Source organism: Pieris rapae, chromosome W (assembly GCF_905147795.1).
Source record: "Pieris rapae chromosome W, ilPieRapa1.1, whole genome shotgun sequence".
Taxonomy (NCBI): domain Eukaryota; kingdom Metazoa; phylum Arthropoda; class Insecta; order Lepidoptera; family Pieridae; genus Pieris; species Pieris rapae.
In genome coordinates this window covers 2,399,014-2,471,102 of record NC_059533.1, presented here as the reverse complement: position 1 = coordinate 2,471,102, position 72,089 = coordinate 2,399,014, and the positions used below count along the sequence as shown (strand labels likewise).

At 35.0% G+C, this 72,089-nt stretch overlaps 1 protein-coding gene and 1 long non-coding RNA gene across 4 annotated transcripts; both read left to right on the top strand.

Annotated features, from left to right (window-relative positions):
- Positions 1 to 44,826: 44,826 nt before the first annotated feature.
- LOC123690526 lies at positions 44,827 to 47,908 on the top strand. Of its 3 annotated transcripts, none has more exons than XR_006751151.1 (6): positions 44,827 to 44,857; positions 45,469 to 45,934; positions 46,218 to 46,403; positions 46,707 to 46,761; positions 46,872 to 46,949; positions 47,301 to 47,908. It is a non-coding gene; the product is annotated as an uncharacterized LOC123690526 (long non-coding RNA). The 3 variants fall into 3 exon arrangements; XR_006751150.1 differs by lacking the exon at positions 44,827 to 44,857 and adding an exon at positions 45,303 to 45,403; XR_006751149.1 differs by lacking the exon at positions 44,827 to 44,857 and having other exon boundaries at positions 45,410 to 45,934.
- Positions 47,909 to 59,810: 11,902 nt separating this feature from the next.
- Positions 59,811 to 70,330, top strand: LOC123690517. Its single transcript, XM_045633911.1, has 7 exons — positions 59,811 to 59,889; positions 60,448 to 60,641; positions 60,939 to 61,032; positions 69,328 to 69,386; positions 69,492 to 69,582; positions 69,656 to 69,771; positions 69,863 to 70,330. The coding sequence occupies exons 2-7, from the start codon at positions 60,567 to 60,569 to the stop codon at positions 69,977 to 69,979; spliced, it is 552 nt and encodes a 183-aa protein (XP_045489867.1). The 5' UTR covers positions 59,811 to 59,889; positions 60,448 to 60,566; the 3' UTR covers positions 69,980 to 70,330.
- The last annotated feature ends 1,759 nt before the right edge of the window (positions 70,331 to 72,089 follow it).

The window sequence follows — 72,089 nt, the reverse complement described above, 5'->3', positions numbered from 1 at the left end:
TCACAGCCATTTCACTAATACTTTCGCCACTTTCTTTTAACTGCTTGGCCAATGATTCCACTTTAGAAATGTGTTGAGCTACACTGTCATTTGTAGACATTTTATACTGATAAAACTTTTCATGGATCAACATTTTACATAATTCACTCTTCTGTTCGTATATTGATTCAAGTTTTGTCATTATTTCCTTGGCAGTTTCACAATTTTCTATTAAAGTTATTTGTTTAAAGTCCATCGAAGATGTTATAATAAACATGGCCATGCCATCATTCTTTGTCCATTCAACATTATTTCCAGCCGGTTTAGGCACTGAAATATCAATCCCTTTTGCTTTTAGGGCACACTTTATCTGGAATTTCCATTGCCTAAAGTTATTTCCATCAAATTTTTCTAAGTTTATTGACCGCATTGAATCCATTTTGAGGTTATTTTGTCAATTTCTTCACAATACGATTGTAACTTTTTCTTTGCTATTTTTCTTAAAACTTTCAATTGCAGAATCTACTGGGCCCATAACCTGAAGGATTATGGGTTTTTTATCAAAGAAACGATAGTAATTAGCACAAATATAACTTTTATTTGGTAAGAAGATGAATGACAGCAAGAACACTTAGTTACAATCAATCTTCATATAAAGTGTTGCCACCTAGTTAAATTTTCAAAAACTATTTTACTTAAATTGCTCAATAGAAACTTTATTAAAAGGAATTACAATTATATTATACTATGGTCGATGCTAGACCCTAATTCTAAGGTGGTCGATGTGAGACCCTATATCTACGGTGGTCGATATTAGACTGACTTATAATTAATATACTCCTTACATCTAAAGTGCCTTACATCATCTAAAGCTTACAAAGTTAAACACTTGAGGTGTTATTGGTATTCATGCTGACAGTGCGCCCTAAGTATGGTGGTGACAATGTAACTAGATTGTGAGAAACCAAATAAGTAATTGACAGAGAACTATTTATCACTTTAAACTTATGCCCAGAAACCAAGAAGAAGTTAAAATTAAACGCACACACGGAACATAAGCACACATAAAACATATGGAAGTTTTTAAACCTACTTTGAACCCTTTTTGTTACGGGTCTTGTCTCTTCTCAGCTTTGGATCATCAGTGGTGGACGATAAGGGGATGCTGTCTGGGACTGTATCCAGTTCCTTCAGTGAAGAGATGCGTCGAAGTTTCCCATCAGCCCCTAACACTTGTACCCGTCCATCCCAAGTTTCAAGCATTTAGTGACACCAAACCGCTTTCTCGCCTCCATAAATAAGGAGTGCCTTGATTTGGTTAAAAACTCAGACAAGGTTATGCCGGTGCCTTTGAGACTAGTTTTGGCAGCCCAGATCCTTAATTTATTGTCGTACTGTCGAAGCTTTATTAAGATTGGCCTAGGCTTCTCTCTGGATCTAATTCCCAATCGATGACACCTGGTAAGGCTCTGCTCCGTTAAGTTGGGACACTTTAGCAGAACGGATATCATCCTTGCTATGGAGCCGGAACTTTCATCCTTTGTTTCGTTAACCCCATGCAGCAACATACACTATCTCCTGCTCATCCTGTACATTAAATGGCATCGCCATTTGAGCCTGGAGATTTTCAAGGCAAAAGAGAAGGGAACTTTTAAATACCTGAAACTCAAGAACAAGAGGAGCTTTGTTCCAGCGGAGGGGACCTACTCTGCGTTGCAATAAGGCGCTGCTGGAACTCCTCCATTTTGGCAGACACCATCTCGGATACATCTTAGAGACTTCTTGAGATCCTCCATAATAAGGTGACAGTGAAATTATATGAAATTAATTGTTCAAAAGAAGGTGGTTGAAAAGTGATTAACAAACTTTAAGTAAATTACAGTTTAATATAGAATATTATTTAAGAAAGATAGCGAATAATTTGTAGTTCATCTCTGGAACCGTAAGTAAAAAAGTTAATACTGAAATACTATTTTATTCTAGTGAAAATGAAGAGACACACTAATACACGTTTGCACTACCCACTCACTTGTTGGAAATCTCACACAATATTCTGATAATATAGTGAAGTGTTATCAGATACCAAAACGGCAAGGCTGAAAATATGAGATTTTAAAACGAATCAAATAATGTACAATTAACCATTAAATAAAATAACGCCTATAAAAATATTAAATATGTAATTAAAATTCTGAAATAGCGCCATCTTTGATACACATACTCAAACAGTATGCTTATTGGCAAGATGAATAATTATTATTATACTCTAACTTACATGGTTTCAATACTGACGCATAGATGTCGCTGTATCGCAAAAAAATTAATATGAATTACAGAGTTACAAATTTTGAAATACAATTTATAATTTACGTTACAATATATACAACATTATAAGAATCTTGACATTTAACCATCTTCTATTATTCAGTATAGATAATTAAAAATATCAAATTAAAAACTCAATGATTACAAACGAGTTAATGTCATATTATCGCAAAACAATTACGTTCATCTTAAGACTCTAACATACGCCGATGACTTTGAGGATTTGAGCTCTACTACAAACAATAATTTTCTAACGCCATCTAGTGTAACAAAATAGTAAATAGTCTAACAAAACTACGTGAATACGAAACCAATTATTAGCTAAATATAAAAATTTATAAATAAATATTGGGCTAGAAAAAATGGTTGCTGCCAATTATTTAACTAGTACATACATGATTTTTTTTGTTTAATTCGTTCTGAGGTTAAAACTTTTTAATGTCAGTATTGCTAAAATACCGAAACCGAGTCATCATCATCAGCTGACGATGGACTCTGAAGGTTGGTACTGGATCTCGAGGATGGTAAGCAGTAGACATACCGTCATTGAGCTCGTTGTAATCAGCTCAGCGAGACGATACTAGAAATGTGACTATATGAAGCTGATGATGGTCTCCGAAGGTGAGTACTGGATTTCGAGGATGGTAAGCAGAAGACATACCGTCATTGAGCTCGTTGTAATCAGCTCAGCGAGACGATACAAGAAATGTGACTATATGAACCTGATGATGGACTCCGAAGGTGGGTACTGGGTCTCGAGGATGGTAAGCAGTAGACATACCGTCATTGAGCTCGTTGTAATCAGCTCAGCGAGACGATACTAGAAATGTGACTATATGAACCTGATAATGGACTCCGAAGGTGGGTACTGGATCTCGAGGATGGTAAGCAGTAGACATACCGACATTGAGCTCGTTGTAATCAGCTCAGCGAAGCGATACTAGAAATGTGACTATATGAACCTGATGATGGACTCCGAAGGTGAGTACTGGATTTCGAGGATGGTAAGCAGTAGACATACCGTCATTGAGCTCGTTGTAATCAGCTCAGCGAGACGATACAAGAAATGTGACTATATGAACCTGATGATGGACTCCGAAGGTGGGTACTGGGTCTCGAGGATGGTAAGCAGTAGACATACCGTCATTGAGCTCGTTGTAATCAGCTCAGCGAGACGATACAAGAAATGTGACTATATGAACCTGATAATGGACTCCGAAGGTGGGTACTGGATCTCGAGGATGGTAAGCAGTAGACATACCGTCATTGAGCTCGTTGTAATCAGCTCAGCGAAGCGATACTAGAAATGTGACTATATGAACCTGATGATGGACTCCGAAGGTGGGTACTGGATCTCGAGGATGGTAAGCAGTAGACATACCATCATTCAGCTCGTTTTAATCATCTCAGCGAGACGATACTAGAAATGTCACTATATGAACTTATTAATATTTAATATTAAATAAATATTAGGTAATATTTACTATAATTTATTTATTTATTTAATAATAAGTAATCAACAGCTACTTAACACATATTATTATACGAAACACAAATACAATACACGAAGCCAAAACAAATTACACAGATTAAATAAAAAACAGAAAACAAGCATTAAAAGACAAAGTGTCATTTAAAAGAAAAACAAAAGAATAAAATTAAAAACTGCAAAATTAAATTAAAAAAAAGCAACAAATTATACTAAGAATTTATTAATATCTACTACTTAAAAAAACTGCTACTTAAAAAAATCGGAGTCTTCCCGCTTCTCCAGGTACTTCTTCACATCTCTCTTCTTGGGGTAGAAAATATCAATGTCTTGAAAATGGTTGTCATAGTTCGACAAAACCCTAAACATTGGAGAATTACGCAGGTAATTCGACTCCGTACGAGGCACACTGAACAATTTTGAGTATCTTGTCGCATACACAGGAGGAATTTTAAATGTCATTAATGATAGCGAAATAATACCACTATATTTCTTTGAGTTTATTGAAAAAATAATCAATTTCAACGATTCGTCTTCCAGTTGAAATTTTAAATATTTTTCTTGGTTCTGAAACCTACGTGTGCAGCATGTTATATCTAAGCCCGAAAATAAAATCAGAGTCAATCAGACCCAGTACCCACCTTCGGAGTCCATCATCAGGGTCATATAACACATTTCTAGTATCGTCTCGCTGAGCTGATTACAACGAGCTCAATGACGGTATGTCTACAGCTTACCATCCTCGAGACTCAGTATCCACCTTCGGAGTCCATCATCAGCTTCATATAGTCACATTTCTAGTATCGTCTCGCTGATCTGATTACAACGAGCTAAATGACGGTATGTCTACTGCTTACCATCCTCGAGACCCAGTACCCACCTTCGGAGTCCATCATCAGGTTCATATAACACATTTCTAGTATCGTCTCGCTGAGCTAATTACAACGAGCTCAATGACAGTATGTCTACTGCTCACCATCCTCGAGATCCAGTACCCACCTTCGGAGTTCATCATCAGGTTCATATAGTCACATTTCTAGTATCGTCTTGCTGAGCTGATTACAACGAGCTCAATGACGGTATGTCTACTGCTTACCATCCTCGAGATCCAGTCACGACCTTCGGAGTCCATCATCAGGTTCATATAGTCACATTTCTAGTATCGTCTTGCTGAGCTGATTACAACGAGCTCAATGACGGCATGTCTACTGCTTACCATCCTCCGAGATCCGGTCCCCACCTTCTAGTTATACTTTGTACTATTGATAATAATCAATTGTATCTTAGTCATTATCGACATTGCTTACAAATTGGCACAGCACTATCGATATGTCTAGATTTCGTGGAAATTAACCTTTGGTTTGGTACTCGGGACTCTCGCAGTGAACGTGATACATTGCGCGATCGCTCACGTAGTGCAAAATGGTACCCATATATTGCAAGCAATGTATTACTATCCGTCTGCTTGCGATTATATCGTTTTTGTCTACAAACTTCATAATGCTAATGTTATAATTACGAATATCACAAGTATTTTAATGTTTTTGGACTTATCGGTGGAAAGAAATCCGTTCTCGTACTACACTACACACCTGGCTTCTTTTCCGACACGATATAATAGCACAAGATGGCATAATTTGATTTTTTTGCGGAGCTTACGTACGCTGTCAAAACAAGAGCGCGATTGATGGCCGGTAAAGAAAATTTCGGTTGAAGTTGAGCATTTGCTCATAACCGCGGCGCGCGTGCCCCGCCCACAAGGCCCTTCTAACCTCCTTTATATGTTCTGTGGTTCGATGGTCAATTTTTTTTTGGGAAATTGGTATAGCTTTTATCTTTTTTGGTTTTATCAATCGATACAGTAGGCTTCAACCCACAATATATATTTTTTTCAAATGCATATGAGCGGCAGTTCTTCCAACAATTTAATTTAAACTAGCCCTAGTTGACCGATTTGAACACTGTTCAAGCCTTAAGAAAACATTTACTTCGGTATTTTCTGGAACATAAATATTGTAGATCTTTTTGGGAAATGTTTAAATGATTGTCTTGAAATAGTTTTCCTTTGTTTATACGATAGTAGTTACACGAAAGCAAAAAATATTTGATTCAAAAATGAGAATTGTATCTATCTGGCCAATATTAAAAAAAAAAGAAAGTTAATTTCTTACAAAATTTTCAGTATCTATTAGTGCTACGTTTTTATATAAAATGAACTAAAGGTTCCTATGAAAGCGAGCGGTGTGTAAACATATCCCTTTCACTGATGCTCATCTAGATAAGTAGGTGAGGCTTTCATACTGGAGTGAAAAAGTGTGGCTAGACTAGAAAAAACTGGCCAATTGCCGAATAAAATAAACAATAATTGTTACGGGCAGTGCTGTATCCAGGATCGTTAGAACAAACGTCATAAATAAGGGTTTGTACAAACGAAAAAATATGTTTGCAATTTTTTGTTAAGCATTGTGTAATGTATTTTATGTAATTTATTATGATTATGATATTGGAAAGTAATGTCACTGGAGAGTTGCAGTCGTGGAGACCGCATATTATCGCATCGCATATATATCGCATCATAGCATAAAAGCTAGGCCGGCCGCATGGAAAATAATTACCTTTGGAGTAACCGTGTGGTTCCAAGGGCGCTAATTAAAGAATTGAATTAGTTAGTAGATAGTACGGGTGACCCCAGTAAACCAGTATTAATATACACCGACCAAATTTTTAAAATTAATATAGTGGTCTATTTATCCAATCATTATTATTATTATTCAGATTAAAGATATTGTAAATGCTGTATTGTGTTTTGTAGTTATTTATTATTATAAAATTATAATAAAAATTGTAATCCCTAAGTGCACAGGCGAGTTTCACAAGTATAATCCTCAAAATGGTTGTAGTAAAAGTATTGTAATATTTGCTTTGATAACTATATAGGTATATATATATACGCCCATTTGGCCCGGTGTGCGTAAAGTTCTGGTTAATTAAACCAGCCTCTTCCAGAAGCAAAGCAGCAGCACGCTTCACAGCGACCTCAAAGCTCCGAGGATTTCTGCACGTTGGGAAGCGATATTCCAGGACTAAATGACTAAAACTTAACCTATATTCTAGTATTACTAAATCTAGAACACTTACAGTGATTGTGACAGATATTTGGAAAGTCCCAGTTTGGTGATTTTGCTCCCCTTGATGCCTTCATTGACAATATTCGTGACGGTCAAAAAATTCTTCGTCAAACAATTATAGACACGGTCAAACGAAAAAATTGAACCAAAAACTCGAAACTTACGTTTTCGAACAACACATTAATTATATTTCAACAATAACAAAATAATCAAAAATTTCACTTAACCGATGCTTTTCATTTTAATCTATTAATCAACATAAAACATTCCTTAAGGTTTCTTTTGCCTATGAGTGTTTTTGTTAAACGCTTATATAATCAGACACGTTTTATTTGTTGTTGTATAAATAATGTAGTTGTCAAAATAGTTAGTCTTTAGCATTATTAGCATCCTTGTGATTTGAAAGTCGATATAACGAAAAAGAGACGATAAAAGAGACACAATATGACGTGTGTGTTGGAAATGACACAATGAAATATCGTTAATCAACAATTGTTGACAAATTTAAACCGTAAGAAGGACATCAATAGATATTTAGCCCTGGCAAGGGTCAAATTTTATCCAAATAAACTTAACATTAAAATTTACTAAGCAATCACATTTGGTAAACAAAAGAAAATACTGTAGTGTATCGTAGATACACACTAAAAATATGTACATACTGTATGGTATAGTATTTTCTATACGATTTTGATGTATGTGGCAATATAAATACAGGACACTTAGAAAAGAAGAAAACAGACGTGACTCAGAACAGACTTTTAAGATGAGTGAGCATGTATTTTTCCTATGAGCCTTTCTATAAGAATATAAATTAATTACCGTTGTTTGTGAAGAAATATATCAATTTAACAAAGATAAAAATGGGTTGTGATTTATAAAAATATAGAACATCCCATAATACTATATACATAGTAATATTGCACCTACAGATATTTAAGAGGATGTCAATCGGAGACTATAGATATAGATACAATACGTTAGTATGTCACTGAACCCCTCTTAAACGGCTTTACCGATTTAAATGTTTTTTTGTATGTATGGATGGATGATTTAGATTCACGAATCTTCTAACTTTGTATAATGTAATAATGGCTTGAAATATCATGTAGGACAACGTCTGTCGGGTCCGCTAGTATAAATATATAATATATCTTTATAAACTTTCTGTTGTACTAGCTGAAATAAAGGCTTTACATTTGAAATTGTATGTCAAACACAACATCATGCTACAACAACAACAAACCAAGTTATTTGAATCATGGACTTTGATTTACTTTCCCACTTAGTTTAGTCTCAGTTATTACGTTATAATAGATTCTCTCCTTATATTGGTGAAAAGTCATAAAAATCTTAAAACATGTATAATATTGTTAATATTAGATTTAAATCTTTTCGTTAAAACATTTAACGAACTCTTTAGTGAAATAGTATTTTTAACAAGTCTCGAATTCTTTTTCCTTAAGTTGTTAATGACTTTTCCTTGCTAATCAACCTATTGCGGCATTTGTGAAGTTCGCTTTTTCTACGAACTTTTCGAGGTGTATCCAAAACTGACGCCGTGCTTAGAGAAGTGGTAGGAGAGGATTTCACGTAAGACAAGTATTCTCTAAACGACTGAACCACTTTATCCACGGAATATTTTTTTTGTAAAAATGGCAGCTCATTAATGATGAAAAGTCATAGTTGAAATTTTCAGGAACGTCAAACTCGGGTGGAACAGGTTTTAAGCGCATTTTTTTTATAGAACAGGGGGCAAACGGGCAGGAGGCTCACCTGATGTTAAGTGATACCGCCGCCCATGGACACCCTCAATGCCAGAGGGCTCGCGAGTGCGTTGCCGGCCTTTTAAGAATTGGTACGCTCTTTTCTTGAAGGACCCTAAGTCGAATTGGTTCGGAAATACTTCAGTTGGCAGCTGGTTCCACAGAGTGGTGGTGCGCGGCAAAAACTGCCTGGAAAAACGCGCAGTTGTGGAACGGCGGACGTCGAGGTGATACGGGTGGAATTTCGTATTCTGCCTCGACGTCCGATGATGAAACTCAGCTGCAGGTATTAATCCGAACAACTCCTCTGAACACTCTCCATGGTAAATGCGGTAGAAGATGCAGAGAGACCCCACATCTCTACGCAACGCCAAAGGGTCAAGCCGCTTGGAGAGATTTTGGTCGTCAACGATTCGAACCGCTCTTCGTTGAATACGGTCAAGTGGAAGAAGCTGGTACTGGGGAGCACCCGCCCAAAGGTGGGAACAGTACTCCATGTGGGGCCGAATTTGCGCTTTATATAGTTGCAAGCGGTGGCCTGGAGTGAAGTACCGTCTCGCCCTGCTGAGCACACCGAGCTTTTTGGAGGCTAATTTTGCCTTTCCCTCCAAGTGACCGCGAAACTGAACGTCGTTCGATATGTCAACGCCAAGTATTCCAATGCTAGCTGTGGCTTTAAGGAGAGTGTTTTCGAAGAGAGGAGTAGCGACAAAGGGTGTTTTTTTAGCGGAAAACGCGCAAACTTGTGTCTTTTTGGGGTTAAATTGGACTAGGTTTAGTCTGCCCCAGTCAGAGACTCCACGTAGTAGGGTTTCTACTTCAGACACAAGTTTGTTCCGGTACTCATCGACATCTGCCCGAGAAATACTTGCCCGGCCAGTGTAAAGAGTGTCCCCAGTGCTGTCATCCGCATAGCAGTGAATGTTGCTAAGTTGCAACATATCATTGATATGCAGAAGAAACAGGGTCGGGGATAAAACACAGCCTTGTGGGACCCCAGCGTTCACGGGTTTAAGGTCGGAACATGCTCCGTCGATGACGACCTTGATGCTCCGATCGGCCAGAAAGCTAGAGATCCAATCGCATAATTTCTCGGGAAGCCCATAGGCTGGAAGCTTCGAGAGCAGTGCTCTGTGCCACACCCGATCGAAGGCTTTCGCTATGTCCAAACTAACCGCTAGAGCCTCCCCCTTGGACTCAATTGCCTCCGCCCATCTATGCGTAAGGTATACAAGAAGGTCACCAGCCGAACGACCACGACGAAAGCCGTACTGAGAGTCACTTATCAGCTGGTGGCCCTCCAGATACTCCAGGAGTAATAATGGATTCCATTATTTTGGAGAACAAGGAGGTTATCGCTATTGGGCGATAGTTGGACGGATCGGAGCGATCGCCTTTTTTAGGGATCGGATGTATCGAAGCGATCTTCCAGCACTCCGGGACAGTGCCAAGCGAGTACAGGTACCGGAAAAGGCGCGTTAAGACCGGAGCCAACTCAGGAGCACAAGTACGCAGCACAATTGGAGGAATACCATCCGGCCCGCTCGACTTATGTATGTCCAAGGAAGATAATGCTTTACGGACAGTACGTTGCCGGAATGTAACTTCCGGCATCGAAGAATCACACCGTGAAATGCTCGGTGGTGATCTCCCTCGGTCATCCAAAGTCGAGTTGGACGCGAAGAGACAGCCTAAAAGGTCGGCCTTCTCCTTCGCAGTGTGGGCCAGCGAGTCATCCTCCCTGTGCAATGGTGGAATGGAGGGCTGACAAAAATTCCCTTGGACAGCTTTGGCTAGAGACCAGAAGGCTCGAGTCCCCGAAGGGAGTTGGGCCCATCTCTCGCCAAATCTGGCAATGTGCTCTGACTTTGCTTTAGTGATTTCCCGTTTGAAGGACCTGGAGGCTGAGTTATATCCTTTTTTGAGTTCGCTGGTATTAGCATCACGAGATTTCGCCGCTTCTGCCCATGCCTTAAAGCATTCTCGCTTTCGACGCGAGGCTGCCTTGCAAGAACGCTTAAACCAGGGCTGAGACTTGCCACCGATGGGCACCGCAGAAAAAGGAATAAAGAGTTCCATTCCCTGCAGAACCACTTCGGCGATAGAGGCAGCGACGGAATCTGGAGCTTCAGACGAAAAGCCAATAGGCCCCCAAGGGTAGGACGCAAAGAAAGACCGCATCCCGTCCCAATCTGCTGACTTGTAGTGCCAAATACGGCGAAAACCCAAAAAGCGCGACCGCGAAGGGCGCGTAGATGGCACAGTACTCCGGACCACACAATGATCCGATGAACCCAATGGCGGGTCAACGGAGACTTGATAGTTCTCCGGATGCGAAGTCAGCAGAAGGTCCAACAAAGAGGGTTTATGACCGTCCACATCTGGTATTCGCGTAATCGCAGGGACCATTTGTGTCAGGTCGTAGGCTAAAGCAAAGTCGTGAAAGGATCTTCCCGCGTGATCGGTGGTTTCAGAGCCGAGCCAATCGGCATGGTGGGCGTTAAAATCGCCAAGTATCACGATTTCGGCGGTAGGAACCCTTTCAAGCAGGGAATCTGTAGCCATTTGGATGTGCTCGATGAGTCGGTCAGTTTCGTCATTTCCGCTATGGGACCTATACAGGCACGCATAGAATCGCGGATGGTCATCGCAGTCTATGCGGAGCCAGAGGTTAGATAGGTCCCTTCCTTCAAGCGTCCCAAGGCGACGAGAACAGATATCCTCTCTGACGTACACGCAAACTCCCGCCCGCGGCACAAATGAATGTTCCAATTTGTACCCCGGGTAGGAGAGGTAAGAAGTATCAGCCGGGGAGGATATCTGAGTCTCAGTGAGGAAGAATAAGGCCGGCTTCGCAGATTCAAGGTGAAAGTGAACCGCGCTTAGGTTTGAGTTGAGCCCCCTAACATTGGTAAAGTCCACTGTGAGCGTGGAAGGGGTTGCCTTCGGCGAATTCTTCCGTTTGCCTCGAGATCGAAACCTAAAACTAGAACTGGATGTTTTGTTTAGAGCGCAGTTTTTGCCCACCCCAGAATACGAAGGGCAGCCTGTGCATCCACCACCGGATACTGATTGTTCCGATGATGGACGCCCAGAGGGGGATTCTCCACGTGTGGTACCCCCCTGGGGTAATCTTTCTTTAAACTGCACCGTCATACTCTGGGGAAGGGGGGGGGATGGGCTCCGGGAGTCTCACTCACCGAACGAAACGCGAGTACAATAAGATAAACCTATTGCATCACTTCACGCCGGTTTTCTGTGAGACAGTGGTACTGCCCCGGTCGTGCCTGCCCATTTGGCTGAAGCCCGAAAGCAACAGCATGGCACTCCCACTAGGAAGGGGGTTGACTGATTGCACTGGTGAAATAACCTCTTTCACAGGTTATTTCACCAGTGGGCGATGGGGTCGTCAGGTCCCTACGCCTAAAAAACCAACGAGTCAAATATTAAAAGGTTCAAATCAGCAGCAGCACCTAAAACAAAAATAGTAATTAAATTTCTGTCAGGGGCACTAAGGGTTTTCTAAGTTTTCTGTAATAGTTATATAGGTACCTATCAGACACGTCCACGCTTTAGTAGTGCGCACAAAAAAAAATGATGGCCTTCAGCATGAAAATTTACAAAAAATTAAATTATTTTACATAAAGTGATTTATTAATCGAATATATAAACAAACTAAACTGTATATTTTTTATAGTCAATGTCATCCACTTGCACCCCTTCAGCCGTTCTGGGCCCCCCGTCACATTATAAATAGATAACGACGTAATTTTACATAACCAAGTTGCATAATATAAAAAACGTATTAATTATTAAAAAATACCGCAAAGGAAATGTACTTACTTTACTTCAAAAACCATGATGAAAGACACAGTTCAACGCATCAATATCTAATAAACGTTCATGAAAGTAAAAAAAAAACGTTCATGAGAAACACCATTTCATTCGTGCAAAAATTTATATCATTAGTATAACTTAAAAATCGACAATAATGAAGTGACACGAGTGAAATTTTGGACGAAAAATCCAAAATTAAGATGGCGTGGAATGTTCTAGACGCTATCGGAATAAAATGAAATATCCGCGTAAAATATAGCTGATCATCAACCAATAAAGTAAATTTCCACGAAAAATTCCTGTGAACACGAATGATTACAGTTTTGTCTTTAACGCTGAAATTAAAAGAAATGTTGATATCTGACCAAAATAACGTACGCCCTCGTGCTCTCTCCTTGATCATTTCAGTGCGACTGGAGTCTCCGTTTCATACTAGGATGGGGGAGGAGGTAACACTAAAGGATTTTGTTTTAATGTTATCTACATATTATCTACACTAATGATAGAAAAAAAGTGATCGCCTATTTAATCATTGTGAAATTATATTTCTACATTGTTGTAATTAAAATTGTATGTCCTGTGCGATGATACGCGTATTAAAGTATATACTTAGCTGAAAAACAAAAAAGTACTGTTTTACCCGGTAGTAAATTTTTAAATCCTTGTATTCATAAGAAAACCGGGAAAAAACTCACGACACGAATGATATAAATAGTCTTTTTCTTGGATTCTCTCGAAATTTAAGTGGGTTTTGTAATTTTTATTTCTGAACCAGTCACAGGCACAGGATTAGTGATAAAATGGAATGAATATCTCTTGAATCTTATGACGTCACTTATTTTAGAAGTTATTTGGCACACTTTCTTAATCCCATTTGAAATCGACCCAAAACCATCCATCCATTTTTTTTTCAACTGCCATAATTTATTGATAGTTACAATATTAATAATTATTTTTGATATTTAGATAATAACTAGCAAGAATTGTAATTTAAAATATATTCTCTACATTAATAAACATTAATTTATGACCCAACAAGCATTCTTTTATTGTTTATAACGCTTTCGATAATAAGTACATCCCCGAACCCTTATAGATAGATAATTATTTTTATTGACCTAAAAAAATATTTCCTACAAATAATATACATGGCATAACGATGATAATATACAATCTCTTTAATGGCTCATAAATTAATAAATTTGACATGTTTGATACATAATTTGGCTGGTTTATTAATTTATTTTGTATAGCAATAATTCCCTGAACAACCATTCATCCATTTTTACGTGTGGATACAACCGTGCGAGCGGTTAAATCGAAACCGGGCACCGTCTTACTGACTTTGCGGCACGCTAGAGGCCGTAATTTCTCAGAAAAATAAAAAATAAAAAATGAATTTGTAGCTATAAACACGTTCTAGAAGTTTTGTTTCGGACATTTTTCGATATCTTTGACGAGAAAAAAGGAAATAGAGAAAAACAATTTTTCTCCCCAAACTTGTGGGTCTTTTTATCGATATCTTGATAACGATGATCGATACGTGAAAAATGTAAAGGATCTTAATTGTAGATATCTCAACTTTTATGACAAAACTGAATTTAACCCTTTTTTCAAGATGGCGTAAACTGCACAAGGTTATTTTGGTCGACAATTTGACCTTGGGCTTTTCTAGCCGCCCCCCACGTAATATGCTTTAATAATCTGGCTTTCTCAGTTCATTTTCTTTTCTAACCCGATTTTTCCGAAGTAATGACTATTATGTCTACTAAACAAGATTATGTAAAAAAAATTTTGAATCTAATAACATTCTATTAATAAAATGATTGATTTAATCTACTATTTATTTAATGACTGCCTAATAGAAACGTAATAACCTTAATGGTCTAATAACCATGGCTAAGCAGAAATTAAAAATATACCTATATGCTGTGTTACTGTATAGGTTATAATAAAAGAACAGCATAATAACCTACACAACTTAATTTAATGTTAATAATCAACTTTTAACACACAACAAAATAACTTTCAGTAATACAAACGCAAACTTAAGTGTAATGAAAACTAATCAAACCCAGCCTCACATAGACCTAATCTATTTCATACTACTTCATTTCGTAGACAAATATATTTATTTATTTTAATATCTCAATCAATCAATCAATTCAAAAAGCATTTATTCATATAGGTAACATAATGTACACTTATGAACGTAAAAAAAAAGAAAGAAATCTATCTTCTAATCAGTTTAGAAAAAGTAATTGTTATGAACAAAAAAAAAATAGAAAGCTTAATAAGTACTTAAATGACTTTATATTTTTCGCGCTCTGCATCAGATTTGGCAGTTCTCATTTTAGCTTTGGCTGTTTTTTTTGTGAATCAAACTTTTTATCTCATCAGAAAGCCAGGGAGCAGGTAAATGTTTAAGTTTAACACGTCTCACTGGGGCGTGCTTATCATAGAGGTTTATGATAGAAGAGGAGAACAGCTCAACTTTGTATGTAATTATGTTTTGATCCGAGAAACACACAGATTAAGACGTGGTACAATATTATGAGAGAATAATTTAATGATCTGTGGATGGACAATACAATCTATCCTTCGCTGACAATCACAAACTTTGACAGTGTCACACTCACATAAAGTTTGCTAGGTATCTGTCACTGAGCTGTAATAACTGAATAACAATAAATAAACAAGACAAGGTAAAGATTGTGAGAAACCAAATAAGTAATTGACAGAGAACTATTTATCACTTTAAACTTATGCCCAGAAACCAAGAAGAAGTTAAAATTAAACGCACACACGAACCATAAGCACACATAATACATATGGAAGTTATTAAACCTTCTTTGAACCCTTCTTGTTACGGGTCTTGTCTCCTCTCAGCCTTGGATCATCGGTGGTGGACGATAAGGGGATGCCGTCTGGGACTGTATCCAGTTCCTTCAGTGAAGAGATGCGTCGAAGTTTCCCATCAGCCCCTGACACCAAACCGCTTTCTCGCCTCCATAAATAAGGAGTGCCTTGATTTATTGTCGTACTGTCGAAGCTTTATTAAGATTGGCCTAGGCTTCTCTCTGGATCTAATTCCCAATCGATGACACCTGGTAAGGCTCTGCTCCGTTAAGTTGGGACACTTTAGCAGAACGGATATCATTCTTGCTATGGAGCCGGAACTTTCATCCTTTGTTTCGTTAACCCCATGCAGCAACATACACTATCTCCTGCTCATCCTGTACATTAAATGGCATCGCCATTTGAGCCTGGAGATTTTCAAGGCAAAAGAGAAGGGAACTTTTAAATACCTGAAACTCAAGAACAAGAGGAGCTTTGTTCCAGCGGAGGGGACCTACTCTGCGTTGCAATAAGGCGCTGCTGGAACTCCTCCATTTTGGCAGACACCATCTCGGATACATCTTAGAGACTTCTTGAGATCCTCCATAATAAGGTGACAGTGAAATTATATGAAATTAATTGTTCAAAAGAAGGTGGTTGAAAAGTGATTAACAAACTTTAAGTAAATTACAGTTTAATATAGAATATTATTAAAGAAAGATAGCGAATAATGTGTAGTTCATCTCTGGAACCGTAAGTAAAAAAGTTAAAACTGAAATACTATTTTATTCTAGTGAAAATGAAGAGACACACTAATACACGTTTGCACTACCCACTCACTCGTTGGAAATCTCACACAATATTCTGATAATATAGTGAAGTGTTATCAGATACCTAAACGGCAAGGCTGAAAATATGAGATTTTAAAACGAATCAAATAATGTACAATTAACCATTAAATAAAATAACGCCTATAAAAATATTAAATATGTAATTAAAATTCTGAAATAGCGCCATCTTTGTTACACATTCTCAAACAGTATGCTTATTGGCAAGATGAATAATTATTATTATACTCCAACTTACATGGTTTCAATACTGACGCATAGATGTCGCTGTATCGCAAAAAAGTTAATATGAATTACAGAGTTACAAATTTTGAAATTCAATTTATAATTTACGTGACAATATTCAGTATAGAAAATTAAAAATATCAAATTAAAAACTCAATGATTACAAACGAGTTAATGTCATATCGCAAAACAATTACGTTCATCTTAAGAAAACATTTACTTCGGTATTTTCTGGAACATAAATATTGTAGATCTTTTTGGGAAATGTTTAAATGATTGTCTTGAAATAGTTATCCGTTGTTTATACGATAGTAGTTACACGAAAGCAAAAAATATTTGATTCAAAAATGAGAATTGTATCTATCTGGCCAATATTTAAAAAAAAAAAAAAAGAAAGTTAATTTCTTACAAAATTTTCAGTATCTATTAGTGCTACGTTTTTATATAAAATGAACTTAAGGAAGTTCCTATGAAAGCGAGCGGTATGTAAACATATCCCTTTCACTGATGCTCATCTAGATAAGTAGGTGAGGCTTTCATACTGGAGTGAAAAAGTGTGGCTAGACTAGAAAAAACTGGCCAATTGCCGAATAAAATATACAATAATTGTTACGGGCAGTGCTGTATCCAGGATCGTTTGAACAAACGTCATAAATAAGGGTTTGTACAAACGATAAAATATGTTTGCAATTTTTTGTTAAGCATTGTGTAATGTATTTTATGTAATTTATTATGATTATGATATTGGAAAGTAATGTCACTGGAGAGTTGCAGTCGTGGAGACCGCATATTATCGCATCGCATATATATCGCATCATAGCATAAAAGCTAGGCCGGCCGCATGGAAAATAATTACCTTTGGAGTAACCGTGTGGTTCCAAGGGCGCTAATTAAAGAATTGAATTAGTTAGTAGATAGTACGGGTGACCCCAGTAAACCAGTATTAATATACACCGACCAAATTTTTAAAATTAATATAGTGGTCTATTTATCCAATCATTATTATTATTATTCAGATTAAAGATATTGTAAATGCTGTATTGTGTTTTGTAGTTATTTATTATTATAAAATTATAATAAAAATTGTAATCCCTAAGTGCACAGGCGAGTTTCACAAGTATAATCCTCAAAATGGTTGTAGTAAAAGTATTGTAATATTTGCTTTGATAACTATATAGGTATATATATATACGCCCATTTGGCCCGGTGTGCGTAAAGTTCTGGTTAATTAAACCAGCCTCTTCCAGAAGCAAAGCAGCAGCACGCTTCACAGCGACCTCAAAGCTCCGAGGATTTCTGCACGTTGGGAAGCGATATTCCAGGACTAAATCTTAACCTATATTCTAGTATTACTAAATCTAGAACACTTACAGTGATTGTGACAGATATTTGGAAAGTCCCAGTTTGGTGATTTTGCTCCCCTTGATGCCTTCATTGACAATATTCGTGACGGTCAAAAAATTCTTCGTCAAACAATTATAGACACGGTCAAACGAAAAAATTGAACCAAAAACTCGAAACTTACGTTTTCGAACAACACATTAATTATATTTCAACAATAACAAAATAATCAAAAATTTCACTTAACCGATGCTTTTCATTTTAATCTATTAATCAACATAAAACATTCCTTAAGGTTTCTTTTGCCTATGAGTGTTTTTGTTAAACGCTTATATAATCAGACACGTTTTATTTGTTGTTGTATAAATAATGTAGTTGTCAAAATAGTTAGTCTTTAGCATTATTAGCATCCTTGTGATTTGAAAGTCGATATAACGAAAAAGAGACGATAAAAGAGACACAATATGACGTGTGTGTTGGAAATGACACAATGAAATATCGTTAATCAACAATTGTTGACAAATTTAAACCGTAAGTAAGGACATCAATAGATATTTAGCCCTGGCAAGGGTCAAATTTTATCCAAATAAACTTAACATTAAAATTTACTAAGCAATCACATTTGGTAAACAAAAGAAAATACTGTAGTGTATCGTAGATACACACTAAAAATATGTACATACTGTATGGTATAGTATTTTCTATACGATTTTGATGTATGTGGCAATATAAATACAGGACACTTAGAAAAGAAGAAAACAGACGTGACTCAGAACAGACTTTTAAGATGAGTGAGCATGTATTTTTCCTATGAGCCTTTCTATAAGAATATAAATTAATTACCGTTGTTTGTGAAGAAATATATCAATTTAACAAAGATAAAAATGGGTTGTGATTTATAAAAATATAGAACATCCCATAATACTATATACATAGTAATATTGCACCTACAGATATTTAAGAGGATGTCAATCGGAGACTATAGATATAGATACAATACGTTAGTATGTCACTGAACCCCTCTTAAACGGCTTTACCGATTTAAATGTTTTTTTGTATGTATGGATGGATGATTTAGATTCACGAATCTTCTAACTTTGTATAATGTAATAATGGCTTGAAATATCATGTAGGACAACGTCTGTCGGGTCCGCTAGTATAAATATATAATATATCTTTATAAACTTTCTGTTGTACTAGCTGAAATAAAGGCTTTACATTTGAAATTGTATGTCAAACACAACATCATGCTACAACAACAACAAACCAAGTTATTTGAATCATGGACTTTGATTTACTTTCCCACTTAGTTTAGTCTCAGTTATTACGTTATAATAGATTCTCTCCTTATATTGGTGAAAAGTCATAAAAATCTTAAAACATGTATAATATTGTTAATATTAGATTTAAATCTTTTCGTTAAAACATTTAACGAACTCTTTAGTGAAATAGTATTTTTAACAAGTCTCGAATTCTTTTTCCTTAAGTTGTTAATGACTTTTCCTTGCTAATCAACCTATTGCGGCATTTGTGAAGTTCGCTTTTTCTACGAACTTTTCGAGGTGTATCCAAAACTGACGCCGTGCTTAGAGAAGTGGTAGGAGAGGATTTCACGTAAGACAAGTATTCTCTAAACGACTGAACCACTTTATCCACGGAATATTTTTTTTTGTAAAAATGGCAGCTCATTAATGATGAAAAGTCATAGTTGAAATTTTCAGGAACGTCAAACTCGGGTGGAACAGGTTTTAAGCGCATCCAACGAGTCAAATATTAAAAGGTTCAAATCAGCAGCAGCACCTAAAACAAAAATAGTAATTAAATTTCTGTCAGGGGCACTAAGGGTTTTCTAAGTTTTCTGTAATAGTTATATAGGTACCTATCAGACACGTCCACGCTTTAGTAGTGCGCACAAAAAAAAATGATGGCCTTCAGCATGAAAATTTACAAAAAATTAAATTATTTTACATAAAGTGATTTATTAATCGAATATATAAACAAACTAAACTGTATATTTTTTATAGTCAATGTCATCCACTTGCACCCCTTCAGCCGTTCTGGGCCCCCCGTCACATTATAAATAGATAACGACGTAATTTTACATAACCAAGTTGCATAATATAAAAAACGTATTAATTATTAAAAAATACCGCAAAGGACTTACTTTACTTCAAAAACCATGATGAAAGACACAGTTCAACGCATCAATATCTAATAAACGTTCATGAAAGTAAAAAAAAACGTTCATGAGAAACACCATTTCATTCGTGCAAAAATTTATATCATTAGTATAACTTAAAAATCGACAAGAATGAAGTGACACGAGTGAAATTTTTGACGAAAAATCCAAAATTAAGATGGCGTGGAATGTTCTAGACGCTATCGGAATAAAATGAAATATCCGCGTAAAATATAGCTGATCATCAACCAATAAAGTAAATTTCCACGAAAAATTCCTGTGAACACGAATGATTACAGTTTTGTCTTTAACGCTGAAATTAAAAGAAATGTTGATATCTGACCAAAATAACGTACGCCTTCGTGCTCTCTCCTTGATCATTTCAGTGCGACTGGAGTCTCCGCTTCATACTAGATTGGGGGAGGAGGTAACACTAAAGGATTTTGTTTTAATGTTATCTACACTAATGATTGAAAAAAAGTGATCGCCTATTTAATCATTGTGAAATTATATTTCTACATTGTTGTAATTAAAATTGTATGTCCTGTGCGATGATACGCGTATTAAAGTATATACTTAGCTGAAAAACAAAAAAGTACTGTTTTACCCGGTAGTAAATTTTTAAATCCTTGTATTCATAAGAAAACCGGGAAAAAACTCACGACACGAATGATATAAATAGTCTTTTTCTTGGATTCTCTCGAAATTTAAGTGGGTTTTGTAATTTTTATTTCTGAACCAGTCACAGGCACAGGATTAGTGATAAAATGGAATGAATATCTCTTGAATCTTATGACGTCACTTATTTTAGAAGTTATTTGGCACACTTTCTTAATCCCATTTGAAATCGACCCAAAACCATCCATCTATTTTTTTTTTCAACTGCCATAATTTATTGATAGTTACAATATGAATAATTATTTTTGATATTTAGATAATAACTAACAAGAATTGTAATTTAAAATATATTCTTTACATTAATAAACATTAATTTATGACCCTACAAGCACTGTTTTATTGTTTATAACGTCTTTAACGGCTCATAAATTAATAAATTTGACGTGTTTGATACATAATTTGGCTGGTTTATTAATTTATTTTGTATAGCAATAATTCCCTGAACAACCATTTGTTATGAGGCAGTGACAAAAACTTGTTTTTAAACTAACAAAAACTTTATTTAAAATTATGCTTACAAAACTAGTGTTCAAATAGGAAAATGGAATGGAAGTGTCTTTCAAAGGATCGGGGCTTGATACTTAAAGGTTTTGGTCTTGTCGTTTAGGAGTAGGGATACATTAAGTGGAACAACTAATTAATCTTAATTTATCGTAAACAGATGGTTAAAAGAAATTGTAACTTGATACTTAAAAGGTTTGAGTATTGTCGTTTAAAAATAGGGACACATTACATGGAACAACTAATAAATCTTAACTTATCGTTAACAGATGTTTAAAAAGGTTTGGGTTTTGTCTTTTAAGAATAGGGATAAATTACGTCGAACAAACTAATTAATCTTAAATTATATCGTAAACAGATGGTTAAAGAAATAGTAATTAGGTAAATAGAACTATTAATAATATAGTGGGGACCACATAACACCTCCCCCCTTAAAATAAAGGTTGCGCCTGTTGGCGTGAACTTTTTGAGGAATTTTGTTGGGTGTTTTCTTCTTCGTCGTTCGAGCTGATGGAAGCCGTCATCGTCGTCGTCGTGTTGAATGCAGATATCGGGATTTCAATTTGTTGCCGTCTTCGGGATTGGTCGAAACAATTATTAAATATTTGAATGCATCCTTGTTTGTGAGAGTTTCTTCTTGGGTAAAACTTGTAAAGAGTATACATAAGAAGGATTGAACCAAATAATAAACTCGTATATGAAAGTATATGGATGTTCTTGAATTATATATTTATCTTGATTTAGTATTTTAGAGTGATATTTCATCTCGTCTTTAATTGACAGAGTCTAAAGAAATCGTTGATTTGGATAGGTACGAGTTCTGGATTATATAAATCTGGAGTCCCTTCGATGCAGGTATATTCCACGTCAGTGGATGACAGTAACAATGGGGACTTATGTTCTTCGATTTCGAGTCTTCAGCGATGAGTGTAACCATTGGTGTATAAAATTTGCATGTAGGTTGTAGCAGAATTATTCCGTGTCCAAATATTTCGCCATGTGTGGTTTTCCTGTTGCATTCTATAGCATATGTAATTTTCTTCGAAAGTATGAAAATCCATTCAATTAATAAAATGTGTTGAAGTACGCGGAAAATGTGGATACCGTGCAATTTTGAGGTATGTCTTTAGAATTCGTCAACAAGATGGAAACTTCACAGATAGGTCGTGCGTTAGAGTTGTAGACTGTGACCTTACTGCATACATGAAGGTTTGAAGAGTGTTCTTTACATTTGTCCACGGAGTTCGTCGTCAGGTATCGTTGACTGTTTTTGCTCATGGCAAGATACATGTGCTCAGGTAGGATTGTGGAATAAAAGGACGATGTATTATAGGAATTGAAGTTAAAGTGTATAAGGTAAATATGTTATTTATGACTAAAGGAAAATTTAATATATATAATTTTGTTCATGTAAATGTATGATGTAATTGTAGCAGAGTTTAGAATTTTATTGATGTTTTGAAAAATCACGGTTACTACTAGGTTACCTGATGTTTTAGGTGACTTGATGCTAATAATTATTTGTAAAGACTTACTAAAGATAAGACTGAAGGATGAACTGTTAAATGCTTTCAACAATATTATCGATTTGTTTTTCTAGAGACGTGACGATTTCTAAAATTATTGTAGTGTATTAAAACTGTTGAGATCTGTAATAGATACACTAAAATTAAAGAGTAAAGTATTCGTGGAATTAATATAGGAATTAATTTCCATTAATTTTCGTTCATTATATGTTCATCGTATGAAATTTTCAAAATGGTATTGTTTTAATTATTAATTTAATTAATTAATTTAAGGTTATTATTTTAAAATATCATTCGTAGAAATTTGTTGCTTTTCTAAGAGAAATACATTCATAATAGTATTCGGCATCATTTACGTCCGGTGACAACACCTTAAATATGGAAATAACTACTTTGTAAAATCTGATATAGAAAATGAACATAAAAATATTCAAGAATTTGGCTACGACTTCTTTTGAATTAGAATTTAACCTATTTGTAATTATCTATTTATAATTATATAAATTTTGTATAATATAATATATATATGTAAAATATTTTTTTTATTATAGGACATATTGAATAAATATGTCTTTATGTCGTTCGTCTAACAGCTTATCTTGTGAAATATGTACATTTGAAGTGTCGAAACTATAATCTGAAGTTTCTGTAAAGTGTTGGTAGGTTAATTGTAAATAGTCGCAGTGAGAATCGATTTCGTTCTTATCAGTACTTTTGTCACAAGTTAAGTCAATTTTTGTGTTAAGATCTGGGGGCCTAAAGTTTTGAGTCACAGGTATATTATTTATGTGGAATGTAGCATGTAACAGATTTTCAGGAGGTACATTATTTAAAGCGGAAATAGAAAATGATGGAATATTATTATTGTTCGATTTCGACTTACGTTTATTTTTCTTATAATGGTATTTTGAATGCGATTTAGTAGTTTGAGATACAGCGGGCTTATAAGATTCAGTGATATTTTGAGGTACAGTGGATTTATACGATTCAGCGATATTTTGAGATACAGTGGGGTTAGAAGATGTGATGAGATGCTTAGATTCAGAGGGTTTTGGAGATACATCGTTCTTATTAGATATAGTAGATTCAGTGAGATTCAAAGATACAGTGGGCTTATAAGAAATAGTAGAGTTTGTATTGAGACCTAAGGTTTGGGACTGGCTACCCTGTTTGTAGGTCTGCTATAAAGCTAGCTTCAAAGTCAGTCTGTGTGCAAGCTTCTTTGCATTGCCTCCGATAGGCTGGTTTATTATGCAAGGATGTATGCACAGTGCTTTGTAACACTCGACTTGAATTTTGAATTTGTGGCGGCTTTGAATCGTCTAATAAGCTGGGTTCATTGAGTAAGAGCTGGAAGCGATTTCCAACGAGTCGCTCATTTCGTTGGTCGCTTGTAAGTTTAAATGGCGGATTGGTGCAGGGAGAGCGCGCTGTTTATTTTTTCGTTGTATGCCCTCTTGCGACATTCGTTTATTGAGTGCCCGATATTTTTACAATACGCACATTTTATTGGAGAAAATCTAGAGTTAGGAGGCTTAAATAGAATATTTGGGTCTTGAATAAATTGATAATTATTATGATATGAACTACTCCTTATTGCTGGCCTAGGGGTTTGAACTGGCCTAAATAATGATTGCCTAGCTTTGTTTATAGCCCTAATTCGATCTTCCTGCATTGCGAAACGACCTGCTTCTCTCAAAGTATTGAAACCTTTTGTTCTGAGCATTATACCCATGTCTGTAGAGAGACCGTTGAGAAATATACTTAAGGCGGTTTCCTCGGTAGTCGCTACACGTCCGTCTAATGTCGAATCACTAATTTCTGAATGTAGTTTCTCTAAGATTTTGCAACGACAAAGATCTACCCTATGATAAAATTGCGTTAAGGACTCATCGGGTCTCTGAAAAATGGATTGCAGTTCTAAATTTAAATGTTGAATTGTCTTAGTATTCGCGAATCTTTCAATAAGAAATATCTTTAGTTCATCCCACGTTTCATACGTTTTACACCAAACTTCTGAGGCCGCGACGCCTTTAATATTATTTAGAGCACAAATTAACAAAGTCTCCGGGAGTTTCGGACGGAGATGACAATTTAAACACAGTATCACAGGACCGAATGTAACCGTATATTTCGTCATGATTGTTTGTGTCGAATAAAGGAATTAGATTTATAAGTGTCGTTATATTGACTGGTGATGCCTTCATTATGTTTTTGGTATTTACTGACATGATGATGATTAAAAATGTAGAATGCGTGTGTAGTTGTTAGTAGATATGAATAGTGTAATTAAAATATATATAAAATATAGTAATATAGGATAGGATATATAACACACAAAATATAGAAAAGTAGGAAAAAGAATGAGCCACAAGTAAAATGCCACTTACCACAGTAACACGAACCACAAGAGCATAGTATCGGCGAAAACTATTAAAAGCCTTAAGCCGGGTTTCCACCGCGAAAGGGTAATGAGTGGGAAATGGTTAGGCGGGACGGAGGCCTTTTAAATGAAATAGGTTTACATTTCCACCAACAAAGAGACTTGTCTGTTGATTTCCACTGCAAAAGGAAAATGAGAGAGAGGAATCAGCGGAGCGAGCTGAACGAAAAATGAGAAATGGAAAATGAACAATCAGTTTACACAGAGAGCGAGTTCAGTTGGAGTTTTGAACGTGCCTTGTGTTTTGTTGCGAATTTGCGATGTTGTCGAGTGACACGGGATCAAGTGAAGACAGTGATTATGTATACTTACAGAAAGAAAAAGTACATATTATCTTAAGCATAGAAAAAAACGTGCAAGACGGAGATTTTGGTTATGCCAGCACATTCGAGAAAGAACATTGAAAGGGGAATATAGGCTATTCTACGATTTAGACGATGAAAAATTTAATAACTATTACAGGGTTAGTACTTAGTAGAGAACAATCTCGGGTGATGGAAACCGCGAGCGAGTCCGTTTCAAACTAGTCGGCAAGACCTTGCCACAGCGGACTCGTTTCAATCACTTTTTACTCGTTCGATCCGCCCCGCTCAGCACTTTCTGTGTGGAAACGCTACTATGTAATTTGTCACTGCGAGTTGAACGGACTCCGTAATTACTCCGCTCCGCTCCCTAGAACTGAGCGAGTTCCTTTCAACTCTTTCTGCTCGCTCAATCCTTTCCGCCCGACTATTTGTTGGTGGGAATACAAGTATGCAGTTTACGCTTGCGAGTTAGACGGAGTCCTTAATGGGTCCGTTCCGCTCGCGGTGGAAACCCGGCTTTACGCCTACCGTACTAGGCGATGCTTGTCCTTTGTACGTTTTTTTCGTCTTGCTACACAAGTAGATCCTACCGACTGCGCCAAATTTGTTATGAGGCAGTGACAAAAACTTGTTTTTAAACTAACAAAAACTTTATTTAAAATTATGCTTACAAAACTAGTGTTCAAATAGGAAAATGGAATGGAAGTGTCTTTCAAAGGATCGGGGCTTGATACTTAAAGGTTTTGGTCTTGTAGTTTAGGAGTAGGGATACATTAAGTGAAACAACTAATTAATCTTAATTTGTCGTAAACAGATGGTTAAAAGAAATTGTAACTTGATACTTAAAAGGTTTGAGTATTGTCGTTTAAAAATAGGGACACATTACATGGAACAACTAATAAATCTTAACTTATCGTTAACAGATGTTTAAAAAGGTTTGGGTTTTGTCTTTTAAGAATAGGGATAAATTACGTCGAACAAACTAATTAATCTTAAATTATATCGTAAACAGATGGTTACAGAAATAGTAATTAGGTAAATAGAAATATTAATAATACAGTGGGGACCACATAACACATTCATCCATTTTTACGTGTGGATACAATCGTGCGAGCGGTTAAATCGAAACCGGGCATCGTCTTACTGACTTTGCGGCGCGCTAGCGGCCGTAATTTCTCAGAAAAATAAAAAATGAATTTGTAGCTTTAAACACGTTCTAGAAGTTTTGTTTCGGACATGTTTCGATATCTTTGACGAGAAAAAAGGAAATAGAGAAAAACAATTTTTCTCCCCAAACTTGTGGGTCTTTTTATCGATATCTGGATAACGATGATCGATACGTGAAAAATGTAAAGGATCTTAATTGTAGTTATCTCAACTTTTATGACAAAACTGAATTTAACCCTTTTTTTTTTAAGATGGCGTAAATTGCACAAGGTTATTTTGGTCGACAATTTGACCTTGGGCTTTTCTAGCCGCCCCCCACGTAATATGCTTTAATAATTTGGCTTTCTCAGTTCATTTTCTTTTCTAACCCGATTTTTCCGAAGTAATGACTATTATGTCTACTAAACAAATATTATGTCAAAATAGTGTAATATAAGTGTCTTTGTGTTACCATAAAACTCTTAATAATATTTGGCTAAAAAAATAACTTGATAATAACTTGCATAAAACAATAATGTAAGTAATTAAATTGCTATGCAATATATATTGTGTCACATACCACATCTCACTACAGTAATACCCCGACTTACGCGAATTCGGAGTTAAAGTCTGGCTAATGAAAGTTGATACTGAAAAAGCGCGGCAAATTTAAAAAATGTCAGTATGGCAGCCCTAAAGTAAAAAGGAAAGTTGGAACAACTCACTTTGATACTTTGACATTTATTTTTATTTTACTAGTGGACAAAATTGCAAAATTTTGTCCGCGTTATGACGAGATTTGTTGAAAGTATCAAAATATAGAAATGGTACAAGTGGCGCCATCTAGTGATGGTTGTGTGAAAGTGTATTACTGTGGTCTATTGTATCTGTGATGTATTTAAAATAAATTAGTCGTTCTTTGTCACTGAAAGTGTGCGCGTTTCATTTGAGGTTATGGACCCAGCGCACCTTTATAGTTTTGTTAAAAAGTAGTAATTTTGTGTCGAGAAGTTTCGGACTTGTTGAAATTATAAGTGTATCGATCGTGTTATCCAGTAAGTTAAGTAACGAGGATGGCATCGAATTACTTAGTCAACGTGCCCAAACTGAAAGGCAGAGAAAATTACTCAGAATGGGTTTTCGCTGCAGAGAATTTTCTAGTCTTGGAGGATATGGTGCATTGCATCAGGCCAATACCTGGGAAGACGATAGAAGCTGCAGAAGATGCGAAAACAAAGGCAAAGCTTATCATGACTATAGACAGCGTCTTGTAAGTGCATATCAAGGAAGTCAAAACATCATCAGAACTTTGGAACAAGCTTAAGTCATTATTTGATGATTCCGGATTTTCGCGAAGAATATCTCTTTTGCGAAATCTTATTTCAATACGGTTGGAAAACTGTGCTTCCATGCAGGCGTACGTCACGCAGATCGTCGAGACAGGTCAAAAGTTGAGCGGGACAGGTTTTAAAATCAGTGACGAGTGGATCGGTTGTCTTTTACTAGCTGGATTGACTGAAAAATTCATGCCGATGATCATGGCCATTGAGCATTCAGGTATCCAAATTACAACGGACGCCATTAGAATCAAGCTGATGGATATGGAAACGGAAAGGGGTTCTCAATCTAGTGAAATTGGTGGGGCATTTGCAAGTGGCGCGCAGAAGTGGCAACCTAAGAAAAATAAAAATGTGTCAGCGGGTGCGCAAAGTTAAGCTAAGTCAAATGTCAATGTCAGTGGTAGTGCCAAAAGTCATGTCAAATGTTATCGGTGTAAACAAACGGGTCACTACAAGAATTAATGTCCAAATAATGAAAATTTAAGTAATCGTTCGAAAGAATTGCAACGTAAACAGAGTAATGCATTCAGTGCAGTGTTTTTGAGTGGCCAATTCAACAAATACGATTGGTACATCGACTCTGGCGCGAGTATGCACTTGACGGCCAATGAAAAGTGGATAAAGGATGCAACATACCACGATATGCGGGAGATATGTGTTGCAAACAACCAGAAAATTCAAGTATTATGTTCCGGCGACGTAAATATTGTGACGAAAACTGATCAATGTGAATATGAGATACCAGTGAAACATGTTATGTGTGCTCCAGGATTGACAACAAATTTATTGTCAGTAAGCCAATTAATCGAGTCTGGTAACAGAGTTCAATTTACATCAGAAGGCTGTAACGTGTTCAACAGAAATAATGAAATGGTGGCTATGGCTGTGCTCAGTAACGGAGTGTACAAGGTGAGACTTGCTGACAGTGAAGTGACAAGTTTAGCAGTGTCAGGAGATGTCTGGCACAGAAAGTCTTCTGGCCATGTCAATAGCACTTATTTAAATAAAATGTCAATTGCTGTGGAAGGAATGGATCTCCAAGAAAAAGTTGATATAAATAAGTCATCTTGTCCTGTATGCTGTGAGGGCAAACAGTGTCATCTGCCATTCCCAAGTGGTTCTCGATGCAATGAGTTGCTAGGTTTGGTACACACTGATATTTGTGGACCAATGGAGCATGAATCGTTGGGAGGCTCGAGGTATTTTATCTTGTTCATTGACGACTTCAGCCGAATGATAGCAGTGTACTTTTTAAAGCATAAAAGTGAAGCGCTCAGATGTTTTGCAGAATATAAAGCCAAAGTGGAGAAGCAAACGAGCAAGAAAATTAAAATCTTGAGAAGCGATAATGGGTGTGAGTACTGTAATAAAGAATTTGACTCATTTCTCAAGAATGAAGGTATTATACACCAAAGAAGTAATCCGTACACACCCGAGCAGAATGGTGTATCGGAACGGAATAATCGTACTGTGGTGGAAAAAGCAAGATGCTTAATGTTTGATGCGAAGTTAGGGAAAGAGTTCTGGGCAGAGGCGACACATACTGCTGTGTACCTACAGAATAGAACAGTACTTCCATCATTGAATGATAAGACTCCATATTATGAAGTCTGGTTTGGTCATAAACCAAATGTGAGCCATCTCAGGATCTTCGGTAGTAGTGTGATGGTACATGTGGCAAAGGCAAGACGTCAGAAATGGGACAAGAAAGCTGAAAAACACATACTTGTCGGATATCCTGATGGTATCAAAGGATACAGGATATATAATCCAAGGACAAAGTGTATCACAACTAGCCGAGAGGTCATTGTCATGGAAAAGGGTAAACATCCAGATATCACTATCCCAATTATTGAGAGTGAGAGGAAGGAAAACTCATGTTCAGTGGGAGACATAGAAGATAAGGAGGCATCAACCTTAGAAAATGTCACCGGTGCGGATGAAACCGCAATAACTGATGAAAAACTAGGTTTATTGGATGAAGGCTATATACCAAGTGATTACGTAGATGCTTCTGATTTGCCGGCACGTCCCAAATCTACCAGGATAAAGAAAAAGCCACAAACGTACATAGTGACTAATATGTGTGTCCCTGAGGAGTTTGATGAAGCCAATGGTTTGTCAATAGAAGAGGCTTTACAAGGAGAAGAAAAGGACCAGTGGTTGTCAGCGGTTAAAGAAGAACTTCAGTGTTTTAAGGACAACAATGCTTGGGAGTTGGTAAATAGGCCTACGAATGGTGAAACTATAGTGAAGTGCAAGTGGGTTCTTAAAAAGAAGTGTGATTCAGAAAATAATGTGCGTTATAGAGCTAGGCTTGTAGCTAAGGGGTGTTCTCAAAAGTATGGTGTGGACTACACTGAAACTTTTTCCCCTGTTGTGCGGCATACAACACTTAGGTTACTTTTTGCATTGTCAGTACAGTTGAATCTAGAAGTTACTCACTTTGATGTAAAAACTGCTTTCTTGAATGCGGACCTGGCTGAGACAATATATATGCAGAAACCGGCTGGTTATGCATGTTCAGATAATAGTAAGGTGCTTAAATTAAAAAAGGCTATATATGGTCTCAAGCAGGCATCCCGGGCTTGGCATAAGAAGGTAGATTCTTGTATGTTAGTTGATGGTTATATAAAGTCAAAAATGGAGCCATGTTTGTATATTAAAATTGTTGGTAATAGAAAAACTATTGTAGCTCTGTATGTCGATGACATGTTTGTATTTTCCAACAATAGAGCTGAAAATAAACATCTTAAAACCATGTTAAGTAAAAATTTCCAGTTAAAAGACTTAGGTATCATTAAGGAATGTTTAGGAATGTCTGTAAGTTTTAATAAGGAAAAAGGCACTGTTACATTAAATCAGAAGAAATATATAGTTACATTATTGTCTAAATTTTGTATGACTGATTGTAAGCCAGTAAATACTCCTATGGAGGTCAATTTAAAATGTAAAAAGGAGACTGCTGGTAGTAGCCAAATAAAGTAGCCAAAAAAAGTAGTTTAAATATTTCTTCTGTAGAAATTATTAAGTAAAATACTGTTTTCATGTGAAAAGAAAAAGAATGGCTGCCCACAACACAGGGAATCCTAGTGTGGGGGCCAGTGCACTTGACTTGTATCTAAATATTCCTGTATATTGTGTCTAATAGTTTTTTTTTTATCTTTGTTGCTTTCTTCTTACCTGCTAAAGTAGCTACGTTCTGGCGCAACTTCGCATTAGGAAATTGGTTTGTTTGTAGGCGCTAAAGGACCACTACTGGCTGAATATGCTTATGTATCTGTCAAATTGTAAAAAACACTACTTCACCCTTATTACAGTGCCCAGATCAGTTTTTCTTAATACAAACATTGTTTAGTCGTTAGTTGTCAGTCATTTCTCACCCTGAATATTTTGAGCCATGAATTTAACTTTAATATTGCAATAATAATGACTTTTATAGAAACTACAGTCTGTGTTATATTTACCTTGAAGGAGTCACAACTAAAATCAAATTACTTAACATCCTAGCTAACCTTGCTGGGGCCAACTTCAAATAAAGCAGTAAACATTGACTAAAAGCAACCTAGTTTTTGTTATAAGCTTTATATTTTGATTGTTAATTTACTATGTTTTGTTTGCTGCTTACTGTTATCATTTAAGAGGGAAAATAAAAAAAAATAATGTATTTTATAACAAAATTAAAATGAGTTAGAGTGAAATGTGCAAAGCCTACATCAATTAATTGCTTAACTTTGTGCTTTAAAGTTGTGAAAACACTATTTATACGCTTAATTTAAAGTATAAGAAAATAATTTACCATTAAAAGCAATTAGTCTGACCAGGAGATTGGATGGTTTTTCACACGACATAGTTTACGGTCTGGATGAGGCCTGGTTTCTGTGGGAGTCTCCAATTGTGGAGTTTGGCACTTCAAATTATGTGTACATGCTCCAGCAGAAAATTTTCTTTGAGCTTCAAAATTCTGACTATTAAAACGTATAAAATATTTAGGTAATTAACAAAACTCAACATCAAAAATATGGATGCTTCTAATATTACTTTAAAAAATAATGTATAAACTTAAAATTCTGGAAAAGATTAATAGGTATTATTATAGGTTAGTACTACACTTTAGCCGACATTTTGTTTTTGGTAAACGTTGAATTCTTAAATGGTTTAAAATTATTTAATAAGTAAATTTTTGTAACTACATCTATTTTATGCGGTTTTAAACATATACAAATTTTGGTAATTAAAGCAAAACTTTACATCTATTTAGATACCACGTTGTTTAAACCATCACAATCTCCAACTTTTTCAGTGAATATTTAAAAACTCACCCCAAGTTGTAACTTGTAGGTTGTAGCTCGCAGGGCTGCCAGATCAAGAAAGAAAGAATTATCGACGGCGCGTACGCCAACTACTTTTTTATTTTTATTAGCCGGATACAAAGTCTATTGGCACTTTTAAAAAAAGGTATAACAAAATATCTTACAAAAATAATTATACTAACTTAAAATTATATACAATAAAATTATATAAAACAATGGTGAACTATAAGCCAGTCTCGTCTGTTGCTTTTACCCTGGAATCGTCGAATATGTACCAATCACTATTGTCTTTTCCTAACGTATAATAGTGGCCAACATTCATGGTGGTGCCGGCGTGAATTACAGCAGCGAACAAATTATACGAGTTATTATCCGTCTGGCTGCACAGAGTTGGCAATTTAACAGATGTATTGTACATCACAGAGTGCATTAATTTCGTCTGAACTCCAAGTTTTGCATCGTATCTGAAAATTTAGTAAGTTTACGTTAGGCTTTTAGGAATGTTGAGTCTGTACGAAAAGTGCAGCCGTGCCGATTATTAAATAATATCTTTATGTTATAATACAAATTTGTCACTAGTTTTTCAGTATAGGAACCACATGACCAGGGCTCTTTCAACCCAAGGTTCCCTTTCTTGGGCTTGCCGGATCCCGTCGGCATTCTTCATCGTATTAGATTGAATAAACGTTAAATTTAAAGTCGAAAAAAATGCCATTCTCTTCCACTAAACCCCTAAATACGCGGTATCTAAAATTATTTAGACTTTGTAAACCGAACAAAATTTTATTTCCTTACGAAGTGTTGATAATACTTTACTGTATAACTCAAATTTCAAAAAGGAGTCTCCGGAAGTAGTACATTTTAATTCATAATATGTAAAAAAATTAAATTGAAATGTTATGCATACCTATTCGACTCTACAAATAGAAAAATACACTGAGAAATCGCGCGACTCGCAGTTCTTTAAGTTAACTCGTTAACTCGTTGTTTTTGATGATATAAACGATATTGACTGACTAGGAAATGTTTTATATCTCCGGCAATGTAACCTGAGACTTTAAGACATCTATGACACAGGGAAGCTTTAACACTCCACATACCACATATTCGTTAATAAATAAAATATAAATTCGTAAACCCCATAGAGCTACCCGCGATCGCCCGAGGCTGTACCGGTCCTTCCGTCCCACTGTGATAGTAATAATATATTGTCTAGTAAGCATTGAACCTTAGAATAATTAGACATAGAAAGATAGTCTTCATACAAGCGCTCTGTCAAAAGTGACGCACTAAACCGGTTCACACAGGCGGGCCGATTACGTGCTTACGCTCGGCGACACGCACACATACACTTGTGTAATGTTGCCAGTGAAGGTCCAGTTTTCCCGAAAGTGGGGTAATGATTCGGCCACTGATAACCATTTGTTTTTGGCAATAATGCATAAATAGCTATGTGTGGTAAAGTGTGGATGTGTAATATTGTTATAATACGGGAATGTTTATTTTTAAGAAACGAATTAAAGAAAACAACAACACGTAAAAATATATATATTTTAATTATTGTATACAATTATGAATTTGTATACTGTGTAACTAAAGTAAACCAATCAAATCAACAATTATTTCTAATCGAATAGTCTTCATATTAAGAAAAAGAAAAAAATAATTATTAAAAAAATAATCAGTTTAGAAACCTGTGAACTGTATTTGTTTCCTGAGTAATTGCCGCTTTGATAGTGCTGTTTTCATTACATTGTCTTTTTTCGACTCGTAAAAAAGACGAATGCGCAAATATCTTTCAATAATGAGCCTTGACAAATTGTTAACATGATTTTTCTCATTTACATGTTCCTCTGCATCAGGGAAAACAGACCTACCAACAAGTTTTTCCATAATTGTCAAAGCAAGTTTTGTCTCTGATGTTTTATCTAAATTATTTGTCTCCGCCATATACTTCCGGAAATAATTTTCGGCTATGCCGCAGATTAAGTAAACAGCTTCTGATACATAAATTAAACCGCCGTTGTCCCTTAGAGTGACCAATTTGTGAAACCACAATTTTTCTTTTGTGAGCATGCTATCGATACAAAAATTACACTTAATTTTTTTCATTAAGTATCTCGCAACATTCCCTGCAATGTAGCCTACGACATAATTTTTGTAGTTTGGGTCATCAGTCGAAGCTATCAGAGAAGCAATGTCTACATCAGGTGCGTGTCTTTCTGATTCTTGGTACGGCTGTTCTTCGTCATCGTCAAAACGTTCAGAAAAAGTGGTTTGATTGATACATTTTATTGCAGAAGAACAAGTCAGGACAGAAATATCTTCTAATGGCACACAGTTGCCTGTTACCACTGCTTGTAGTTCCATGTGGCATAATAGTTTTCTGTATGCACCTTTGAACTGAAGGACATTTGGATTATCATTATGCCCTCCATTCATTCTTATCATGCCGAAGAACAGTTCCAAATGATCTTGGCTCAAACGGTACGTAGAAATATAGACCATTTCTTTTGTATCCTCAACAAGAGTTTTATACAAGTGTTTTAGGCTTTCTATGCATATCAACATTCCTTTAAAACCTTTATTACTTTGAACACTTAAGACTGACTCAAAACTTTTAACTTTTATTCTTATAGCAGCCTCATTTTCATGGTACGTACGCTTCCTAGTAGTTTTTATACTTAAATTTAAGATATATTTTTTGGCTTTTTCAAGAAGATCGAATATATTTACTTTATTATCTTTTGACAATGGCCGACAAAATCCGTATTGTGTTAATCTTCTTGAATTAAAAACATCAAATAGGTCGTTCAAAAGCATAATAAAATTTTCTGTGCCCGCAGATTTTTCAAATTTGTCCAGTTTTAGGGTTTCGCGGCAAAATTTTAGACTGATAGAAACACTTCTGCTAAGAAGTTGCATGGCCAGTTTAACTTTCATAATTGTATTTCTAAATTCTAAATGTCTTCGTGTTAGCTTGTTCGCAATGTTCAGTCCTTCTGTATCCTGCAAATCATTTAAAAGTACCAAGTAGTTCCAATCCACAACATTTTTTTGCTCATCGAGGAATTGGCTTTTGTCTTCCCAGTGATTACGGATAAGCTTAATCATGTGGCATGGATCTAGAAATACCGCCACTTCGTGATCTGATGAAGGGTGCTTAAAGGTGGTTTTCATATTTTTTGGATCTTTCACCCGACAACCTAACAATTCCATCGCTGAAATATTGGTGGGGTGACCATCAAAGGTAAGAGATACAACTTTAATTCCAGCATCATGGCATTTAGCTAAACATATGTTTATTAAATTTTTTTTATGTTTTCCCTCCAAACTGTGAATTAGGAAATATCCCAAAGGGATTTTCCAACGCTCATTCAGGCAAACAAGCATAAAAACATAAGCCTGTGAGGCTTTTATACCACTTGTTGTGCCTGTGCCAACATCTACATTTCCCAGACCTCCTTTAATATTTTGAGGTCTTATCGCCATTTCATCGGCAATCAGTCCACATATTAACGTTTTGTCCGAGCTTTGGGACTTTGATTTTAAAAGTTTAAAGGATTCATTTGTAAAACCCGGTGATCCATCGATGCTGCAATACCAATTATACAACGTTTTTGGGTGTGGAAGACACGTATCAAAAGTATTACGAACGTATGTATATGCTCGAGGACTATGGTAGTGCAATGTAAGACAGAATTTTCTGAACTCAGGTGTGTATTTTGGCATAGGACGCTTTTTATCTTTTTTAATTTTTTTTACCATGTTATTGAATAAATCGGCTGCAAAAACATTTTCAGACAATAAATTAGACACATCATTACTAATGAATCTCTTTTTTTGTAGTTCACTTAAAATTCCTTTGAGCGATTTATTCCTCTTTTGGAGACGCCGGGTCTTTTGTTTTAAAGTTTTTATAACTTTTCTATGTTTGAGATTAAGTAATGTGCTTTTCTTTAACTTTTTTCGAAGGAGGGCCTTACGAGGAGTGTCGAATATATAGTCGAATTCGTCGTCTGATGGGCGCCTCACATTCCCGCGTGACGTACTCTGTAAAATAAAAGTTCTTATAAGTTCATGCCACAATATTTACAAATTCTGGGTGCAACAAGGAAATGACCAATTTAAAAATCTACAGTTAAATTTTAAATACCCAAATTCAACACTTTTGATTGGAATTATTAACGATTACTTACAGGCTGCGATGAACTTTCAGTAACTAAATTTCTATTTGAAGCTCCACGAACACCTTCCGTTTTGTCTTCAGCAGCATTTAAACCCTAAAAAAAGTCAGGTAAGTAAGTTTACTACATAGACAGTTTACTAAAATTAAATAGTTATTAACAACTTCACTGTCTAAAAAACTACCAAACGTCTTTTTCGTTTCTGTAAGGTAAAATAGCATTCACACTAGCACTGTATTAAATAAATATATTTCATAAAAATAGTTGTTTATATTTTATTTTATGACTCAAAAATTGGCGTGGCTAATGGGCGTGGGGAAAAACATTTATTTTCCTAAGAGTCACATGTGACTCATTTGACAGTCAAGTTGTTTATATTAACCATTACACTCACCGATAGCCCATGAACAGGTGAAATCTCATCCACATTATCTTCTTCATCCAATTGATCATCTGTGCCTGTGCATGAAATATGTAAATCCTGAAAAAAGTAATTTTATTATCATTTGCTTCATTTATTTTTATCAACATTGTGTCACAAAATCCCAAAATACACATAATAAGTACTAAATAATGCTTTGATAATTATACCTTAACAGGGACAGCATTTCGACGCAACCTACACGATCCACCCTGTGTTATGTACTTATCTTCATTCTTAAAATGTTTTGAACATATTCGTGTATTTTTGGTTGGCTTCCAATATACTTCTCCACGACTAAGCCTTATATTTTTCACCCACTTGTCAGCAATAACAGGGTCGATGGGAATCCTTTGAACAACAACACGCAATACTCCTATAAGTTGTAATTTTAACAAGTGTGGAAATAAAGTTCGTTTACTTCTCAACTTTCAAGTAATACAATTTCAGGTATACGATATCGCTAAATCACACAAACACCTACATTAAACAACAACAACAGTAAGTAACAGTAGCAACTGTTTTAAAATTAATTTGTCGGAGCAATGAAGTCAGTTAAAATGGGAAAATATTTTAACAATCGGGCAACACTGTGCATTGAATTAAAACTTTTCTGTTTTGTTCTATTTTGACTTAATTAACTACAAGATACTATGAAATACTGAAAGCTTACCTGTGAAAAGTGATGTTATCACATTTCTTTTGTTTTTCAGATGTGTTGTGACACAATTTAACTGCACAAATCGTCATAATAATTTTTTTTTCGCGAGACACGTTCGCCGTGCGTTGACATTGAACACTACGGAGCGGCCCGGCGTTTGGAGCCATTTATGGCTCCAATTAAGGTGCTTCAAAATTGACGCGCGGACTTGGTTTCTATGTCTTATTATTCTAAGCATTGAACTTTATTTGATGACTGTCTGTCTGGCTTAGGACTTTCTTAAAAATTGAACCAATATAATAGTGAAACAATGTTATCAATCAAATAGTTTTTAAGTTGATATGTAATTTTCTTTCTTCTCCATATAAAGAATGAAGATAAATTATTATTCATTATTTTTAAATTAAAATTTAAGAAATTCCAAATACAATAACGTATCAGAATTGATTCAAAAATAACATATCACTGAAACTGTTTACCAAAACTTACTTAAAAGTTTTCAAAATTATTATCAATATTTTTGGGGTAGATTCTATGATGACACATTTCTCGGCATCCCGCATAATATTACAATCTTGGCACTGGTACTGATTCTCTCCTGTTAATATTTCATTAGAGAAATAAAAGTCGATCAGCCCTTGAATGGTGAACTGGTTGCCACCGGATTCCTCTGGGAACGCCAATTGTATATCGCGGCAAACATCTCTAGAGCGTGAAGAATAGCCACAAGTTATGCACGTTATACGGGTGAGGAATACTCCAGCAAATATATTGTTAATGAACGAATCGTCAAAACGCCACCGTTTGGTATTATTGACAGTATTGACATCGACGTCAGATTGACGTTTTAGATTGCACGGACCAGCTGAAAATAAAAAATCTTTATAATATAGTCTGGAGCTTTCTTGATAAGCGTCTTTAAAATTGTGCGTTTCGTTATATGTGTATTTAACAATGTGAGACAACCGATAAGCATTCTACAATGTGTGTATATAAACTTTAAATTAATGTGTCTGAATTAAAAAAAAATAGATGTACAAAAAAAATAAGACATAAGTTAAGTAGTATACTTTAATTCAATTATAAAATTAGATGAAGTAAATTCTTTATTTTACATATCATAATTTATAAAAACTTTTGAAATCATAACTTCTTACTACACTAAATTTAAAGTTTAAACTTTGTATAATGCCATATATTCTCCCATGAAAAATCTGTCTGTCTGTTGCTTTTTCGTTTATCGACTTCAAGCTAATTAACATATAAAAACTTTAATAATGATTGTAGTTATTATCAGAAGTATCTCTCATTATGTCGAAACCATCATTTTGGAAGGTTTCACTTCTACCAAGAGTGAATTGCACACATGATTTTTAAATTATTAATTAATATTTTTTATTACTATAAACCTCTTTTATTTATTTTAACGAAGGTTAACGTTAGTATTGAGCAATTTAAGTAAAATAGTTTTTGAAAATTTAACTAGGTGGCAACACTTTATATGAATTGTATTGTAACTATGTGTTCTTGCTGTCATTCATCTTCTTACCAAATAAAAGTTATATTTGTGCTAATTACTATCGTTTCTTTGATAAACGACCCATAATCCTTCAGGTTATGGGCCCAGTAGATTCTGCAATTGAAAGTTTTAAGAAAAATAGCAAAGAAAAAGTTACAATCGTATTGTGAAGAAATTGACAAAATAACCTCAAAATGGATTCAATGCGGTCAATAAACTTAGAAAAATTTGATGGAAATAACTTTAGGCAATGGAAATTCCAGATAAAGTGTGCCCTAAAAGCAAAAGGGATTGATATTTCAGTGCCTAAACCGGCTGGAAATAATGTTGAATGGACAAAGAATGATGGCATGGCCATGTTTATTATAACATCTTCGATGGACTTCAAACAAATAACTTTAATAGAAAATTGTGAAACTGCTAAGGAAATAATGACAAAACTTGAATCAATATACGAACAGAAGAGTGAATTATGTAAAATGTTGATCCATGAAAAGTTTTACCAGTATAAAATGTCTACAAATGACAGTGTAGCTCAACACATTTCTAAAGTGGAATCATTCGCCAAGCAGTTAAAAGAAAGTGGCGAAAGTATTAGTGAAATGGCTGTGATAACAAAAATACTTGGAACACTGCCTCATAAGTATAGATCACTCCGTCAAGCGTGGATGTCTTTGGATCCAGAGCAACAGACTCTTGTCAATCTCACTGCTCGTTTGTTAGATGAAGAAGCTAGTTTACAGTGTGAAGAAGAACAAGAAACCGCTCTTCTTGTGGCTAAGAAAGGATGGAAAAATAGCCCAAAACAAAGTGAGCTGAATAGAAATGCTAGTAATTCAAATCAAAATAAAAACAGTAAACACAGATTTGAATGTTATAATTGTGGGAAACGAGGACATTTTTCTCGAGAATGTTGTGCTCCAAAGAAATCCAAGTATAGAAAACCTCAACAGGAAGGTGCAGACTTGTTAGCGTTTAATGTAGAAACCAAATTCCATGAAGCTGAAGACAATGTGTGGATTTTAGACAGTGGTGCCTCTGCACATATGACCTATAGAAAGGAGTTCTTTGTAGAACTATTGGAATGTAACCAGAAATCATTGACATTAGGAAACAAACAATCAGTGGAAGTGGCTGGCATTGGCAAGGTGTTAATAAAGAGATGTGTCAATGGACAGTGGGAGAACAGTGAACTACATGATGTATTGTATGTTCCGAATTTGCGATGAAATCTGTTCTCAGAAGGTGTGATAATGCGTAAATCCTATATCATTATCAAGAAAGACTCTGGTGCATTCATTTACAAAGGCAATGACTTGGTAATGTGTGCAACAATAACAGAAAATAATTTATACGAATTGAAAATTAAAGCTGTGGTCTCAGATACCTGTAACTTAGTTCAAAGTGATCAAAATAACATTAAAATGTGGCATGAAAGACTGGGACATGTTAACCTAAAACAAATCAAGAGTATGAGTGCTGATAATGTGGTAGAAGGCTTGAAACTGAATAACAGTGATAAAACTGATTTTGTTTGTGAAGCATGTGCATATGGAAAGCAGTGCAGATTTCCATTTCACAAATCTATACGAGGAGAACTACAGCCAGGTGACCTTGTATATAGTGATGTCTGTGGACCTATGAGTCATACATCTATCCAAGGTATGAGATACTTTATATTATTTAAGGATGCTGCTACAAGTTACAGGCATGTATATTTTGTCAAACATAAAAGTGATGTGATGGACATATTCATGAAATACAATGCTATGATCAAAAATAAGTACATGCATAGTGTCAGAATATTGCATACTGATAATAGAAGAGAGTATGTGAATAAAACCTTCAATGACTATTTCAGCAAAGAAGGTATAATTCATGTGTGTACTGCGCCATATACACCAGAACAAAATGGGCGTGCTGAAAGAGGGAACCGTACCATTGTGGAGAGTGCACGTTCAATGTTGTACGCGAGGGATGTGTCACTGGAATTATGGGCTGAGGTTGTGAATTGTGCAGTATATTTATTAAACCGGACTTCCTCCAGCCAAACTCCTAAGAAAACACCATTTGAATTATGGAACGGCATCAAACCTCATATAGGCCATGTGAACGGGTATTTGGAAGAGAATATTTTTATAGAAGTACCAGAAGGAATTTCATTTAAAAATGATTGTATCCTAAAACTTAATAAATCACTGTATGGACTTAAACAGGCGTCTCGTTGTTGGAATAGAAGATTCACTGAGTTTTTAATAAAATATGGTTTTGTGCAATCTCAGGCTGACAGTTGTGTTTATGTAGGTATTTTCAATGGGGTGAAAGTATTCATAATAATTTATGTTGATGATGCACTGGTAGTCTCTTCCAGTTCCTCAATGATTAAAAGAGTTATAGAATATTTGAAACAAACATTTAAAATAAAAGAATTAAAATTGAAATATTTTGTGGGAATGGAAATAGAGAGAGTAAATAATTGTATCTGTATTTATCAAAGAGATTACATTGAAAAATTAATAGAGAAATTTTGTATGAGTGATTCAAATCCTGCCAGTACCCCTGCAGATGTAAATGTTGTTATTTCAAAGAAAATGGATGATAATATTATTAATTTTCCATACAGAGAAGCTATAGGGTCCTTGTTATTTTTGAGCTCTGTTTCAAGGCCTGACATTTCTTTTGCTGTAAATGTTTTGAGTAGATATGTAAACGATCCAAGTCAACAACATGTAAATGCCATTAAACGTGTTATTAGATACCTAATAAATACTAAAGATTTATGTATATGTTATGGAGAAAGTAGTGATCTCACTGGCTATTCGGATTCAGATTTTGCAGGTGATGTAGATACGCGTAAGTCTACTACAGGTTATATTTTTAATATGAATGGGGGACCTATAACATGGTGTAGCCAGAAACAGAAGACTACTGCTCTCTCCACAACTGAAGCAGAATTTGTAGCTGCTTGTGAAGCTGCAAAAGAGATATTATGGTTACAGCAATTATTATTAGATTTAGGTGAAAATATTACATCTGTTCCATTGTATGTTGATAATCAGAGTGCAATTAAGTTAATTAGCAATCCTGTTTATCATAAGAAAACCAAACACATAGATGTGAAATTTAATTTTATAAGGGAAAAGGTTGAGTTGGGTGTAATTAAACTAAATTATATTCCTAGTAACAGTCAATTAGCAGATATGTTAACTAAAGCGTTACCAACTCAAGCTTTTATCTATTTAAGAGATCACATTTTGTTTTTCTTTTCACAACTCTAATTTCAGTAGGAGTTTATTTTTTTTTATATTTGTACCTAGTTTAAATTTTAGTGGGAGTATTGAGCAATTTAAGTAAAATAGTTTTTGAAAATTTAACTAGGTGGCAACACTTTATATGAATTGTATTGTAACTATGTGTTCTTGCTGTCATTCATCTTCTTACCAAATAAAAGTTATATTTGTGCTAATTACTATCGTTTCTTTGATAAACGACCCATAATCCTTCAGTTAGAATAACGTTCAAATGAAATATAAAATGAATTTCGTTAAAAAATAACGCTGTTACAAATACAATCCAAAGAGTGTAAAAAAAAGCATTCTTGAGCATTAAATATACACACCCGTGTTGCTGGTTTGTGACGATGTGCATGGCTTTTCGGATACTTTTGGCTCGTTACTGCAATTTAAATAATAAACATATTAAAATTTTAAACTGCCCGATAGTACACGAATTAAATGTTGATAATCTATCTCCGTACAAGCGCTGCTTATAGGGATGATGATGACGCCTTCTTTTACATATCAATTAGTTTGGAGAGTAGACTGTTGATAGAAAATGGCGAGCTGAGTTGTTCGAAGGTATATATGATATCGAGACGAGATTGTAGACCCAAATTCCCTGGGCGTCTGGAGCGTGTGGGTCATAATCGGGCGTTAAAGGAAGCTTACCTAAGTCCAAGCGGTCATAGACCAGTAGGTTGGCCTAGGTACTGCTCAGGACAGACTGGAGGAGCTGCAGCAGCTGAAAGCCGGCAATTGGCGCAGGCCAACACATTTTTTTGGTTGCAGACCCAGCGGAGTGAGTGAGTGAGTGAGTGTGAGTTTGTAGGGTTCATTGGTAATTTCAAAAGAAAAATATACATAAAACAAGGCATACTTAAGCCTAGCTCAAAGGGGTTTATTAAATAATAATGACAGAATTTAAAACGTCCGAAGTTAAATGTCGTTTATTAAGTAAACAAAATAAATCAGTGGTGCTACAACCTCCTTAGGTCTGGGTTGAAATTTCTGAATCTATTTCATGATCATTTTTCAATCTAATAGGCAAGTAGCCTCCTGTGCCTGACATACGCCGTCGAATTTTGGGTCTAAGACATGTCGGTTTCCTCACGATGTTTTTCTTCACCGTTCGAGCGAATGTTAATTGCGCACATAGAAAAAAAGTCCATTGGTGCACAGCCGGGGATCGAACCTACTGCCAGTCAGGGATGAGAGTCACACGTTGAAGCTACTAGGCCAAAACTGCCCTTTATTAAGTTTTGTATAAATTTCCTTGAGTTTTGGTGGTTTCAAAGACGGGACAACACGAACTATACCACCAAAATCCTTGGGTTAAATAAATAGTTATTAAAATAAAAAAAAACACTATACAACATCATGGGAGACGATTAAAACGTCACCATATTCTAGAACTAGAAAGCCAGCAGTCTCTAGGTGGCAGAAGAGTCGCTTCCAATGGGAACTCCACATACCAGCACCACAGATTAGATTCTCTCATAGCCTTTTTAGGGCTGATTACAAATTCGCTCAGAAGAAAAAAAATAATGATTACTCTTAAGGCTTTTAGTTGTGTAATTTTTTTTTTTTCAATTTATCCCTAATGGGAAAGGCAAAGGACTTTAGTCCATACAGCCAGGTCTTATTTTTGGTAATAATTGGAAAATTTTGGTAGTTTTAAAGGCCGAAGCCACGTCTTCATTGTTCTTCATCGTAAGGCCGAAGCCATGTCTTGTCTTATTTTTGTCATGTCTTATTAATCTCGATCTTATGAGCCTAAATCACTTTTTCGACGTTTTGAATTGGTCGAAGTCAAATCCATGAGCAATAATAATAGAATCCAAGTAAAAATTATTAAATTTTCAGGTGCTTGTTTCAAATCCGATCTTAAGATAAGATAAATCCAAAAATATGTCCATTCAAACCAATTAGTCAATCCTAGGAGTAAACCTTATCCTTTTAAATTTCTTGAACCGTATTAGAAATAAATTCATAAATAGTATCATATATATCATGGTTCATAAGCAAGTCTTGAATACAGCGCGGAATATTTTCAGGTCTTATGTGATAGTTTAACAGATTAGATGACAAACATAGACGTTGGATATGGAATTCAGAGCATTCGAAGAATATGTGGTCTAAAGTTTGATCGACGTCTGAATTGCAATACGATCCTGTTCGTATTGCAATTCAGACGTCGATCAAACATAATAATGGGGGAGACATAATAATGCGCATGCGGTGTAAATGTGAATTAAATCTGCAATGTCCGAATCTAAGGCGGCATAGTGTTGTATAAAATCTTCTGCTTTTGTAATTGCTGGATTTACAAAACCATGGCATTTCAATATCTTGGTTGATTGCAGCATACCAAGTGCCTTTTCTCGCTAAACTTTCTTGCCAAAGATCTTTCCAATCCTGATTAAGTTTTGACTTTAGAAGTGGTAGTAAATCTGTGTACGGAATGGCAACATTGTCAGCAGCGCTGCCGCTGTCACTGTCGACAATCGCACGTGCAAGGAAATCCACATGCTCGTTGCCTGCGACTCCTATAATTATGCGAGGGCGTCCATAAGAATTCCACACTGTAATTTCTTTTAAATAGCATATACAATAAGTATCTTATTTCGTTGATAATATAGCTTGACTTAGCACTGAATTGATGATTTTGTAGAGCTTTTAGAACACTCATGCTGTCTGTGATGATTAACCAATATCTTTCCGAACGATCTTCAATGAATCTTAATGCAGAAACAATAGCAAGAGCTTCTGCAGAAAATAAAATATGCTCAAATTTTTATTTAGTTTAGTACCTCGTCCAAACTTCAAACTTGGTATATAGAATGCCATTGAAACCTTATCCTCCTTTTTTGAGCCATCTGTGTAAATATGTTTATAATTGGGATATTGAGATATAACATTATAGATTTCGTGTCGATCTCTCAGTTTATTGTCTATAACTATGCTGATGTTATGCATAATACTTTCATAGCTCTTAGTATAGCAAACCCAGTTATCTGATTTAGAGATGTTGTGCTGATTGACCAAATTTAACAAGAAGGGGAGCTCATGCAAAAGAAAGGGATAGTTGCTTGATAGAGGGGAATTCATATGCCAACTATTGTTCAGATGAGTAAGTTTGTTAATAAGGGAGTGATTATTAATAGAAAGTAATTTTAGCAAAAATCTCCTTTTTAGATATTGAAACCTTAAGTATAGTGGAGGAGTGTTGCATTCAACTTGGAGTGAATTTATGGGAGTTGTTCTCATTGCCCCAGTGATAAGTCGAAGACTATGATTTTGAATGACATCCAATTTGTGAAGCAGTTGGTTATTTGAAGCAAAACAAAAGAAACTGTATTCAAAGTGGCTACGAACAAGAGATTTGTATAGCGTTAAAAGAATTTTAGGATCAGAGCCCCAGTATGTTCCAGCAAGAGACCTCAAAATATTCAGTGCCTTTGTAGCTCTGTCAGTTACACAATCAACATATTTACCCCAGGATACATTGTTAAGAAACAACACACCCAAGAACTTAGCTTCTGTTACAGCTGGGAGTTCTGTACTATCATAATATAATTTGACCTGAAAAGGCCTTCCTTTATTGAATACTAATACTTTGGATTTCTCTATACTTATGTCTAAGGCAAGATAATTAAAATAGGTATGTAAATTTTTTAAACTAGAATTTAATATGGAAGCTATATTCTTAGAGTTGGCAACCGAGTAATATACCACTAAATCATCTGCAAATTGTAAGTTAGTTACTTTGGGACCTAAAATTAAGTTAAGTTTGTGAATATACAGTGTAAAGATTAAAGGACTTAAAATACTGCCTTGGCAGGTGCCTTTATAGGGGAAACGTGGGCCTATAAGCCTGTTATGATATTTAACATAAACTTTTCTACCATGTAAGAACTCAAATATCCTTTGCACAACCTTTACAGGCAGACCAATGGAAACAAGCTCTGAAGACAGAATATGATGATTTACGTTATTGAAAGCCCCTACTACATCAAAAAATACACTGGCCAAAACATTATTGGATTTGAATGCTTGAAAGATGTCCAAATGTAAATGGGCAATACTCTCTCTAGAAGATCTGCCCTTTCTAAACCCAAATTGATTAGAAGGTAATATTTTATTTAATTCTATGAAATGTTCTAATCTTTGTTTCAATAGTTGTTCAAATATTTTCCCCACACAAGAAGTCAAAGCAATAGGTCTATATGAATTAAAATGAAATTTCTCTTTATTAGGTTTTAATATGGGCACTAAACAATCAATCTTCCGTCAATCTATCGTCTGGGATCAAAGTTTGTTCCCAAAGACGATTAAAAACTTTTAAAAGTACTGATTTGGATTGAATCGATAAGTGCTTTAGCATTGTATATGGAATACCATCTAAGCCTCAAGTTAAGTTGTGTCTCTTCTAGATGATATTGCTGACATTAATTCGGCAAATGAAAATGGTTCGAAACACAGACGAAGGTGAGTAAGTTTTGTTAAATTTACGCATATATATAGTGACCAAATAATTGAAATAGGTGTAGTTCTGCTAAAGGATTCACATAATTTGTTCCAACTTAATCTTCTTTCAGATCTAATTATGTATTTCTTCTTAGCTTGAAGCTTTTTAAAGTTTACATAATTCTCTTCAGTTGGGTCATCTTTGAATTGTAAGTATGCATTTTTACTATCTGTGAGAGCTTTAGAACAATTTGAATTCCACCATGGAAGTGGATTTCTTTTTGTTTTTGTGTTTGGTTTTAAACGAGAATTATTATGACCAGATGAAGAGAAAGGAAGAGATTCCGATAGAGCCCTGTTTAAGCATTTAATAAGAGTGTTGTATGTTAAAGTAGGATCTTGAGTATTTAAGGATAAATTATGAAATAACAAATCAACTTCAGTGGAATATAGATCCCAATCAACTAATTTTAAATTACAAGAAGAAGGGAGAGGATTACTATCAGGTATATCTATAGAATAAGAATTATTACAACTGAGTAGAATTTTTGTTATTACAGGGAGGTGATAGCTGCCTAATGGATCGTCGAAGACCATCCAGTCACCTTGTAAAGAGATGGAAGGAGAGACTATGTTTAAATCCAAGACATTAGGTCTCTATATGTGAGAGCCGACTGTAGTAACATGACCATCATTTAGTAGGACTAAATTGTTTTTATGAATGACATCTAAAATGTCTTTGCCCCTGCAATCAGAGGTTTGGCTGCCCCAAACTATATTATGACAGTTAAAATCCCCCGCCAAGAAAATTGGTTCAATTAAATTGGCTTTTAATTAAATTATTCAGTTTATTGGTGAAAAAGGAGGGCTGCAATTACCTGGGCTGTAAAGGCTTACAATAGTTAATTCCTTGCAATTTGAATATTTAATTCTAATAGCTATATTTTGAAGAGAATTATCATAAACAGTATTTACATTAGAGTAAGAGATAGATCTATGTACAAGTATGGCTACACCATTGTGAGAGTTTCCTGAGTGTAGTCTTACTACATCGAAATTATGCAATTTAAATTTATGATGAGATTTAAGCCAAGTCTCGCAAAGAATGGCCACATGAATATTGTTATCAAAAAGAAAATGGTTGAAAATATGTTGATTGTGCAATATACTCTGATTTTATACATACATTGCAATGTTTAAGATAAATGCACTAAAAACCAAAAAATAATAAAATAGATACAGTCGTGGGAATTATAAACATATGCATAGACTAGACTAAAATAAAACCGTGGGGTACGTCAATTGTCTACAAAATATCGACTTAATGTTCGATAGAAGAATCGTTTAATTCGTCGTTAAAAATAGGCAGTTGGCCCGCAGACGGTGAGGAAATTACTTACTTATTTTCTTGCTCATGGAAATTCCCCACGGTTTTATTTTAGTATATTGTATTCTGCTTGTTGAGCCCTTTCATTTGATACCCATATTGATGGGATTGATAAAACCTACGTTATCCGCCATTTTGTAGCGGCCGCCATCTTGTATTTAAATTTTTTATAGTATATTGTATTCTGCTTGTTGAGCCTTTTCATTTGATACCCATATTGATGGGATCGATAAAACCCACGTTATCCGCCATTTTGTAGCGGCCGCCATCTTATATTTCAATTTTTTATAGTATACTGTATTCTACTTGTTGAGCCCTTTCATTTGATACTCATATTGATAGGATTAATAAAACATAAATTATCCGCCATTTTGTAGCGGCGGCCATCTTGAGTTTATAATGATAATGAATAAACATAATTGTATTGTCACCAAAATCCAAAGTGTATACAAAATGTCAGATTAATCGGTTGACAGAAAGAGGGTGAAATTTGAATTACTTAGTTTGACCCAAGAATAATAAATAATAAATAAATAAAACAAACGGGGTGAGCTAAAACCGTTTAATAATAAAAACCGAACAATCAATACAAGTGCGAAAGCGTGAAGCGCCCTCTACAAGGGTTATCGTCTCATTAATATACTGGATTCTGGAAGAATCCTTGACAGACACTGAGCATTCAATTTTCGAATTGAACTCAACTTCCGGAAAATTTTGTATAAAATTTAAGACTCACATCGCTTACGCTCAAAAAGTCTTGCTATTTTGCATTCTGATGACACCATATTTTGACATCTCATGTGATTTAAAATCGGCAGTGAACTCGATTTTTTACGTCAAATTAAAAGTTGCTTTTTCCTAGGTGAAATCATGATTTACAAGTGAGTTAGCCATTTTAGAGCGAAGTTAAAGGTTGTTTTATTTGAAAATATTCTAATATAGGACAATCTATATATATGTGATAAGTTTATAAATTAATATTTATAAATACAGCATTTTTTTACGAAATTCAAATTTATATCTATAAGCAGTAAGTTTAGTAAAATAGAATTTTTTTATTCTTACAGAAGGCCCGTTTCCACTTTAAACCTCTATTTCAATAATAAATTATGTAAACAATTAAAAAATACTTAATATAATATCTATTGATGGCGAAGAAAAAGGCATGAAACGACCAATTGGTTTCTCGGCGTTGGTTACTATCGCTTTTATCCAATACCCAAGACATTATGTGGTATTTACGAAACCTAAAACATTTCCTATATGGGCTGCTGAGATTCAAAGAGTCTAGTAAATAGATAATCTAATGTAAACATTTTTATTATTTTAGCAATAAAATATAATTTTTATCTCAGAACCAATTTTTCAATCCACTCTTCATCATGTCGTGTCTCCAGTAAATTCATCCTATTTTATGAGTAGGTATACTAAAATTATTAATGTAATCATTTCAGAGTTCCGATGTTCAAAAAATCCTGGTTGTATTTTCTGCCTTTGAAGAAGAATGTAACATTTATATCAATGACAAGGACCCTGGATATAGAGACACAATAGTGCAGATATTTTCAAATAATTGAATTTCAACTATCCTTCAATTTATAATAAATGATATCACAGCCCGAACAACCAAAATTGGCGGTTCTTATATCTTTATAAATTAAATTAAAAGGTTTTGAATAAGAACATTATTCTGCTTTACACAAGTATAAAATACCATCATTATGTACATGATAGTTCAAGTACTTATTAAGCTTTTTAATATTTTTGTTCATAACAATTACTTTTTCTTAACTGATTAGAAAATATATTAAAATAAATAAATATATTTGTCTACAAAATAAAGTAGTAATTGATTAGCTCTATGTGAGGCTGGGTTTGATTAGTTTTTATTATACTTAAGTTTGAGTTTGTATTACTGAAAGTTATTTTGTATTGTGTTAAAAGTTTATTATTGACATTAAATCATGTTGTGTAAGTTATTATTCTGTTCTTTTATTTACCTATACAGAAACACAGCATATATATTTTTTATTTCTGCTTAGCCATGTATTTAAGGTTACTATGTTTTTATTAGGCAGTTATTAAATAAATAGTAGATTTAATTAATCATTTTATTAATATAATATTATTAACTACAAAAAAAAATATTATGAAGTACACAATTATCTTAAACACAGTCATACAATTTTTCATACAAATCAATTATTGATCTCAGTTTAATACATTTTCTTTTCAATCATTGTTCATGGCTGTAATACAATTGTTATCTGTTAAAATAGTAAATAGTGAGATGTGGCATGTGACCATACTGACACAATAATATTGCATAGCAATAGCAATTTAATTAACTATATTGTTTTATGCAAGTTATTAATTGTAATAAATACAAACAACACACAAAAACTAAAGCTATTTTGATTAGGATAACCTCAAGTGTAGTGTAGTAGGTATCTTGTGAAGTTTAAAAATAATGTATGGAATACTATTATAATTCTAAGTAAAGTTTCTTAAAAACTAGTTTCATAAATAAGCCAAATATTATTAAGAGTTTTATGGTAAAAATGGCACTTATAACACTATTTTGCACATAATATTTGATTCAACAGTATGAATAAAAATCCTATATGTTAATAACGGTTTGCCCTAGATTTTCTTTGATTTGGATTTGAGTCAACCCAAAAATCTAAGAAAAGTATGCACTTTGGCCTGATTTGTTTCATAAAAACAATTATTTATAAATGAAACAAATCTATGGTTCAGGCCCATAAAGGGTATGTTTAGTGCTAAACTGGAGTCAGCAGCAATGACTACCTTTTTAATATTAATTGCTTCTATATTTATAAAATAAGTTATAGCAATGTCATTTCCAACATATCAATAAAAATCAATATTGATCACTTACAATGGTATGAATTTGAGCAATTGAATGCTTATAGATTTGATCCAACATGATTATTATTCATTTATTCTGAACAAAATATTACATGAAACCTTTGGTACTCACCTTTAGTAACATTTTGAAATTTAAGATATCTATCCATCCTGTTTAGTTTGAATCCATAGACCATTTGCTGAGAGTATCACTTTAAGAGTGACATGATAATCTTTTTGTCAAGATAATATTCTTAAATTGTGATAATATATCCAGATGCTAAGTATCCTTTGTTTTGTGCTGAAATATAATTAATGTTTTTAAGTTGTCTGCCCCCACAAACACCATGGCTTATCAGTTGTCGCCTGTAGGGTTATAGTAAATACAAAATATAAACTCTTCATTGGAAGTTATAAATAAAACACGTAACTTAAGATGTACTAATAAATAAACTTATAACTTACCTTTAAGCGGCCCCTTTGCCAGATGGGCTTTGCGGTCAATATCAATATAATCTTAATTCTTAACAATATTCATAAGGTTATAGGTAATTGGCAAGACGTTTTTTTTATATTTACACTACATTAAACAAGTGTTTTTATCTAATTTGAATTCAATCTAGGTCCCCCAAAACATGATTGATGTATGTATTCTATTTTTTATTTCGAATAAAATAGTAATATGTATTTTGTTTATATGAAAATTTTGACAATTAGCTCTTTTTATAAATAAAATGGGTTAATTGTCACGATATTAATAGACCACAACTCATTTAGTAAGTCATCTACCAGAAAAAACGCGGGAAGCTTCGAATTTGGCGGGCGCGATTTTTGTTTGAATTTTCTGTAAAATAATATTTTTTAAAATTTAGTGATCAGAATAGTTAAATATTGTATATATTTATAATTTGTATTATTATTTATATTTTTCTTCTTCTTTCTTCGAGTTTTGGTAAGCTTTTCTGTGTTTTATGAACGAGCCTCCGGACCCGGGGGCACGGCGCCCCCCGCGGTTGCATTTATCACCATTTCTAATGAATCCGGTATGGATTCTGACTGTTCTTTGGCCTCCAAAAGGAAGCTGAAGCGCAGTCACAGGCAAAATTTACACAAAGTTTGCAAACATTGCAATAAAAGGAAACGCAAAAGTACTACAGAACACTCTAAACCCTCAGACAGTCCTTCTTGTTAATGCACAGATGAATTTGCTGAGACCACTGTGACACCACCAACCAACAATTTGCCTCCACCTAGTCCTTCCACTAATAAGACAACAATGCCTCTTCTTTCCACCGGTATATCTTCTAAACCCACCACACAAATTGGTAGGGCTAGTTACGATGCCAATGACCACGGCCCGTTTGTGGTACATGTGCAGAAAGTACAGTCTGCTGATGATATCACAGTTTTACACCCAGTTGTATTCGGGAGATTTTAAAAAAAATTTCTGTTTAAAAATATTGTAGATGGTAGTTTAAAACGTATTGGCAGAAATAAAATGACATTAACTTTTAGTAAATATACAGACGCAAACAGCTTTATAAATTCAAACTGCTTACCAACTAACAACATGAAAGCTTTTATCCCTACTTTCAATATAACAAGGATGGGTTTGGTTAGGGGAGTACCAACGGAATGGTCTCCTGAAGATATTATGGAAAACACTAACATACCCATTGGGTGTGGGGAAATTATAAAAATCAGGCGACTTAATTATAAAATCATGGTCAATAACTCACCTACGTGGAAACCTTCACAAACAGTTGTTTTTACATTTGATGGACAAGTTTTGCCTAAACGGATATTTATGTGTTATAATTCTATGCCGGTTAAATTGTATGTGTATCCCACAATTCAGTGCTTTAATTGTTGCCGCTTTGGGCACACCAAGGTCCAATGCAGGTCAAAGCCCAGGTGTTACAAGTGTGGTCAAGGCCACACTGGAGATACTTGTAATGTAGAGGAAGACCATGGTTCTTGCTGCTTATGCTCTGGGCTGCACTTTGCTTCAAGCAAAAAATGCCCAGAATATGTGAGACAAACAGATATAAAAGTAACAATGGCAGAGAATAGCTTATCTTATATTGAAGCGTCAAAATTACATCCCCCAATTTCGAAATCATTTGCTGATGTTGTATCCTCTCTCCCAAGTAAATCTCTTCCTGGTGGAAATACAGTATTGCCTGGTTCACCACCTCCACGTACAATATCTTATAAAAAAACAGTCTTCACTAAACCCAGAACGCCTCCTCAACTCAGTAAAGGTTTGATCATGTAGCACATGAGTCTCTTGTAAGAGACTACAATATGCCAGAGCCTTCTAATGGATGTGCATTACCATCATCGCCTAATGCAAATTCACAACAGACAATAATAGAGTTAATTACTACATTAATTAAATTACTTTCTCAACCTAATTTATCTATACCGTCCCACGCTGCTAATTTAATTAATTCCTACACTGATAATAATAATGGCCAACATGGACAGGTTAGTTCAATGGAACTGCCGCAGTATTATAAACAAAAAGCATGAAATTATTCACATTATAAATAATTTTAATCCTTTTATTTTTTCTTTATCTGAAACCTGGCTAAAGCCAGATCAGGTATTCAAAATCACTGGTTATTCTTGCTTAAGAGAAGACAGGGCTGATGGGTATGGTGGTGCATGCCTGCTCATCAGAAACTCAAGTATCTTTTCTTCCTTTCCTCTTCCTTCACATAGTAACAGCTTTTCTATCATTACAGCTATTGTCGATGGTATCTGTTTTGTCTCTATCCCTCACCCCTTGCAAATATTCAATGAAATTAAAAACTTAATTTCAGTTCTCCCTCAGCCTTTCATGATTCTGGGTGATTTCAACTCTCATCATACATCGTGGGGTAGTTCAGTATCTAATAGGTACGGGTATGAATTATTGGATATCTTAGACATGTATAACCTGTGCATTTTAAATACGGGTTCTCCTACTCGCCTTACAAAGCCTGGTGAAGTAATTAGTGCCATTGACCTGTCCATCTGTACTCCCAATTTAGCGTCTTCTCTCTCTTGGTCTACTTTGTGTTCATCTTACAATAGTGATCATTATCCCATAATCATTTCATTTCCCTGTAAAAAAAATAGTAATATGTTTATTAAAAAGTCTCGCCTTAAACACAAAATCATAGACTCGAAATGGAGTCAATACAGTTTATTAGTAGAAGAGAAACTGAATAATTGCTCAGAAGATAATGTCACAAATAGTAATTATTTACAAGATGTTTTGTTAGAATCGGCTGATAGTGTTTTACCTAGGAAAAAGCCGAGTAGTAATAAGTTGTCATCTCCACCATGGTGGGATGAAGAATGTACCTCAGCTATTAAAAAACGCAAGGCAGCTGAGCTTAATTATCGCAATGATATGTCTATGGAAAAATACGAGGTCTTAATGAATGTAATTAAAGAGGTTAAAAAACTATTTTAAAAAAAGAAATCTGAGGGTTGGAGGAAATATTGTAGCTCTTTATCACCTGGAATAAATTCTTCTGTCATTTGGCGAAATATCAAAAGATTCAGGTCAGCTATCAATCCTTCTAACCCGTCGTTGCTTCCTATAGAATTAGCTGATCAATTCCTTGATCGCTTGGCTCCTCTTTCTGCTCCAGATCTCATCCACTCTTCTACACAAAATAACTCTGATGTTGTCCCTTCCTCACTAAATCTACCTTTTACGTTATTAGAATTAAAAGGTGTATTAAATTACGTTAAAGACAGTGCTCCTGGGGAAGATGGGATCCCATATTCCTTTTTGTCTCACCTTGGCGAAAATGGATTAAATTACTTTTTAAATTTAATAAATAAAGTTCTATTGACAAATGACATACCGCCATCTTGGCGAAGTTAAATAGTGCTGCCATTTTTAAAACCGTCTAAGATTCGATCTGATATTAAATCATACCGTCCTATAGTCTTGTCATCGGTGATAACAAAAGTTGTTGAACATTTAATTAAAAATCGGCTTGAATGGTATATAGAAAATAATAAATATCTGTCACCAACTCAGTTTGGATTTCGAAAAGGTAAAATTGTGTGTGACAATTTAGGCATATTAGTCACGGACATTCGTAATGCTTTCTCAAATAAAAAGTCAGTAGTCGCAGCTTTCTTGGATATTAATTCGGCTTATGATAATGTTTTGTTACATATTCTATAAAAGTAAATTAGATAAATTAAAGGTTCCTTATTTTTTTAAATAATTTCATTGTAAATCTTCTATCAGAGAGGAAAATTATTTTAGATGTTGGCGGCCCTTACATGCCTAGTAGGCTGGTATGGAAGGGCTTGCCACAAGGGTCTGTGCTGAGTCCTTTATTGTACAATATTTATACACATGACCTAGAAAACTCTATCGGAGATTCAGTTAGTATATTACAATATGCCGATGACTTGGTTATTTATGCCTCTGATAAGTCTGTTAGTAATGCTGAACAACGTGTCTCGTCCTCTTTATCTTTCCTAAAATCTTGGATGGATGCAAATGGCCTAGATCTGTCTCCCTCAAAAAGTACCGTCGTACTTTTCACTAAATCCAGAACTCCTCCCTCACCAACTATAAGATATGATTGCGATAATATATTACCCGTCAATAATCAAGTAAAGTTCTTAGGAGTTATACTTGATTCTAAACTAACTGGTCAACCACACTGCGAATTTGTGGTTGGTAAATGTGAGCGACACTTGAATATGCTGAGATGTCTCAGTGGAGTTTGGTGGGGTGCTCACCCGGCCACATTGAGGTTGGTATATAATGCTGTCATTAGAAGCGTTCTTGATTTTGGGACCTTTTTCTTAGATCCAGGTAATGTAGCAGGCTTTAGAAAACTAGATCTCATACAGTCTAGGGCTTTGAGGATTGTTTCTGGTGCTATGAAATCGAGCCCGGTTAATGCTCTGCAAATAGAATGTTGTGACCCTCCATTAAACTTAAGGCGTCAATATCTGTCAGATAGATTCATTTTTAGAACTGTCCAGTTCCATAATCATCCCCTCATTTCCAAACTGGAATCTCTTTCTCAAAAATTACCCTCTTCACATAAACCTTTACCTTGTCTATTAAAAAGCTTTCTGAAATTTAAATAATTACAAGCCCCAACTCATTCCTTTTATATACTTCCCCTATTTAGCTCTTCTTATGATTCTCTACTTCTTTCTCCTGAGATATGCTTTTCTATTGGCATTGAAAAATCTGATTTTAATGCCAATGCAAACTTTAATTCCAATGTCAATATGAAATGGCCTAACTGGCATCAAATGTATACAGATGCTATTCTAAACACTCCAATGGGTGTGTTGGTGTTGGAGTGTACCACAAACAGTACAACATAGTTCAGAAAATTAAATTACCTCCAGAATCATCGGTCTTTACCGGTGAATGTTTTGGACTACTAAAAGCTCTTGAATATGTGCTGTATTTCAAACTCAAAAAAACCGTTGTATTTACCGATTCCTTAAGTGCATTACAGAGCTTAGCAAAATTTTCACTTAAACTAAACCCATTCTTTCATGTTATATTTGAATGTAGAAGAAAGCTGTTGCAATGCCAATTACACAACTATTTAGTATCATTTTGTTGGATACCTAGTCACTGTGGTATCTCTGGAAATGTGACAGCTGACAGTTTGGCTAACAGTGCTACTGTGACCGGTGACGTATACCCGTACAAGAATTTTGGCCATGATCTTGCTGCTTTGCCCGGCATATATCTCCACAAATCGTGGAATATGTGTTGGGAAAAGAACGGCCGGATTAAGGGTCGTTTCTTGTATGCTATACAGTCTTCCGTTCCCAGGAAGCCGTGGTTTGCCAAATTGTCGCTTGGTAAAACTGCCACTTCTACTATAATCCGTATGCGTCTGGGACATAACAGCCTTCCAGTTCATTTGCACAAACTCGGTATCGTAACTAGTACCGCCTGTGAGTGTGGCGAGAGCTATTCTGACTTGAATCATGTTTTCTTTTCTTGTCCTAAGTATGACCATTCTTCCTTATATACTTCTTTAGTTTCTCTGTCCGTTCCCCTTCCTACCAATATTTATTTACTTCTTCGAGATTTAAATCCCCTTGTATATAGTATTATAAGTATGTTTATTGTAAATAATAACATTAAACTATAATTTTGATTTTTTTCCATTATTAATTATTCTGATTTTTTGTAAATTTATGCGCTTTCAATTATTTATGTTATGTCGCGATTGGTTTCCTTAGTTTTTTCATTATGCATAAACTGTAAATAAATAAAACAACGAATTATAAAAATCCCATACTTGACGCTGGCTAATGCACAAACAGTGTTAGAGCCAAAGGGGAAAAAAAAAAGTCATCTACCAACTCCCTTCACTCACAAAAACGAAAAATGAAATTGCTTAACAGAATGCCGTGAGATTCACGTATGACAAAAACAGAGGTTAGGATAGCCGTTCACTGGGTGACATTATTATTTTTATTTCTTTTATAACATAGGTTCCTGTTTGAATTCTAATTTAAGTGTAAAAAAACTAAAAAAACAATTTTTTTATCTTCGGAACCTTGCCTTAAGGGACTCCTTTTAATAATATTTTTGAATAATGAAATTTTAAGGTTAGTTATTAGGTATATTTATATGTATTATGTTATTTGTTTTGAATAAAGAAAATAATTTATTTAACTGTATTATTTTTATTACAGAACTAATGTTGTTTTATCTACTTTATTATATATATATATATATATATATATTTAGTACCATGGTTAACATTTTTATTTAATATTGAAATAATATCGTTATGATAACAAACTCGTACCGAGTTAAATCAATGTCAGACATCAATGTTGTACGAGTATTGGTGTGAATGCAAAAAAAATCATTGGAGTGGTTTATAATTATGAATTCTATGTATTACGAGAAAAGCTTTTCTTTTGTTCAATTATTTGTCATAATTTCTTCAATATCTCATAGCAATTATAAACGATATATACATTTTCTATAGTATAAAATCCCACGTAGAGAAAGTTATTTCCGATAATAGCTAGAAATATCGATAAATTCACACGATTTGTAGCAATTAATTCTAGTATTTATGAAATTAGAATGTCCTAAAATCCAGAAACCTGAAGTACAAGAAAGTTGTAAGAAGTATTATACAGTTTTCGTAAATTGATTAAGATTCAAATGACAGCTTAATAATAGTTCCAAATTCAAACAAAATTTTCCGGAAGTTGAGTTCAATTCGAAAATTGAATGCTCAGTGTCTGTCAAGGATTCTTAGAATCCATTATATTAATGAGACGACAACCCTTGTAGAGGGCGCTTCACGCTTTCACACTTGTATTGATTGTACGGTTTTTATTATTAAACGGTTTTATTTAGCTCACCCCGTTTGTTTTATTTATTTATTATTTATTATTCTTGGGTCAAATTTAGTAATTCAATTTTTCATCCTCTTCCTGTCAACCGATTAATCTGAAATTTTGTGTACACTTTGGATTTTGGTGACAATACAATTGTGTTTATTCATTATCATTATAAATTCAAGATGGCCGCCGCTACAAAATGGCGGATAATTTATGTTTTATTAATCCCATCAATATGGGTATCAAATGAAAGGGCTCAACAAGTAGAATACAATATACTATAAAAAATTGAAATATAAGATGGCGGCCGCTACAAAATGGCGGATAACGTAGGTTTTATCGATCCCATCAATATGGGTATCAAATGAAAGGGCTCAACAAGCAGAATACAATATACTAAAATAAAACCGTGGGGAATTTCCATGAGCAAGAAAATAGTAAGTAATTTCCTCACCGTCTGTGGGCCAACTGCCTATTTTTAACGACGAATTAAACGATTCTTCTATCGAACATTAAGTCGATAACTTGTAGACAATTGACGTGCCCCACGGTTTTATTTTAGTCTAGTCTATGCATATGTTTATAATTCCCACGACTGTATCTATTTTATTATTTTTTGGTTTTTAGTACATTTATCTTAAACATTGCAATGTATGTTTAACATAAAACCGTTTGACTTAAAAAATTCAGCAAAATAAAGATACATTTCAAAATAAAAGTTATGCACAAGCTCTTAATAGCACTAATTTTCCCTCACATAGTAAAACAGACCAATTCCTTTCATTACTCAACTCAGAAATAATACTTAAAACCATTACTGAATCACTTGTTAAATTAATCACCCTCAACAGGACCAATGAATCCAAAATTTGCTCTGAAACCATAAAAGATGTTTTAAAAGATTCTTTCAAAAAGCAGAATAGTAAACAATCTTTAATTATATCCTAATGGATACTTTAAATATAGTACAGTGGACTGCTCAGAGTATATTGCACAATCAACATATTTTCAACCATTTTCTTTTGGATAACAATATTCATGTGGCCATTCTTTGCGAGACTTGGCTTAAACCTCATCATAAATTTAAATTGCGTAATTTCGATGTAGTAAGACTAGACTCAGGAAACTCTCACAATGGTGTAGCCATACTTGTACATAGATCTATCTCTTACTCTAATGTAAATACTGTTTATGATAATTCTCTTCAAAATATAGCTATTAGAATTAAATATTCAAATTGCAAGGAATTAACTATTGTAAGCCTTTACAGCCCAGGTAATTGCAGCCCTCCTTTTTCACCAATAAACTGAATAATTTAATTAAAAGCCAATTTAATTGAACCAATTTTCTTGGCGGGGGATTTTAACCTTGCTACATCAGCCATTATGACTGCTTGATGATCATCACTTATGACTTATAAAATAAAACAAATTTCAGACAGAAACTAAACACAACATTTGAAGTGGATGAAGTAGATGATTTAAACGATGGATTTATTGAGACAATATTCGCAGGCTGTGGTATGTATCTATTTTGTCATTACACTAAATAATCCTAACGTATCTAAAAAGCACATATATCATAGATAACGGGACTGTCCCTTTATCCAATTACGAGTCCCGGTGCCCCCGAAATGAACAGCGGGACGCAAAATTGCCTCTTTAAGAAACCGCGCGACATTTTGAGCTGCAGAATATAACAAAGAGTTTCATTTATATTTGAAATCGTCACCAGCTATATTAAACCACATTTCTTCTTCTGATAAATATTATTACTAAACATTTTGTGATTCGTAGCGTTTAAACCAACTAACTTTTTCTAAATAATTAACTTATAATTTGAAGTAATTCGAATTAAGTTCTCCAAAGAGGAACCAATTCCTGGAGACAGCAATTCTTGAAAGCAACGCACTTGCCTTCTAGCAATGCGAGTGTCCATGTGCGGTATCACATAAAATCAGGTGAGCGTTCTGCCCGTTTGTTCTATAAAAAAATCTTATTTAGAAAGTGCAGAATCACCAAAAGGTCGCCTCACAAGCAGGTGTAAGACAATTTCGTATAAGACTAATTTTTTTTTAGGTTCTGAAAAGGCGCCTATCACAAATTCACCTCTCTGGGTACCGAACCTGTCCTTACAATGCACGGAGAGTGTCAATATCGGGCCTGCTGACACTGAAAATACTCAAATTGCGTTATTAATGGGACAGATGGAGAACGAGGATATGATATTATGTGATGGAGAAGGACAGAGCGAAGCTGAATCACTGTTCACGGTAAAATATAGTGTGTATATATAAATAATACAATACAATTATTGCATAATTGGTTCGAAACTACTGGATCAATTTAAATGATTCTTACACCAAAAGAACCCTATGTTATCCCTGATAAATAGGCAATAATATATGTATTTTCAAAAACATTGGGGATTCTTACTTAACCTCCAAAGAGGTAAATCAAAAAAATCCTTATAACTCTTGCGCTGTGGAAACGTGTAGCGATCTACTGCAGTTGTGATTATTTTTATCCAATTTATTTTTAATTTACAAAAGAATTATAATAAATTTCAGCTGAACACCAATGCCGTAGCATTGGTGGATCCATTGCAAATTCAGAACTATGAATTTGATCAAGGTGACAACGTGGAGTATTATGCTTATTTGGGTATGATTTATTTTGTATATGATTTTTTTACGTTCAATTTTTATAGGCCAAACGGCCGGGCGGTAACTAAAACCGACGCCCATGGGCACCTGGAACGCTGGGAGGTACCAGTGTTGCCAACGGTACGCTCTTTGAAGGCCCCTAAGCTGGTTCCACACAGAGGTGTTGTGAAAAAGCCAAACGTCAAGATGAATCCCAATTTGTAAGGTAGGTTACCTTACAAATTGGGATTTCAATTAACTAAACTGTTAAAAACTGTATCAATTTAATTCATCATTATCTGTTTTTAATGACAATTGTCTATGACCACTTGCCATAGACTAAGCCAAAGTTTTCGAGCGTATACTCTCCATCTTGACGTTTGGCTTTTTCACAACACTTCTGTGTGGAATCAGCTTAGGGGCCTTCAAAGAGCGTACCGTTGGCAACACTGGTACCTCCCAGCGTTCCAGGTGCCCATGGGCGTCGGTTTTAGTTACCGCCCGGCCGTTTGGCCTATAAAAATTGAACGTAAAAAAATCATATACAAAATAAATCATACCCAAATAAGCATAATACTCCACGTTGTCACCTTGATCAAATTCATAGTTCTGAATTTGCAATGGATCCACCAATGCTACGGCATTGGTGTTCAGCTGAAATTTATTATAATTCTTTTGTAAATTAAAAATAATCACAACTGCAGTAGATCGCTACACGTTTCCACAGCGCAAGAGTTATAAGGATTTTTTTGATTTACCTCTTTGGAGGTTAAGTAAGAATCCCCAATGTTTTTGAAAATACATATATTATTGCCTATTTATCAGGGATAACATAGGGTTCTTTTGGTGTAAGAATCATTTAAATTGATCCAGTAGTTTCGAACCAATTATGCAATAATTGTATTGTATTATTTATATATACACACTATATTTTACCGTGAACAGTGATTCAGCTTCGCTCTGTCCTTCTCCATCACATAATATCATATCCTCGTTCTCCATCTGTCTCATTAATAACGCAATTTGAGTATTTTCAGTGTCAGCAGGCCCGATATTGACACTCTCCGTGCATTGTAAGGACAGGTTCGGTACCCAGAGAGGTGAATTTGTGATAGGCGCCTTTTCAGAACCTAAAAAAAATTTAGTCTTATACGAAATTGTCTTACACCTGCTTGTGAGGCGACCTTTTGGTGATTCTGCACTTTCTAAATAAGATTTTTTTATAGAACAAACGGGCAGAACGCTCACCTGATTTTATGTGATACCGCACATGGACACTCGCATTGCTAGAAGGCAAGTGCGTTGCTTTCAAGAATTGCTGTCTCCAGGAATTGGTTCCTCTTTGGAGAACTTAATTCGAATTACTTCAAATTATAAGTTAATTATTTAGAAAAAGTTAGTTGGTTTAAACGCTACGAATCACAAAATGTTTAGTAATAATATTTATCAGAAGAAGAAATGTGGTTTAATATAGCTGGTGACGATTTCAAATATAAATGAAACTCTTTGTTATATTCTGCAGCTCAAAATGTCGCGCGGTTTCTTAAAGAGGCAATTTTGCGTCCCGCTGTTCATTTCGGGGGCACCGGGACTCGTAATTGGATAAAGGGACAGTCCCGTTATCTATGATATATGTGCTTTTTAGATACGTTAGGATTATTTAGTGTAATGACAAAATAGATACATACCACAGCCTGCGAATATTGTCTCAATAAATCCATCGTTTAAATCATCTACTTCATCCACTTCAAATGTTGTGTTTAGTTTCTGTCTGAAATTTGTTTTATTTTATAAGTCATAAGTGATGATCATCAAGCAGTCATAATGGCTGATGTAGCAAGGTTAAAATCCCCCGCCAAGAAAATTGGTTCAATTAAATTGGCTTTTAATTAAATTATTCAGTTTATTGGTGAAAAAGGAGGGCTGCAATTACCTGGGCTGTAAAGGCTTACAATAGTTAATTCCTTGCAATTTGAATATTTAATTCTAATAGCTATATTTTGAAGAGAATTATCATAAACAGTATTTACATTAGAGTAAGAGATAGATCTATGTACAAGTATGGCTACACCATTGTGAGAGTTTCCTGAGTCTAGTCTTACTACATCGAAATTACGCAATTTAAATTTATGATGAGGTTTAAGCCAAGTCTCGCAAAGAATGGCCACATGAATATTGTTATCCAAAAGAAAATGGTTGAAAATATGTTGATTGTGCAATATACTCTGAGCAGTCCACTGTACTATATTTAAAGTATCCATTAGGATATAATTAAAGATTGTTTACTGTACGGTTCTGGGTCATCAGGTGGTAGAAATAATAGAAGATTTGTAGATTACCTTATATTCACCACTTCCGTATAACAATAGAATATGAGCGATATAATAGAATTATAATAAAATTATAATTAAACAATTGAAGAGAGTGCCGACGTCTGGCTATGCTCTCGGGGTGTAACTCCCATGACTTAGTAAAATGCAGATGAAGAGAATGCCTGCGGTCGGCTATACTCTCGGGGCGTGACTCCGACGATTTAGGCAATCGTCCTGCTTATAAGTGATTCAAGTGTAAAACCATAGCACGTACATACAATGGAACTCTTCACGTTTGTAGCTGAGCATGATGTATGAGCCTTGGCACGTATATAGAGAAACATCACGCTTATAAAACTAAGAAAACCTAAGTGAGCAAAATGTACAGCCTTGGCTCGTACATACTCCCACAGGCAAAAAGTGCAAGATGAATATGAAGTGCTTTACAAGATGAATTCATTGTATGCTTAACAGTCTCTAGAACACTAAAGTCTTTAAACTTATGTTAACACTTCTGACACAATTCCACTGCACTATCACTAGCACTAAGATATACTGGAGCCCGGTCCCGGGTGGCTTCTCCTGAGGCCACTGCGAAACCGGTTGCTGATTCTGCCGATGTTACACCTACTGCTCCGTGACGTCTCCTGATCTTCATATGATTGTAATATCCTATCCACTAATTGTCTTGAGCACATACTGAGAACTATCATGAGCATAAAAAGTATAATACTGATTTGGTGAATAAATCATTACCTAGGTTAAATATAATTATTATAAAATGCAACCGTATCTCAGTAATTTGATATCTATATCATATTCATTGTATGTGACGTCTTCCACAGTAGGTCAATCAACTATCTAACATATGATATTTTGCTGATCTGGCATTCCACTTATTGTTTACGATATTAGTAGCGTTTTTCACTTTATAAAATGATTTATGTATGTATGTATGTATAATAATAACTTTCGCTCAATATTAAATGTAATTTTTCGTCAATGTATGTTATTCATAAATGGAACTAAACATACAAAAGTCTCGGCTTTGTATCCTTAAAGGAATTTTAAGAATAACTTTATATATGGTGCTTTTCTTTCTTTTCCTCTGATTACTCATATTTGACTCATAGCATTGCATAACCGAATAAGTTTGTTGTATATTACTTTTACGAAGTCTTGAATCTGTGAGCCTGCTATAGTGCGAAACGATAACGTTGCGCAATCTTCCCCTTTTACGAAATATATCACCTTTCATTCTAACCTTTCTTTTTGACCTTTCTGGAAATTCCTTTCTTTTCTTAACTCCTTTTTTCTTCCTTCTTCTTCCAAATTTCTGCTTTTTGACGAAAGCTTGTTGCTTATATTTCTTGCCTTTATTGATAGGCAAAACTTTTAATTTGGGTGCAATCTTCTCTGATCTATGGTTTCCCCGTCCCGTATACCATTGAATCGGTGCTTCTAACAAAGGCTTAGACAATACTAAGCTGCGATTTAAGTTTTTATTCTTCTGAGAACACACGGACTGAGACAAACTTTCTTTTTCTTCTGGTTCTTGCTTGTTTTGTAAGCAGTTCATGCTTTCGTTACCCACGTTATCGTGATGTGATTTATCTTCTCCGATCACCTTACAACCAAGTTCCGTTTGCTGTTCTATGGATTGCAATGACGGCTTGCTAAAAGATTCAACAGATAATTTACTATCAATGTTCTTCTTCGTACACAAATTGGAATTAAACGTATTTGTAATATGAATTGAAGAACCAGACATTGTATCTTGACCTGTACTATGTTGTAGGGTCCCTCCTACTCCAGAGATGACGCTATCATGCTCCATTCTGTCTGACATCAAAGATTTTACTACGCTTTCTGCTAATTCGGCTACTCCTACGCCTTGATAAATATCTGCACATACACTGTGCTCGTTCCCATTTTCTCCTAAACGTTCTTCCACTTTTGCCGAAGACGAATAATTACTCTTATCCAATTTATATTGAAATGATCGCTCTCTTTGCGTAGAATAATAATTTACATTTGAATTAAATAGTGCATGGTGCAATATAGTATTATGTTTTTGGGAACAAATCTTACATCTTTTATGCGAGAAGCAATCTTCCACGTCATGCTTAAACAAACAATTTGTGCAAAGCTGCAATCTTAAAATGGTATCAACCCTTTCATTAAAATCCTTTTCTAACAATGATCGACAATTAAACAGGCTATGATTAGACAAGTTGCATAATTGACAACATTTTCTTTTATTTGTATTTCCTTGACCTTGGTTATAAAAACGCGTCGACAGCGAATTTTTGCTGACGCTAAAATTTGATGTAGGTCACTGTTGTTTTCTAATTAAATCTTTCCGGATTTGATTATTAGCTGTTTGCAAGGCATATAATGAATTTTCTGAATTATGTGAATCCCTAAGTATCGGTGATTCCATAAGCGTTTCTAGAGAATTCTTCTGCCAGTCGGTAGCATGAAATTTGCGATTCAACTCTCTCCTTTGGCGCCTATATTTAGCTTCCTGCTCGTAATATTTATTCTGATACTCCGAGTCAGATCCATTAAGAACAGTATTTATTTGGATATGGGTTTCAAAAATTAAATCCCATCGTAATTTTATTCCTTCTAGTACATACTCAAGTTCATCTTTTTCGTATGCCGAATATGCCTTAGATTGTTCCAATATGCTATCCAACGACCTAAAATAAGCTTCTTGCTTGCGAAGCAACTCTTCAGTTTTCGAATCTTGGAGTAACTTATCCATTATGCTTGTTAAAATGCTCAATGAATGCTTCTAATCATTCTCAGTAAAATTATGCTCGAAATGAATGAGATAATTCTCAGAATTAATAGTGCTCAAAACAAATGGAAAGGACTTACTGCTGTAGCTGCCTCTCTCTGTTGAAGATTGACGTCCGTTGCCTTCTTCTAGGTTAAAAAGGACGCCGATATACTGTTGACCACTCTGGGTTCTTATAAATGTTGGGACAGGACTTATTTCACTTGCCTCCCTTTAATAACGATTGACGTCCGTTGCCTTCTTGGTTCAAAAGGACGCCGATATACTGATGATCCCTCTGGATACTTAAAACGTTGCTCTCCTCTTTTCTATTGATGCGGATGATGGTGTTCTACTTGCTTGATGACTCCACAAACCAGCAGTGGGATGTTTTTCCACGGCGCCGATCTTCAGGAAAACGGAGAAAAACGCGAACGCGATCAACTGTACGCGAAAGACCCGCTATTCCCGGATAGCTCGAAGGACCAAAATGTACGGTTCTGGGTCATCAGGTGGTAGAAATAATAGAAGATTTGTAGATTACCTTATATTCACCACTTCCGTATAACAATAGAATATGAGCGATATAATAGAATTATAATAAAATTATAATTAAACAATTGAAGAGAGTGCCGACGTCTGGCTATGCTCTCGGGGTGTAACTCCCATGACTTAGTAAAATGCAGATGAAGAGAATGCCTGCGGTCGGCTATACTCTCGGGGCGTGACTCCGACGATTTAGGCAATCGTCCTGCTTATAAAGCGATCCAAGTATACAACCAGGACACGTACATACGTTGGAAATATTCACGTTTGTAGCCGAGCATGATGTATGAGCCTTGGCACGTATATAGAGAAACATCACGCTTATAAAACTAAGAAAACCTAAGTGAGCAAAATGTACAGCCTTGGCTCGTACATTTACTATTCTGCTTTTTGAAAGAATCTTTTAAAACATCTTTTATGGTTTCAGAGCAAATTTTGGATTCATTGGTCCTGTTGAGGGTGATTAATTTAACAAGTGATTCAGTAATGGTTTTAAGTATTATTTCTGAGTTGATTAATGAAAGGAATTGGTCTGTTTTACTATGTGAGGGAAAATTAGTGCTATTAAGAGCTTGTGCATAACTTTTATTTTGAAATGTATCTTTATTTTGCTGAATTTTTTAAGTCAAACGGTTTTATGTTAAACATACATTGCAATGTTTAAGATAAATGTACTAAAAACCAAAAAATAATAAAATAGATACAGTCGTGGGAATTATAAACATATGCATAGACTAGACTAAAATAAAACCGTGGGGCACGTCAATTGTCTACAAGTTATCGACTTAATGTTCGATAGAAGAATCGTTTAATTCGTCGTTAAAAATAGGCAGTTGGCCCACAGACGGTGAGGAAATTACTTACTATTTTCTTGCTCATGGAAATTCCCCACGGTTTTATTTTAGTATATTGTATTCTGCTTGTTGAGCCCTTTCATTTGATACCCATATTGATGGGATCGATAAAACCTACGTTATCCGCCATTTTGTAGCGGCCGCCATCTTATATTTCAATTTTTTATAGTATATTGTATTCTACTTGTTGAGCCCTTTCATTTGATACCCATATTGATGGGATTAATAAAACATAAATTATCCGCCATTTTGTAGCGGCGGCCATCTTGAATTTATAATGATAATGAATAAACACAATTGTATTGTCACCAAAATCCAAAGTGTACACAAAATTTCAGATTAATCGGTTGACAGGAAGAGGATGAAAAATTGAATTACTAAATTTGACCCAAGAATAATAAATAATAAATAAATAAAACAAACGGGGTGAGCTAAATAAAACCGTTTAATAATAAAAACCGTACAATCAATACAAGTGTGAAAGCGTGAAGCGCCCTCTACAAGGGTTGTCGTCTCATTAATATAATGGATTCTAAGAATCCTTGACAGACACTGAGCATTCAATTTTCGAATTGAACTCAACTTCCGGAAAATTTTGTTTGAATTTGGAACTATTATTAAGCTGTCATTTGAATCTTAATCAATTTACGAAAACTGTATAATACTTCTTACAACTTTCTTGTACTTCAGGTTTCTGGATTTTAGGACATTCTAATTTCATAAATACTAGAATTAATTGCTACAAATCGTGTGAATTTATCGATATTTCTAGCTATTATCGGAAATAACTTTCTCTACGTGGGATTTTATACTATAGAAAATGTATATATCGTTTATAATTGCTATGAGATATTGAAGAAATTATGACAAATAATTGAACAAAAGAAAAGCTTTTCTCGTAATACATAGAATTCATAATTATAAACCACTCCAATGATTTTTTTTGCATTCACACCAATACTCGTACAACATTGATGTCTGACATTGATTTAACTCGGTACGAGTTTGTTATCATAACGATATTATTTCAATATTAAATAAAAATGTTAACCATGGTACTAAATACCATTCTAATAAGTTGTAAGATAAAGTATATATATATATATATAATAAAGTAGATAAAACAACATTAGTTCTGTAATAAAAATAATACAGTTAAATAAATTATTTTCTTTATTCAAAACAAATAACATAATACATATAAATACCTAATAACTAACCTTAAAATTTCAAGGTTCAGGCAAGGTTCCGAAGATAAAAAAATTGTTTTTTTACAAGGGGATTTAAATCTCGAAGAAGTAAATAAATATTGGTAGGAAGGGGAACGGACAGAGAAACTAAAGAAGTATATAAGGAAGAATGGTCATACTTAGGACAAGAAAAGAAAACATGATTCAAGTCAGAATAGCTCTCGCCACACTCACAGGCGGTACTAGTTACGATACCGAGTTTGTGCAAATGAACTGGAAGGCTGTTATGTCCGAGACGCATACGGATTATAGTAGAAGTGGCAGTTTTACCAAGCGACAATTTGGCAAACCACGGCTTCCTGGGAACGGAAGACTGTATAGCATACAAGAAACGACCCTTAATCCGGCCGTTCTTTTCCCAACACATATTCCACGAGCCAAACGTCAAGATGGAGAGTATACGCTCGAAAACTTTGGCTTAGTCTATGGCAAGTGGTCATAGACAATTGTCATTAAAAACAGATAATGATGAATTAAATTGATACAGTTTTTAACAGTTTAGTAAGGTAACCGACCTTACAAATTGGGATTTCAATTAACTAGTTTTAATAAATAACGAATTATCAGGTACCTTTGAAGAGGCCAATGAGGGGTATGCGGTAGCTCTCGATAACGACTTTTTGGAGGTAGGCCGTAGTTGTGGACCCCAGAAAAAAATATATAATTCTGTATCTGTTTTTTTTTCTTTTGGCTACTGTATCTGTTTTTATTTTGAATAATAAATTGTTTAGGAAGACAAATCAGTGGACAGCTACAGTGCCTTCTGTCGCGAGGCAGACCTCAAACCCCACTGCTCGGAGTTGGAGTTGTCACTCAATGAACGTGAGTATCGATGTCGAGTGTCGATTGTTGATGGGGAAGCCCCAAGATAAGGAATCCCCAAATGGTGTTTCAGCAAAGGTACTCGATGCAAATATGATCGCTCAGATGACGTCGACTGAACTTACCAAGAGAATACAAATGCACGCTAGAGCCCTGGCCTCATTGCTGAGAGAAACTAACGAAAGAACGGTATGTTCGTTCATCATGATGAAGAGGTTATCCTCCGAGCCGAGTAATTGTATTTATGCAGTGCATTGATTTGTTTCATGAATCCAAATAGAAGTTACGCCAATCCCTCAACAACGCTGATGAAGCAGCCGTTGCGGAGTTCGTAGCTGGTTCCTTCCGCAACAATGCCTTATGTGTCCACCTCCAATGCGGTTCAACATCCAGTTAAATACTACCTCGGAAATGTTTTTGTTATTTATTTATTTTTTTAGTTATTTTTTATTTAAGTTATAATTTGCTGTCTCTGTCTCTTATAAACAAAATAAGTAAGATAAAGAGAGACAGTATGTGATTAATTCCATTTAATTGGATTTCGTTTTAAAATGTAGAAATATAATAGATTTTTGCTATTTCTTCTTTGTTAGTAGTATACATATTTAGACTGATTACTTTAAAGTACGGTCAGCATAAATGATTTTGTGATTTTTTTTAATAGTAACTCTTTGATTTGAAATTTACTTGTTTGAACAAACTCTGGTTTTTTGGACTGTATGTCTAACACAAGTCTCTATCTAATAAAAAAATTAGATTAATTAGATATATATCTAATTAATCTAAATAATAAAATTGCCAATTTTTTTTATATTCTACATATTTACTTTTTATGAGTTTGTTTTGCTGACGGTACATTGCAAATACGTTCCTTTTGTAAAATTAATTACAAAAATTTCTATAAAAATGTCAAGTTGATCTCAAAGTAAGTATAAGTTTTGATTTTTTATAAAGTTTTTTTGCAAACTGTTGTTTTATTTATAAAATCTTTTATTGATGTGCCTCCGGAAAACATACAGCATTGTATATTGAAGAAGCAATGTATACTTAGCCATGAAGTGCGATACTTACCGACTGAAATAGTTCCTCTTAAATACAATAGTTGGCGCTGTAATCGCCTCAACTTCATACTTATCTTTACCAGCTAGGACGTTGTCATTTCCATCGCCATAGCGTTGTGTACTTTCGCCGCGTGCGGTCGAAACCGAAACGACTCAATATTAACAAAAATCAGTGCATAGTCAAATATTCTTATAGACCTTCTTGGTGTTAATTATTAGCAAACCGTTTAATATATACATTACACATGCGTCACGAATTCCGCGCCGACTCACGATGCCAATGAGGTCGGCACCGGGGCCGACCAGGCAGGTAGTCTAAAGTGAAAAAGTGAAAAGTGTCGAGCAAGGTCAATAGCAGGACAAAGAGGACTCCACGTGCACCAGCAATGCGTCTGATAGCGACTCGGAGCGCGTGGAACCGCCACGAAAGAAAAGGAAACGAATACCACAGGTAACGGTCGATCCCCGGATCGACGCGTTATGTAATCAGGTGAGTTTCCTTACAAATTCTATAATGCATCAACAATATGTGCCAAATGTCAACGCCAGTGCGTCCAATGACGAGGCCACTCACCAACCGATGAACTACGATAGCGGTATTTTTTTTAATTAATCCGTCGAATAAAAAATCGAAAACTGGTCTTGGGGGTAGGTAGCACAAACATTGACGATAAAAAGACTATTAAAACGGCCGATGAAAAACGATTACGTCAGTTTATAAAAGTCCAACATTTTAATAGTCCCACGTGGCAACATATTAGATACAAAAAGCCTTGGTAGACATTCTGGCTTCTGCAGGCTTTTGTAATCCGATATTCTTTTTACAAAAATATCCGATATTTTTGGTAGTGAATCACCTAGTATTGCCTTTATTAGCATAACTTTTACGCATTTAAAGAAAAACACTTTCTTTAAATGCGTAAAAGTGAAAAAATGGGAAAAAATGAATATCCAACACAATTCAGGAGAGGTTGCTTAACTTTCTTTTTCAGAAAACGTTGGCAGGCACTGGGTGCTAACAAATTTGTAATATCCGCAAGAAGCCGCCTTTGTTAATGCCAACAAATCGAATCATAAATAAGTCAATACGCAACCGAACTGAAAGAACTTTTGAATCAAGGTATCTAACAAACAGTTCTCAACAAAACTCCCAGTTTTATATCCAAAATGTTTCTTCGGAAGGAAAGCGACAGCTCGATGCGTCCGATCGTAAATTTGCGAGAACTAAACCGATTCGTGAAGACAAAACATTTTCGTTTGATCTCGCACGGCTTATTCCCAGACTTTTTAGATTAACCAGGGCAGTGAATGATAAAAATAGATTTGTCACAAACCTATTTCAATCTACCAGCAGCGAGATCACACCGAACTTTATTAAGAATCAGCTACCAAGGGCAGTTAGACGAAAAAAAAAAGTGCTTTCCTTTGGTGCTAGCGTCAGCACCA

Coding starts and splice junctions, on each gene's coding strand:
- LOC123690517 (XM_045633911.1), top strand. CDS start 60,567: ATGGGACAGATGGAGAACGAGGATATGATATTATGTGATGGAGAAGGA. Junction 61,033..69,327: donor GGAGTATTATGCTTATTTGG/GTATGATTTATT, acceptor ACGAATTATCAG/GTACCTTTGAAGAGGCCAAT. Junction 69,387..69,491: donor TCGATAACGACTTTTTGGAG/GTAGGCCGTAGT, acceptor TAAATTGTTTAG/GAAGACAAATCAGTGGACAG.